Source organism: Puma concolor, chromosome A1 (assembly GCF_028749965.1).
Source record: "Puma concolor isolate L17-30 chromosome A1, mPumCon1.1.hap2, whole genome shotgun sequence".
Lineage (NCBI taxonomy): Eukaryota > Metazoa > Chordata > Mammalia > Carnivora > Felidae > Puma > Puma concolor.
In genome coordinates this window covers 43,885,435-43,952,897 of record NC_141667.1, presented here as the reverse complement: position 1 = coordinate 43,952,897, position 67,463 = coordinate 43,885,435, and the positions used below count along the sequence as shown (strand labels likewise).

The 67,463-nt window shown below is 40.6% G+C and overlaps 1 protein-coding gene, 1 non-coding gene and 1 pseudogene across 4 annotated transcripts; 2 read left to right on the top strand and 1 right to left on the bottom strand.

Annotated features, from left to right (window-relative positions):
- Positions 1–24,588: 24,588 nt before the first annotated feature.
- Positions 24,589–25,260, bottom strand: LOC112860495 (large ribosomal subunit protein eL15 pseudogene; annotated as a pseudogene).
- A 4,524-nt stretch (positions 25,261–29,784) lies between these two features.
- On the top strand, positions 29,785–61,544 carry DCTN4 (dynactin subunit 4). Of its 3 annotated transcripts, none has more exons than XM_025924534.2 (14): positions 29,785–29,947; positions 32,595–32,665; positions 35,159–35,337; positions 40,363–40,406; positions 42,701–42,808; positions 44,034–44,054; positions 44,487–44,560; positions 44,789–44,901; positions 45,621–45,730; positions 51,007–51,080; positions 53,214–53,268; positions 54,252–54,359; positions 56,580–56,677; positions 58,938–61,544. In XM_025924534.2, exons 1-14 carry the CDS (start codon positions 29,813–29,815, stop codon positions 59,149–59,151), a joined length of 1,404 nt encoding a protein of 467 aa, XP_025780319.1. In that variant the 5' UTR covers positions 29,785–29,812; the 3' UTR covers positions 59,152–61,544. The 3 variants fall into 3 exon arrangements, with proteins under 3 accessions (XP_025780319.1, XP_025780318.1, XP_086542413.1); XM_086686287.1 differs by lacking the exon at positions 29,785–29,947 and adding an exon at positions 30,729–31,032; XM_025924533.2 differs by lacking the exon at positions 44,034–44,054 and having other exon boundaries at positions 29,786–29,947.
- LOC112861812 (U6 spliceosomal RNA) lies at positions 43,669–43,772 on the top strand. Its single transcript, XR_003223705.1, has one exon. It is a non-coding gene; the product is annotated as a U6 spliceosomal RNA (small nuclear RNA).
- Positions 61,545–67,463: the final 5,919 nt, after the last annotated feature.

Genomic DNA, 67,463 nt, shown 5'->3' with positions numbered 1-67,463 from the left:
TGTTTACTAAATTTTGTGAGAGAGAGAGACAGAGAGAGAGCGAGAGCACGAACAGGGGAAGGGCAGAGAGAGAGGGAGACAAAGAATCCAAAGCAGGCTCCAGGCTCTTAACTACCAGCACAGAGCCCGACATGGGGCTCGATGTCACAAACCGTGAGATCATGACCTGAGCCAAAGTCCGGTTACCGACTGAGCCACCCAGACACCCCAGGAAACTTTGTTTCCTTGGTTTATAATACCTGCAAATTATGAGTCTAAAAGGAAACAATGAAGTATGTTAAAATTTTGATAAAATTGGCTCTGTTTTAATGGGTTTAATCATAAGACTTTAAAAAGGTCTTTCTGGCAGTTGTTATATTAACACACAGGTAGAATTTGGTTTTGTTTTTCTCTATGTTAAAATGACACACTAGTCTTAGAATATTCTTCTTCTTTTTCTTCTTCTTCTTCTTCTTCTTCTTCTTCTTCTTCTTCTTCTTCTGAAAGGCAGACTGCCACATGCGGTGGCTCATTTGGATGTGTCTGGAGTCTTGCAGGCTCAACTACCCTATGTTCTCCTACAAATGGCCCTTGAGAGCTTGTTTGGAGGTTCTAGCAGGAGAGCACAGTGACCTGTATGCACTTGATGGAGGAACAGTCCTTCTCTATGGGGGAAGGTCATCCTCTTCCGCCGCGTGCAGCTTTGGGAGGGGAAGGGACATACAGGGAGCAGTGAGGTAGAAAGGGGACACCTGCCTAGTGAGCCAGATCAGCCAAATCAACCCTGGCAATCAATGAGGTGACGGATGTCACAGCCAGATCACCCTCACATCCTCAGTTTGTTCTTAACAAGAGGTAGTGAAAGTTATTTTTAATTTCTGTATAATCTGCCCAAATAGCAGATAGTATATATCTGATCAGAATAACTTGCTGTGTTTTGAGCTTTGTCATGCCCTTGATTATTTAAAAACAAAACCGTGCTCACATCAGCAGCACATATATTAAAAACAAAACAATAGCAGAAGTTCCTCATTTCTTAAATAAAGTTTCTTATAATCATACCTACAGTTATGTTTATTTTTTTTAAGTTTATTTATTTTGAGAGAGAAAGAGAGATCATGAGCAGGGGAGGGGCAGAGAGAGAGAGAAAGAGAATCCCAAGCAGGCTCTGCACTGACAGCACGGAGCCTGACGCAAGGCTTGAACTCACAAACCACAAGATCATGACCTGAGCCCAACGCTTAACTGACTGAGCCACACAGGCGCCCATCTACAGTTATGTTTATTTAGTACCAGCATATTGCTTCTCTGATTAATAGGCAGCAGCGGTGCCTGGGTTAAGCATCCGATTTCAGCTCGGGTCATGATCTCGCAGTTCATGGGTTTGAGCCCCGCGTCGGGCTCTGTGCTGACAGCTCAGAGCTGGGAGCCTGCTTCTGATTCTGTGTCTCCCTCTCTCTCTCTGCCCCTCCTGCTGGCGCTCTGCTCTTTCTCAAAAATAAACAGACATTGGGGTGTCTGGGTGGCACAGTTGGTTAAGCATCCAACTCTTGATCTCGGCCCAGGTCATGATCTCACAGTTGGTGAGTTTGAGCCCCGTATCAGGCTGTGTACCATCAGTGATTGGCATTCTGTCTCTCCGTCTCTCTGACCCTCCCCTGCTTGTGCTCTCTCTCTCCCTCTCAAAATAAATAAATAAACTTAAAAAAAATAGACATTAAAGAAAAATTTTTTTAATTAGGTAGCCACGCTACAACCATTCATTGTTTCCAGGCATGTATACTTCCGTCTTAAGCTAGGGATGATTCTTTTTTGAAAATTCTTTTTGACATTACCTTCCCAAGATCAGTTCAGTAGTTTATAAAAATGCAATGGGTTTTCACATGTCAAACCATCTTTGGTGCTTCCTGGATAGCTAAAATGCCAGAGGCTTCATCTCTCACGTTATAACCCATGATGTGTCTCTCATTCACAATCAGGAGGGAGAGTAGGTAGAATTAATTATGTATGTTTAAAATGCTCCATATTTCTTATGGCCCTTTGTAGCAACGTGGATGGAACTGGAGAGTGTGATGCTAAGTGAAATAAGCCATACAGAGAAAGACAGATACCATATGTTTTCACTCTTATGTGGATCCTGAGAAACTTAACAGAAACCATGGGGGAGGGGAAGGAAAAAAAAAAAAAGAGGTTAGAGTGGGAGAGAGCCAAAGCATAAGAGACTGTTAAAAACTGAGAACAAACTGAGGGTTGATGGGGGTGGGAGGGAGGGGAGGGTGGGTGATGGGTATTGAGGAGGGCACCTTTTGGGATGAGCACTGGGTGTTGTATGGAAACCAATTGGACAATAAATTTCATATATTGAAAAAACAATGCTCCCTATTTCTTAGTCGTCTTACTACTGTTATAGGATTTGCATTATGTATTAAGCCCACAAAATGCGATAAACTATCCAATCAAAAAAAGTACATTCTATCTTCCCCATGTTTATTTTAAAAAGTAGACTTGTCTGTGTCCCCATTTCCACCATACATTCTTACTTTTGAGGAAACACTGGCAAAAACCATAACCCGGTGGGATTTTACTCTCCTCTTCTCTGATATAGTTGCCTCGCCTAATAAATCAACAGAGGCTTCAGTCTAATCAACAAGTGGTTTTTGCTTTCTCTACATGCTTACCTGAAGTCCTCTGCTACACATTAAAGTGTCTCAAACAAAGGACAGTCCCAGGGACGTGGCGAGAAAGATTGCATCAGGTACTCTTAACTGGAATAGGCTTATAGGGCCAGACTTCTCACCATAAACTGACATTGTAACCATAAGCAGATATCTATAGACTGAACCGTAGGACCGAATCAGGATTGCTAGGACTCGTTTTAGTACAGAAACAAACAACTTCACGCAAATACGCTGTTGATCCAAAGTTTATGAGTCAAGAAAATCACATGATGCCAAAATTCTCAACAACTAGCAAATCGAATTCAAACAGTATATTAAAAAAAGTATTCACCACGATCAGGTGGGATTCATTCCTGGGCTGCAGGGCTGTTTCAATATTTGCAAACCAATCAATGTAATACATCACATTAATAGAAGAAAGGATAAGAACCATATCCAAAATATAGCACCCTTTCTTAATAAAAACTCTCAAGCAAGTTGGGATAGAAGGAACATACCTTAACATCATAAAAGCCATATATGAAAAGCCCACAGCTAATATCATCCTCAATGGGGAAAAACTGAGAGCTTTCCCCCTGAGATCAGAAACATGCAGGGATATCCACTCTCACCACTGTTGTTTAACATACTGTTGGAAGTCCTAGCCTCAGCAATCAGACAACAAAATGAAATAAAAAGCATCCAAAGAAGTCAAAAGTTCACTTTTCACAGATGACATGATACTTTACGTGGAAAATCCAAAGACTCCACCAAAAAGCTGCTAGAACTGATACATGGATTCATCAAAGTCACAGGATACAAAATCAATGTACAGAAATCAGTTGCATTTCTATACACCAATAATGAAGCAACATTAAGAGAAATCAAGAAAGTAATCCCATTTACAATTGCACCAAGAACTACAAAATACCTAGGAATAAACCTAAGCAAAGATGTAAAAGATCTGTATACGGAAAACTATAGAAGACTCATGAAGGAAATTGAAGAAGACACAAGGAAATGGAAAAATATTCCATGCTCATGGATTGGAAGAACAAATATTGTTAAAATGTCAATACTACCCAAAGCAGTCTACACATTCAATGCAGTCCCTATCAAAATTGCACTGACATTCTTCTCAAAGCTAGAAAAAACAATCCTAAAATTTGTTTGGAACCACAAAAGACCCTGAATAGCCAAAGTAATGTTGAAAAAGAAAACCAAAGCAGCAGGAGGCACACAATCCCAGACTTTAGCCTCTACTACAAAGCTGTAATCATCAAGACAGTATGGTGTTGGCACAAGAACAGACACATAGATGAATGGAATAGAGAACCCAGAATTAGACCCACAAATGTATGGCCAACTAATCTTTGACAAAGCAGAAAAGAGTATCCAATGGAAAAAAGACAGTCCCTTTAGCAAATGGTGCTGGGAGAACTGGACAGCAACATGAGGAAGAATGAAACTGGGCCACTTTCTTACACCATACAAAAAAATAAACTCAAAATGGATGAAAGACCTGAATGTGAGACAGGAAACCATCAAAACCCCAGAGGAGAAAACAGGCAATAACCTCTTTGACCTCAGCCACAGCAACTTCTTGCTCTACAAATCTCCAAAGGCAAGGGAAATACAAGCAAAAATGAACTACTGGGACCTCATCAAGATAAAAAGCTTCTGCACTGCAAAGGAAACAATAAACAAAACTAAAAGGCAACCGATGGAATGGGAGGAGATATTTGCAAATGACATAATGGATAAAGGGTTAGTATCCAAAATCTATAAAGAACTTACCAAACTCAACACCCAAAAAACAAATAATCCAGTGAGGAAATGGGCAGAAGACATGAATGGATGCTTTTCCAAAGAAGACATCCAGATGGCCAACAGACACATGAAAAGATGCTCGATATCACCCATCACCAGGGAACTACAAATCAAAACCACATTGAGATACCACCTCACACCAGTCAGAGTGGCTAAAATTAACAACTCCGGAAACAACAGATGATGGCGAGGATATGGAGAAATGGGAATCCTCTTGCACTGGTGGTGGGAATGCAAACTGGTGCAGCCACTCTGGAAAACAGTGTGGAGGTTCCTCAAAAAATTAAAAATAGAACTACCCTACGACCCAGAGATAGCACTACTAGGAATTTATCCAAAGGATATAGGAGTGATGATTCATAGGGGCACATGTACCCCAATGTTTATAGCAGCACTTTAAACGATAGCCAAGTCATGGAAAAAGCCCAAATGTCTATCAACTGATGAATGGATGAAGAAGATGTGGTTTATATATACAATGGAATACTACTTGGCAATGAGAATGAATGAAATCCTGCCATTTGCAGCAACATGGGTGGAACTGGAGGGTATTATGCTAAGTGAAATAAGTCAGTCAGAGAAAGGCAGATACCATATGTTTTCACTCATGTGGAACTTGAGAAACTTAACAGAAGACCATCGGGGAGGGGAAGGGGGAAAAATAGTTTCAAACAGAGAGGGAAACAAAGCATAAGAGACTCAAACACAGAGAACAAACTGAGGGTTGATGGGTTGGGGGGGCGGGGATGGGCCATGAGAATTGAGGAGGGCACTTATAGGGTGAGCACTAGGTGTTGTATGTAAGCGATGAATCATGGGAATCCAAGAGCACACCGTATATACTGTATGTTGGCTAACTTGACAATAAATTATTTAAAAAAATGAAAAGAATAAATCACATGAGCCAAATAAGTTCATCAGGGGAATATAATTGTGGTTGTTTGTTTTAGAATGGTATTGGAGGGGCGCCTGGGTGGCTCAGTCGGTTAAGCGTCCGACTTCAGCTCAGGTCACGATCTTGCAGTCCGTGAGTTCGAGCCCCGCGTCGGGCTCTGGGCTGATGGCTCAGAGCCTGGAGACTGCTTCGGATTCTGTGTGTCTCTCTCTCTCTGCCCCTTCCCTGTTCATGCTCTGTCTCTCTCTGTCTCAAAAATAAATAAAACGTTAAAAAAAAAAAAAAACTAGAATGGTATTGGATTGTTTTTAATGCTTTGTATTTGATGTGCTTATAAGGAAGTCCTTTTTCCCTTTTTTTTTTCTTTTCTACTTTCTTCTAGACCTATCTCTAAGGCTCAATTTAGCAAGCTATGTTTATGCAAACTAAAAGAAAATATTTTTTTAGTGATATCTTGTTCCCATTGACCCTCAGAATTCAAGAGTGAGCACTTTTACTGAGTCCCTAGAAATTAATTTATTTGTAAAGATCAAAAGAAACTGCCCTCCTCTTTACCAGGATGTAATTGGACAAATCTATTACACAAACAAATCCATCTAAAAGGTTTTATATTTGAGAAAAAAAAATTTCATCTAATTGGCTATAAGGAACAAGAGTTATACCTCCTGTGCGTATAATGACCTTCCAGGAGACTGGTCTGGTGAGCCTATTCTGTGGTTCACAGTGTCCCAACATTATACTGGTAAGGAAGTTCATTTGCTGTCAGGTCACCAACCCTAGGAAATGTTAGAGACCTTGAGAAAAAGATGAAGTCTCTTATTTTTAGGGACTGCAAGTAGAGCCTGATAGAGATTGATTTTTTAGCTTTGGTTTTAGCTTTGGTTTTTTAGTTTTGGATGATATTGGAATAGATGAGCAAAGACATCAATCATTGAATAATTAAAATATTAACACTAGAAAATATCCACTCGATATAAAAGATAGCAGCAAAGAAGGAACAAAGATAAAAAAATGTATGATATAAAAAATGAAATGGCAGGTGTAAATTCAACTATATTAATGATAATATTAAGTGTAAATGAATCAAACAGTCCAATCAAAAAGGAGAGATTTTTCAGACTAGATAAAACAAAAACAAGCTCCAACTACATGCTAGCTACAAGAGGCACACTTGAGATGCCATCACATGAGTAGATTGAAAGTCAAAGGATAAAAAAGATGTATGACGCAAAGCAAACAGCAACCATAAGAAGGCTGGAGTGGCTATACTGATACAAGAAAAAATAGACTCTTAAACAAAATGTCACTAGAAATAAGGAGGCACATTTTCTAATGATAAAAGCATAAAGCCATGAGGAAATTATAAACATATATGCACCTAGCAACACACACACATACACCATGAAGGTTGATAGAATTGAGGGGAGAAGTAGACAGTGTAATAATAATTTTCAGGGACTCTCATACCTCACTTTCAATGTTGGATAGAACAACTGGACAGAAGATTAACAAGGAAATGGAAGAATTGAACAGTATTGTACACAAGCTAGATTTAAAAGACAGATCTACCCAATGACAGAAGAATACACATTCTCCTTACATAGAATATTAGACCAGATTTCAGGCTGCAACATAAGTCTCAATACATTTAAATTGGCTGAAATCTTTCCAACCACATTCTCTAATCAGGATGGTGTGAGGTTGGAAATTAATAGCAAAAAGAAATTGGGGATATTAACAAATATGTGGAAATTAAGCATCATACTACTAAATAACCAGTGTATCAAAGAAGAAATCATGGGGGCACCGGGGTGGCTCAGTCGGTTGAGCGCCTGACTCTTGGTTTCGGCTCAGGTCATGATCCCAGGGTGGTGGGATCCAGCCCCACATTGGACTGAGGGATGAGCCTGGAGCCTGCTTGGGATTCTCTCTCTCCCTTTCCCTCTGTCCTTCCCCTACTCATGCTCTCTCTCTCTCTAAAATTAAAAAAAAAAAATAAAAGAAAAAGAAAAAAGAAAATAAGATGCATGAAAATGAGGACACAACATAAAAAGTCTATGGGATGCAACAAAACAGCACACAGAGGAAACTGTATAGGTATAAGTGCCTACATTAAAAAAAAAAAAGGTCTCATATCAACAACCTCATCAACACCAGAAAAAGAAGACCAAACTAAAACAAAAGCAAGACAAGGAAGGAAACGATAAGAGTTAGAATGGATATTAATGACATAGAGGACAGAAAAACAATTAAGAAAATCAAGGAAACCAAAAGTTGCTTCTTTGAAAAAAGCAAGATTGACAGACTTCTAATTGAACTAAAGAAAAACAAAACTTCCAATGACTCAAGTCAGGAATAAAAGAGGGGTCGTTAGTACTGACCTTTCAGAAAAAAAAAAAAATTACAAGCAACTCTTTGCCAATGAACTAGACAGCTTAGATGAAATGGACAAATGCCCAGAAAAACGTATGCTACTCAAACTGACTCGAGGAGAAACAGAAAATCTGAGAAAATCTGAATAGATCCATGACAAGTAAAGAGATTGAATTGGTAATCCAAAATATATACATATATATCAGAAAATAAAACAAAAACAAAAACAAAATCTTATAAAAAGAAAAGCCCAGGACCAGATGGTTTCACTGGTGAATTCTACGAAATATTTAAAAAAGAATAAATACCACTTCTTCACAAACTCTTCCAAAGAATATAAGAGGAATGTATACTTCCCAACTCATTCTATGAGGCCGGTATTACCTCGATACCAAAACAAGACAAAGATACCACAAGAAAACTATAGACCGATGTTTCTTATAGTCACAAAAATCCTCAACAAAATACCAACAAATGGAATTCAGAAATAAATAACAAAATTTGTATACCATGACCAGGTGGGATTTACCCCAGGAATGCAAGTTTGGTTTAATATGCAAAAATCAATTAATGTAATATACCATATCAAGAGAATAAAGGAAAAATGACATAATCATCTCAATAGACACAAATTCAATGCAATTTCTACCAAAATCCCAATTGCTTTTTCCTGCAGAAATGGACAAGCTTATAAATTAAATTCATATGATGAAAATGCAAAGGATCACAAGTAGCCCAAACACTCCTAAACAAGAAGAACTCCAACAAAAAGAAAGTGGAAGGATTCCTACTTTCCAATTTCAAAACTTACAGAGCTGTAATGATCAACAGTGTAGTACTGGAATAGTGATAGGTATATAGATTGATGGTGAAATAATTGAGAGTCCAGAAATAAACCCTCACATTTATGGTCAACTGATTTTCGAGAAGAGTGCCAAAACAATTAAGTGGGGGGAAAGAACCGTCTCTCCAAGAATTGGTGCTGGGACAATTAGATATCCAAAGTCAACAGAATAAATAAATACAGTATACCATATACAAAAATAAACTAAAAATGGATCAAAGGCATAAATGAAAGAGTTAAAGTTGTAAAACTCTTAGAAGAAAACTTCAGGACTAAAACTTCATGAGCAAACAGTGGAATATTTACTCAGCAATCTGGGGTAATGAAAATCTTCTATAATTGATTGTCATGATAGTTGCACCACTCTGTGAACGTACTAAAAGCCAACGTATCGTGTACTTTAAATGAATGAATTGGATGCTATGTGATTTATATCTCAATCAAGATAAGAATATCTTTGGAAGGATAGTGGGTATTGAAAATTCAATCCTAGTTCTTTGTGAAATGTCCAAACAGAAGTCAATGCTCTGGCTGTAGTAGTTGTTCAATACCATATGCTCTACATTTACTGACCACTCAAAACGATGAGGCTTCTATGCAAATGGGACAGGTCAAATAGCCCCCAAATATAATGAAATCAGCCATTTTTATGATCATGAATAATTTTTGAAGTTTGTGATCATAGAGGTGGAGTTATAAAAATTATCCAGACCAGGGAAATAAACCAAAAGGAGGACTAGAGGTCTTCATGTAGATGTCTTGTTAACATCATGCAAGGGCACGGCTTCGCAAGTCTGCCTAAAGATCATCTGACTCTCCGGGGGTGTGTACCTTTGTTTGATTTACCATTTACTGTTAATTTAAGGGTCTACATTTTGCAACTCTGTAAAGTTAGATCCTAACTTGTAGAAAGTTTAATAAGGTATAAATCTGTTGGTTTGGTTTAGTTTGGTTTGTCCAGTAGAGATGCAAATGACTTCTAAAAGGTAGCCCCAAAGTTGTGTTTTATTGCCCTCTAGGGCATTAACAACTTTGCATTTAACCCATCAATCGTATTCCAGCATTCTTTGGCATCCTGCCGGTTCCTTTGTTAAACACCTAAGGAAAACTTGGATGCATGCTCATTACATGCATGCATAAAAATTATATTTTTACTATTTTTAAAATTACACTTTGCCAAACTATTTGAAGAGAACGCTGTGCTGGAAACAGATCCCAGACTTCTTAAACTCTTCCCAAATGGCCCAAATCCCCAACCAAAAGGATGCGTGATCGTGTAGTTTAGAGATTTTAAAAATTGAGTTTGAGGGGTACCTGGCTGGCTTAGTCAGTGGAGTATGCAATTCTTGATCTCGGGCTTGTGAGTTCAAGCCCCATGTTGGCTATTGAGATTATACAAAAGTAAAATCTTTAAAAAATATTGGGGGGTGCCTGGGTGGCTGGGTCGGTTAAGTGCCTGACTTCGGATCAGGTCATGATCTCATGGTTCATGAGTTCAAGCCCCGCGTCAGGCTCTGTGCTGACAGCTCAGAGCCTGGAGCCTGCTTCGGATTCTGTGACACTCTCTCTCTCTCTCTCTCTTTGTCCCTCCCCTGCTTGTGCTTTGTCTCTCTCTCTCTCAAAAATAAATAAATATTACAAAATATTTTTTTTAATTGAGTTTAAATCCTGGCTCTGGCACTTACTGTGTGACCTTGGGCAAAGTATTTAATGTCTACGAGCCTCAGGTTTCCCTTCTACAAATGTGAATGGCAATACCTTCCTCAAGGGATTTTAGTGAGGAGGAAGTGGGATTGAGCAAAATCACGAATGTGGAAGAGCCTATGACTGGTAAGCACCACTTATTTGTATCCATAATATGTATGGAGCATATATTCATGTACGGGTTTTTTCTGGGCCCTGAAGTAGATGTTCTATTGCCCTATAGAGTATTAACTAATTCTGCATCTTATTTATCAGTCTTGTTTCAGTATTCTTTGTCATCTTACTGGTTGACTGTTACTATTTACGATTCTTCTCTTCCTGAATTTTCGCTTATAGTTTTTAAAAAAATTTTTTTAACATTTGTTTATTATTGAGACACAGAGAGACACTGAGCATGAGCAGGAAAGGGGCAGAGAGAGGGGAAGACACAGAATCCGAAGCAGGCTCCAGGCTCTGAGCTGTCTGCACAGAGCCCAATGCAGCACTCGAACTCACAAACTACGAGGTCATGACCCGAGCCGAAGTTGGCCACTTACCCGACTAAGCCACTCAGGCGCCCCATCTTCCTGAATTTTCAATAAAGACACTGCACTTCCAGAATTAAAAGAAAAATTAAAGATCACTTACAGCAAACTCTTCCTTTTACATATGGGGAAACTAAGCCGAGGCTCAGGAAGGCTGGGCAGTTTTCCAAGGTCACGAGCTGGCCGTTGTCAAAGGCAGAATACTAGCCCAGAGCTGTCTGACCACAGAGTCTAAATTCTGTGTCATTGCACTAGCGATCTGGGGTAGGGTCTGATCAGTTCAGAGGTTGCAATATTGGTTGCCACATTTTCCTTTCTATCACCAGCACCTCGCGCAGAATAATGCTCTTTTGTGGAGTGAATAAATGACAGGATATGGAGAGGAAGATGAGGGATCAACAAAGACTTCTCTTTCTGGTTCTGAGGTTGTGCCGAAAGGCTTGAAAACTGGGTGTATTAGTGACGGTTCTCCAAAGAAACAGAACCAATCTGATGGGGGTGTGTGTGTGTGTGTGTGTGTGTGTGTGTGTGTGTGTGTGTGTAAAAAGAGAACTTGATTTATTTTATTTTTTTAAATATTTATTTAGTTTTGAGAGAAAGACAGAGTGAGCAAGGGAGGGGCAGAGAGAGGCGGAGACACAGAATCTGAAGCAGGCTCCAGGCTCTGAGCTCTCAGCACAGAGCCTGACTCGGGGATCAAACCCACGAACTGTGAGATCATGACTTGAGCTGAAGTCGGATGCTCAACTGACTGAGCCACCCAGGTGCCCCTGGTCAGTCTTTTTCTTAAGGCCTTCAACTGACTAGGTGAGGTCTGCACCCATTATGCAGGGTAATCTGCTTTACTCAAAGTCTACTTATGAAAATGTCAATCTCATCTAAAAAAAACAAAAACAAAAACAAAAAAGTCTTCACAGCAACACCAAGAAGTGTTTGACCAAGTATCTGGAAACCATGGCCCAGCCAACTTGAAACATAAACATCACATTTGTGTTCTCTTCTGGCTATGGGTGTCCGAACAAAATCTCAACTACGTAATTGATCAATCTAGGATACAAAAACTCTCTTGGATTCTAAAATAGGCCAAAATGTTTGGTCTAGAGACGGGGAAATCATGGAGGTCATGGAGACTCTGAGCAAACCTCGGAGGTATGTTGGGGCTTTGGGAGCCAACCAGAGGGCTGACGTAGAACTAAAGAGGGTCAGTTGAAGATAGGCAGATCTTAGTTTGCTCTAAGAAGGAATGTTTTGAGAGCTGTCTGAAAATAGAACAGAATGGGCTTTCTTGGGATGTCATGAGCTCCCTAACACTGGAGGTATGCAAGCAGAGTGATGTTGCAGAGGACTCCATTGGTGGAGGGCTGGTGAAACAAGGGTGAGTGACTGCACCCACAGGCATGATGGAAATGGCACTAAAATGGCACTAAACAGTTCTAAACTGTGGCTCCTTGTTCTGGCTCTATCACTAGCTTGCCACGTGACCTTCAATGAGTCCCCATCCCTCTCGAGGTCTTTTGACCCCCAAAGTAGAAAGAAGGGAGGTGAATTAGATATTCTTTGAAGTCATTTGCAATACCAATATCTTTTCAAAGCTAAGAACTCAGGATCTGAAGACCGCTATAGTTTTGAGTTACATGCATACCCATGCAGGACAACCTATCTTGTTCCACATACCAAAATGTTTGTTCAGACATCAATCCCTCCTTACAGACTGACTCCTCAACAGCTCAGTTCTTCCCAAAGAGTCAGGCACTGGGCAGCAGGACTCCTGAGATGCCTGTTCTCTCCCTTCCCTTATTTCCCTGGAACAATTTCCAAGAGCATTTCTACTGTGTAGATCCTTAGGCAACATGCCATCTAACTCTTAGGGGAAGCCCCACTGGCTTGCTAACTTTCAAAAGAAATTCTGAATTCATTTCTTTTGAATTCCTGATGCAAGAATTTTTATTTTAATTCCGCGATGCAGGAGTTTTTAATTACAACCTATTTTATTGTAGCCAAAAGACTTCGTTGAATTAGCGATTAGGCAAGAAGGTAAAATGATGAGACTTTCTAAACATGTGGAATTTGAGATAAAAAAAACAAGCTGCTGTGCAGACAGGAAGAAAGAAATGGAGACAGAAGGGTTCCACATTATAGCTTTCAAGTGGATAGTCACGTGGTCTCATGAGTGTGGTTGTAATTATATGCATTAATTCTCATGGCTTCATTCCAAAGTGTTCAATTATCACAATCATGTAGCTGAGAGGGAAGAGAGTGCCTATTACTGGCAGATATCAAGTCCAGCCAGTATAATTTTTGAAGTAAACAGTGGCCTTAAGGAAAAAAAAAAATATATATATATATAATATATATCATATATAAAAAAATATATTATCATACATATCATATATATGATATATAACATATATATTATAAATATATAAAAATAATAATATATAAATATACATTATATATTATATAATGTATATTTATAAATTATATAAATTTATAAAATATATAAATTTATAAATTATATAAATATATGATATACATAAAATCATGCCCTTATTTTTTTTTCCAAAAAAGATTACTTAAAGAAAACTTCTTTAGCATTTGCCCTGTGTAGCAAGAATCTTACATGCATCAAACCACTTAATCCTGGCAGCAATTCTGTGATGCAGATGTTATTAACCCTCATTTTACACATGGGAGAACAGAGCCCCAAAGAGGACAAGCTGACTTGCCTAAGATTACTCAGCCAGGAAGTGACAGGACCATTTCTAAATGTCCTCCAGCTGACTCACTGAGTGTGGTCCTCCCTGCGCTGGGCCCCTGTTCTCTGCTCCATGAGAAGGAGTAATCCCTGCCCTGGCTAATGTGCGATGCACAGCGTACAAGCACAGACTATTAGATGTATGACTATGATGGGGGCAAAGGACAAGAATTGGGAGAGTTGAAGGAAAAAGTGTTTTGAAACCAAAACACAGTGCTATTAAATTTTAGAGAGTATTGGTAAGTATTACTCATTTACTTTATTTTTTGTCTTTTTTTGAGAGCCAGAGAGAAAGGGAGAGAGTGCAACCAGGGAAGGGGCAGAGAGAGAGGAAGAGAGAGAAAATCCCAAGCATGCTCCAAGCCATCTGGACAGAACCCAGTGTGGGGCTCGATCCCACAAACTGTGAGATCATGACCTGAGCCAAAATCAAGAGTCAGACACTTAACCAACTGAGCCACCCAGGAGCCCCCATCTTTTTGTCTTTATCCCTGAATTATTTTTTGTTTTTTTTTTTACTTTTTTTTTTAATGTTTAATTATTTTCAAGAGACAGAGCATGAGCATGAGCAGGGGAGGGGCAGAGAGAGGGAGACAGAATCTGAAGCAGGCTTCAGGCTCCCAGCTGTCAGCACAGAGCCTGATGTGGGGCTCAAACTCATGAATCGCAAGATCATGACCTGAATCGAAGCTGGACACTTAACCGACTGAGCCACCCAGGCGCCTCTACTTCTTTTTTTTTTTTTTTTTAAAGTTTATTTATTTATTTTGAGAGAATCGGAGTGAGAGAGAGCGAGCAGAGGAGGGATAGAGAGAGAGGGAGGAGAGAGGATCTCAAGCTGGCTCTGTAACATCAGCACAGAGCCTGATTTTTTTCAATGTTTATTTATTTATTTTGAGAGAGAGAGAGAGAGAGAGAGAGAGAGCACAAGAGGGGGGAGGGGCAGAGAGAAGGAGAGACAGAATCTCAAGCAAGCTCCATGCCATCTGTGCAGAGCCTGATGAGGGACTCAAACTCACAAACCGTTGAGATCATGACCTGAGCCGAACTCAAGAGTCAGTGGCTTAACCGTCTGAGCCACCCAGGTGCTGCCCTCCCGCCCCCCGAATTACTTCTTTTTAAAAAATTGTTTATTTATTCATTTAAGTAATCTCTACACCCAACATGGGGCTTGAACTCACTCCGAGATCAACAGTCACATTCTCTTCCTACTGAGCTAGCCAGGCGCCTCTACACATTTTAATGTTTTTGTTTGTTTGTTTTGAGACAGAGAGAGACAGAGCATGAGCAGGGGAGGGGCAGAGAGAGAGAGAGACACAGAATCCAAAGCAGGCTCCAGGCTCTGAGCTGTCAGCACAGAGCCCGACGTGGGGCTAGAACTCAGACTGTGGGATCATGACCTGAGCCAAAGTCGGACACCCAACCGACTGAGCCACCCAGGCGCCCCTCTACACATTTTAAATATGCATGTAAGTTTTATTTGTCCATCTGGATTCACCCTCCACACACTCATCCAGCCTGCAATGTGCATGGGAGGTGCGTCTGTACAAGCTGTAACCCCCATCAGCGTAGCCCACGTCGGCGGGACACTGTCAGTGCCATGGCCGAGTCCCTTGGACCTCCCCCCATTTCAGCCCTCCACAGGCTCTCCGCTGCCAGCATCTGCTCCTTGGTGGCTGAGGGCTTTTCCCACACAAGCTCTGTCTGCCAGGCTGGCAATCCAAAAGTACTTAGAAATTCACACCCGTCCCCAGGAGCAGCCTTTGGTCAGAGACGCTAGAGTCATAAACACCCCGACTCCTTGACCCTTTGGTGGAGACGTTTTGAGGCATGTGTTTCCATTGTTCCCCAGAGTTTCTCTGTGGGACCGAGCTCCAGTCACCCACCCTCCTCTACAAGCATTGCCTGAGCTTCTCCATAAATGATTGCACTGAAACCCTCATGGCATAGTGTGCCTCAGAGGGAAGCCGAACGAAGAGAAATTTCCTGGATGTCTGGCTTCCCGTTGCATTCAGCTAAGGGGAAAGAGGCAGCAGGAGCGGAGGCTTTTTACATTCTACCTTCCACCCTGGGGATGCCAAAGCCTGGCTCTGTCCTGGGCCCAAAGGTGCCAGCTCCTGTGAGGAGGCCCTCTTCACATTGCTCCCTCCGACTCCAAGTTCCAGTAAGTACTCCGTCCCCTTGCCCCTTCAGGCCTCAGGCCATAAATGGCACCTCATGTTTACTAGCCCCGGGGGTGTTCCAGTATTCCTTGCGATTACGCTCTGCTCCACTCACCCTTTTTGTAAGCAAAAACACTAACTCAAAAAGATACACGCACCACCATGTTCATTATATACGATGTTCATTATATACAATAGCCAAGGTATGGAAACAACCGAAGTGTCCATCGATGGATAAGTGGATGAAGAAATTGTGCAATAAATGCGATGGATATTATTCGACCATAAAAACAAATGAAATCTTGCCACTCGTGACAACACGGATGGACCTCATGAGCATGTGTGAAGTGAAATAAGTCAGACAGAGGAAGGCAATTATCATATGATCTCTTCACTTACGGATACGTCCTGGAATGTCCTACAGATGGAATCTAAAACCAAACAAAAAAACTTTCCTGGGAGGGCAGGAAAATTCTCAGATGAAACACTGATGGCTCAAAACCTAAAAGGGTCCCCAAGAAATGAATTGTTAAGAGGCACCCAAGAGGCACAGATAGATGGCGGTGTGGGCAAGACTAGAAATCCCGGTCATCCAAACATAATAAAAGAAATAACTTGGTGCTCATTCAGTAAGCTGGAGATCCAGTTTAACTTCAGACAAACCACTTCCTCTGTCTGGACCTGTTTTTCCACTTGTAAATGAGGGGATCAGACTAAACTCTGTGGTCTAATGGCAAATACTTACATAGCAACCTAACATGGTCTATGTTCTACGAGCTTAAACTTTTATTCATTTGTTTTACCTTCACGGCAAAGGGTAAAGCTTGTTTGGAAGAGCCCTTGACACCCTTCCAAATGGCCTGCCCTCTCCCACACCAGCATCCCCTTCTCAGTCCAAGCAGGAGCTCTGAAGATCTGATGAATATGTTTAGCAGCATACTGGCTCTTTCTCCGGGCCTATTGTGAAATATGCTTTCCTGGTAATTTCCTGTGGTAATCATCATGCTTTGTGATTTGGAACAAAGTAGAGACTGGACAAGTTAGTTTCATCCCCTTGTTTTGAACATAAAAGCGTCTGATCCTTTCCGTGATGTTTTTATTTTGACTTCAGAAAGAAGAAACAGATAGTCTTGATAAGGAAATAAACTCTCAGTAGCTGAATTGAGCTAAACCATGAAATGGATTATCCCCTGGCCCAACAAGGGCCTCCGTGATGTGTGACTCCAACCCACCAGTCATTTGGTAGTCTGAGTGCATGATGTCCCTGGGTTGGGCATCAGGAAATCCTGTAGGCTCTACCTTCAAAATATAGTCAGAATTTCTTGTCCATAGCACTGTCCTGTCCTGCCTGGATGATTGCAGTAATCACCACACTTCGTCTTTCTGTAGTCCATTCTCAAAATAGCATCCAGGGTGACCCTTGTAAAATGTGAGTTGGATCATGTCACTGCTCTGCCTGAAATCCTGCGATGGCTCCCCCTTCCTTCAGAGGAAAAATCCAATGTCCTTAAAATGCCCTTCAAGATCCTACATGAGCTACAACCCCCCTTACCTCTGGGACTTCATCTCCGAAACTTCTCCCCTTGCTCACTCCTTAACAGCCCCTCTGCTTCCTTGCTTATCCTTAGTCAGGCCTTAGAGACTTTGCTAGCCTCTGCTTGGAAGAGTCAGATAGCCACCAGCCTACTCCCCACCTCCTTCAAATATCTGCTCAAATCCTACCTTCTCACGAGGCCTACCCTGACCACTCTATCTAAAATTGCAACTTGCCTCCCTTCCCCCCTTTCCTTCTGAAAGAAGGAATTGCTTAAAGATCAAAAGGGAAGTATTTTTTTTTTTTTATTTGCGGACTTCCATCTGCCAGCAAATTCCAGATAGTTGAAGGTAGTATTCATCCATTCAGCACATGCTTATTGAGTGCCTGCTCTGTGTCAGGCACCAGTTAGGCAGGAACTCAATATTCAATTTCATTTTATTCAAATCCACAATCAATACACTGGTGGTCTTCTAGAAGCCAGGCTTGCAGGGCGGTGGTGAATTGTGTAGAGATGCAGGTCCAGCCAAGTGTAGTGAAGGCAATAACCTTGAAATGAGGACATGTGTTCAAACCCTGGCTTCACATCTAACTTCCTCTGTGGTCTTAACGAATCCCTTCCCTTTTCTGGGCTGGCTGTAGTTCATCTTTACAATAAGGAGAGTGGTCTAGTTACTCTTTAAGGTCACTTCTGGCCTACCGTTCCATGATTTTACCCTTATTTCCCTGAGGGCTGCGTCTCTTGAGCTAATTGTGAGTTCCCAAGGGTGAGTGGGCAAACAAGCCAGAGAAGGAGGGTATGAGCGGAATGCACGGCCATGAGCTGTCCCTTGCGAGCCAGCACTTGAGAGGCCAGAGGTCTGCCTTAAGCAGCGGCAGCAGTTGGGTAACAGCTGCAGTGGTTAACCCGAGGTCGCCCTGTGGATCCTCTGGCTGAAAGAGGACACCCTGCTCCCCTCTCCGCATCCTTAGGAGAGCACAGAGGAAGTGTTCCCTGGTGCCGCAGAACTGACATCAGCTTTCTGTTGGTCTACTAAGCCCAGAGAAGGGAGAGTGAGGGGGACAGGCTTTGCTTTGGCTTGAGGTGTGCTTGGGAAATTCTCCGGGGGGGGGGGGGGCAGGGGGAGGCAAGGGGAGAGCACTCTAGAGGTGGGAAATGAACTGCCTCCGATGGGAAGGGTGCAGTCCCAGCAAACTTCCAGGGCAAACTTGAACAGGCTATCCATTAGCATTCCACTGACACCTGCATTTGCTTGCTTTCTTCTTCTTTTTTAAGTGTTGTTAGAGTGACTGGTTTCTTACTCAGCCGTAGATACGAATTAACTGATGAGGTATGAAGCAGGGAAGGGCATTCGTGGAATGAGAAAACAGAATATGGCAAAAGGAGTCAGAAATTCTGTGGCATATTTCTTTGACTCTCTGGACTTCATTTTCACTGCCTGAAAAATGCAGGGATTGAAGTAGGGTCTTTCTAGTATGTGATGATTCTGAATCATCACCAGGGGCCAGCAAACTCCAACCCATGGCTACTGCCCATTGCTGGGAATGCAATGGTGCAGACACCACTGAAGCAGGTTGGCATGGCAAGCCTTGGAAACCAAACCAGGTGTCCTCCTGTGCTCCTCATTTTCTCACTGCTCCAAGGGCCTGCCTCCCAGGCCGGTGCCTGGGCCTTGCTGCTGTCCAGGGCCCATGCTGCTAACTATCTGCACCCTGGGGATTCTGTTCCCAGTGATTGCCAGTCACCGAGCACAGAATTCTCAGTCTGTCCTAGCTGAGGTGGGCAGGCTGTCTTGGGAGGTGAAGGCACCCAAACAAAGGTCACTAGGGAAGAAAGTTAAACTGACCGTGGTGGTGGCCTCTCTCTCCTGTCCCCCTTTACCGCACCCCCTTGTCACTGGCCTTTCTCCCTCTTCGCTGGGAGAAGGTCTTCAACTTGGGGCAACGTGTGCCCACCATCCTGCAGGGGGCAATACAGAGAGATGGAATAGAGGTTTTCTCTCTCGTTATTTAGCTATATAATATCCTTGATTTTGCCTCTTGGCCTGCAAGGCCTAGAGATATTTGCTATCTGGCCCTTTACAGAACAAGTTTGCCAACCCATGGGCTGTAGTGTCATCTGTAAGACGGTAAAGTATGGAGTCAGATGACCTGAGTTCATCCATTTCCTATTAGCAAGACCTTGGGCAAGGTCCTTAACTTCTCTGAACCTGTTTCCTTACCTGTAAGACTGAGTTAATAGCTAGAGCGTCTGCCGGATAGGCTTGCTGTATATATGTTAGGTGACTTGTGAACAACACCAATCAGGTAATGTGAGCAGATTCAGCAATCTGTGCACATAACACATAGTCCCAGATGTATGTCATCAAACAAAATTTTCTGAGTCCCTACTCTCGGCCAGGCCCTCTGCCAGGCCATGGTCTGGAAGGGAAGATAGACTTGTTAAAAGACAAAGGCAATGCAGTGTGTCAGTTGCTCTAACAGGACACAGCTGTGGGACGAAGGCAAGTGTGTCAAGTCCCTCTCTGTAGTTTCAGACAAGGTTCCACTGAGGAAATTAACCTCGAGCTGGCAGGCAGATAAAGGGTATTCCTGGCTGATGGAACTGCATGTACACAGACATGAAGGCAAACAAGGACACTGCACATTCTTGTTGGTGGTCTTGAGAGCAAGTGGGAGATGTTTGGAAGGTGGGGCTGAAGAGGTAGGCAGACCCCAGAGCCTGGGGGACCTTATCACTATCCCAAGAGTCTGGGGGAGTCTCCTGTTGCTAAGTGTTGGAGAGTCACTGGAAGCGGAACAACCACAAAAAAAGGATCAAGATCAAAATACGGCTTTCAGAAACATCACTCTGGCTCAACACGAAGAGTCAACCAAGGAGCAGTCAAGAAGCTACAGTACATCCAAGAGAAAGATTGTAAAACTGAATGAAGGTGGTGGCTATGAGGACGAAGAGAGACAGGTGGATGAGTTATTTGGGAGGTAGAATCCAAAGGGAAGAGCCACCCAGGAAGCACCGAGGTTTTGGGCTGGGGCACTTACATGAGAGTAAGGGCATAGCTACAGTAACAGAGGTCGGGATATGTGGAAAGGTAAGGAGCTCTGTAAAAACGTTTGAAGTCCAGTCTGTGGACAGTTTCCCAGAATGAAGCCATAGCTGCAGTCCTCTGCTATGTTTACACTTGGGAAATATGCAGAGGCCAGCACTACCATCACATTTCCTGGGCAGGGCCCCTCGGAAGGGCCAGGAGGGGTCTGATGAAACAGCGGCTTTTTTTCTTCTTCCCCTTCTGTTTACTTACTATGACTTTTAGATGAGTGTGCAGATTCAATGCAGGGAAAGCTGTGATTAATGCAGTTTTCCAGCAAGAAACCAAAACAAGAAAGTTGGCCCAGGCAGATGGCCAGCACGGGTCAGAGTAGCCTGCCGGAATTGTTTTGTTTTGTTTTTTATTATTATTTTTTTTTAATTTTTTTTTAACATTTATTTATTTTTGAGACAGAGAGAGACAGATCATGAATGGGGGAGGGGCAGAGAGAGAGGAAGACACAGAATCGGAAGCAGGCTCCAGGCTCTGAACCATCAGCCCAGAGCCGGACGCGGGGCTCGAACTCACGGACCGTGAGATCATGACCTGAGCTGAAGTTGGACGCTCAACCAACTGAGCCACCCAGGTGCCCCTTGTTTTGTTTTTTAATAATTTTGATATTCTAGCATAATACTTGTCACATCTTGGCATCTTTGTAAAAGTTTGGTTTATTTTTTAGAGAGCATGTGAGCGGGGGAGTTGGGGGCGGGGGGGCAAAGAGAGAGGGGGACAGAGGCTCCAAAGCAGGCTCTGTACTGAATGCAGTGAGCCTGATGCAGGGCTCGAACCCACAAACTGTGAGATAATGAGCTGAGACAAAGTCAGACACCCAACTGACTGAGCCTCCCAGGCACCCAGCCAGCCAGGATTCTTAGGCTGTAGAGGAGCCTGAGCCTTTGATGTGGGAGCTCAGTTTCAGCCCTCTCCGCAAGACCTCATTTGACCAAAGTGTGACTGACTTCAGTTTTTTTTAGTTGTTATTGTGGATTTACTCTGAAGGATTCTTTAGAAAAATGAAAACCCCTTTGGGTTTTTCATTCATGGGATAATTAGGGGCCATTTCTTACATGTGCCTAGTATTTCATAGCTCACAAAGTGCTTTTATAGCTGTGGGTTTTTTTTCTATTTTCACCAAGACAGGAATTATTTTTCCCATTCTATGTGTTATGAAATGAGACTCAGAGGTGGAAATGGCTTTTTCAAGATCACATAGTTAGAAAGTGCAAAACTATTCACCCATATTTGATAATATTCCGTGTTGGCAGAACAATGGGGAATTGGGAGCCTTGGATACTTACTGTGAGAGTATACATTGGTCTGGTCTCTTCACAAGAGCTCATTGCCAATAACTTTTTTTGAATTTCTTTTTTAAGGTTTATTCATTTCTCAGAGACAGAGACAGAGCGTGAGTGAGGGAGGAGCAGAGAGAGAGGGAGGCACAGAATCTGAAGCAGGCTCCAGGCTCCAAGCTGTCAGCGCAGAGCCCGACGTGGGGCTAGAACTCATGAACTGTGAGATCATGACCTGAGCTGAAGTCAGAGGTTTAATGGACTGAGCCACCCAGGCGCCCCACCAATAATTATTAAATATGGTTACCAGTTAGACAGCAGCTCAACTTTTGGGTCCCTATCTTAGCCTCAGCTTCCCTTAGACAGCAGAGAGACCAAAATGAGAGCTTGCAGGCAGGGAGCCAGGAAAAGTCAACCAGTTGGAAGAAAGGTCAATACAAGGGCACATCATCAAGCTGGGCATTACTGCATGCAACTAGGGCTCGATCTTGCTGGTACCCCCTAACGTCACACTGAGAATGTCTGGGAGAAGGGAGAGGGGGGCATTTATTGATAGGTTCCCACCTAGGTTGGTGAACAATTGTCCCATAAAATGTTAACTCCTTCACACTTCCAGGTTTGCCAAGTGGATTCCCAGAGGGATTTCAAGAAGGTATTCATGTAGTAATCACAGTTAAAAGTAAAAAGGGTTGGGGAGGACCTGGGCCTGGCGACTGGAGTTGGCACTGGAAGACAGATCTTCACAGTAAGGTCTAATTTTCAAAGTCTGACAGGTAGGGCTCTGTGGAACTGGAATCATGGAGAATAGAATCCATCCCCCTGAAGGTGGGGAGAGAGTCCTACCAAGAGATAGGCAGAAACTTAGGGTTGCTGGGGGGGGGGGGGGGCGGGGGGGGGCGGGGAGACAGGGGAGAGGGGAAAAGGGCGACGGGTATTGAGGAAGGCACTTGTTGAGATGAGCACTGGGTACTGTATGTAAGCAATGAATCATGGGAATCTGCCCCAAAACCAAGAGCACACTGTATACACTGTATGTTAGCCAACTGGACAATAAATTATATTAAAAAAATACAATACAATAAGTAAGATGTAAAAAATAATAAAAAAAAGAGGCAGGATGCTTTCTGTTTCTGTCATTGGAGACTTTCCATATTCCATAGCACAGTGGGCAGAGACTATCTGATATCCTGCTAGGCAATGGTCACAAGGCAGCAGAGACAAGGCCCACCATGCTCAGTCTTGGGGCCAAAGATAGAAAATTAAACAAGTGATTATCAAACCACAGTGGTTCTCCAAATTTGTGGGCATGAGATTCAGCTGGAAGCTTAATAAAGATTTAGATTTCTGGGCCCTGCCCCCCAAATTCTAATTTGGGTCTTGATAAGGGCCTGGAATCCTCATTTATAGTGGTAATTCTCAGGTAATTCTAGTGTAGGTGACCCAGGTCCACACTTGAGAAACACTGCCCTGGGGCCTAGACTCTGAGCCCTTTGGGGGCAGTAATTGTCTCCTTTATCTCTGCTTCCCTCCCTAATTCCTGTCACAAAGGGTCAAAATAATTGCCCATTGAACTGAATTGTTTAAAACCACTGCTCCAAAAAGTGTTTCACATGGAGTCAGCTTAGGTCTGTAGCCTCCCTCTACCTGTAGTCTCTGGGACTTGATTTTACCAGAGGAGTTTAGTCTAGCAAAAGTGATTAACACTCAGCAGAGACTAGGTTATAAGCCATAAAGCCAAGGAATTCATTAACAGGAAGAAATACATGTTCTTGTAGGAGCAGAGTCCACCCATGAAACTATTGGTTGGTGAATAAGAGGTCAGAGTAAATGGAATTTACTGACTTTTAGGCTTAAATTGTTAAAATGGGACACAACCTCTGAGATAACATATAGGAGAACACTGTATAGATCAAAAAGCACTATACTCCCTATAAGATATTACTAACATCATCATAGTAAAAAATACGGTAGACAGAACACCTAAATGTGTAAAGCAAATACTGACAGATCTGAAAACAGAAATTGATGGTACAACAAGGGGACTTCAATGCTCTACTTACCATAATGAATAGAATATCCAGACAGAAAACAATAAAGGAACAGTTGACTTGAACAACATGATAGGCCAAATGGACCTAACAGATGTTAACTGAACATCCCACCTAACAGCCATAGAAAATGTCTTCTTCTCAAGCACACGGGGGTTTTCCTCCAGGACAGATCACATGTTAGGCCACAAAATTAGCCTTCAAAATTAAGATCAGGGGCTCCTGGGTGGCTCAGTCAGTTAAGCGTCCGACTTTGGCTCAGGTCATGATCTCGCAATCCATGAGTTCAAGCCCCACATCGGGCTCTGTGCTGACAGCCTGGAGCCTGCTTCAGATTCTGTGTTTCCGTCTCTCTCTGCCCCTCCCCCACTGGCGCTCTGTCTCTCTCTCTCTCTCTTTTACAAATAAATAAACGTTAAAAAATTTTTTTAAATTAAGAAGATCAAAATCATTCCAAATATCTTCTCTGAACACAATGGAATGAACCTAGAAATTAGTAACGGCAAAAGAATGGGAAAATCAGAAATACGTGGGAAGTAAACAACACACTTGAACAACCACTGGGTCACAGAGGAAATCAAGAGGGGATTTTAAAAGTATCTTGAGACAAATGAAAATGAAAATATAGCATACTAAAAGTTATGAGATGCAGAAAAAGCAGTGCCAAAAGTTAAGTTCATAGCAATAAATGCCTATATTAAACAAGAAGAAAGATCTCAAATAAAAAACCTAACTTTACACTTTCAAGGAGCTAAAAGAAGAAGCACAAACTAAGCCCAAAGTTAGCAGAAGATAATAAATATCAGAGTAGAACTAAATCAAATAGAGAATGAAATAATAGGAAAAGAGTCAACAAAAGTAAGAGCTATTTTTTTTGACTGTCCTAAATTATTTGGTAAGAATTTTACAAACATTACATGTATTAGTGGTAACAGGGGAGCTGGAGAGTATTGGGTCTTCTCTGAGTCACACAGCCAGAACCACCAATAGTATGGGGGAAATTGTGACCCTTTTCAAGGCCACGGCTCTTGTGGCCTGCAGATGTCAGCCCTCACATCTCCCTGTGCTTGTGGTCTGGTTTGGTGAATCCACTGAGTGTCAGGATTTCTTCCGACAGCTTTATGGAACAGATCAATAAGGATAATCTCAAAGAATTTGTATGTGGAATCTTCGCCAATCCAGTAAGAATTCAAGACTCTCAGAGCCCCACAGTGGCGTCCAGCTCGCTCCTCTGCAACAGACTGAAGGCTTCGGGCAAACTTTAGCTGGTGGACATCATGATGGACAGGATTGCCATAGGTAGCAGCACCCTTAGGAACTGGGTGTTTGCAGCCACCATGTCGCACATGAATCCAATATATAACATAACCTTGCTTGGCCTTGTACCCCAGTCTGTATGCTTTGTCGGGCCAGGTTGGGTGGGGGGCCCTGTGGAGCACAGGGAGCTGGAGATACAGCCAGCAGTGCACCCTGAGAAGAAAGCACATTACACCAGACTGCTTCTTCCTCCAGCCCCTGGATGTACTTGTAAGTGCCCATCTTGGCTTACCTTTGAACTCATGGCTGCTGCCAGACAGAAAGGCAGAGCTTTCTTTCTTTCTTTTTTTTTTTTTAAAGATAAATACCACTAACAAACCCTTAGTAGATTAAGACGATAATCTTGAAAAGACTCAAGTAAAGTCATAAATGAAAGCAAACACATTACAATGGGTGCCTGAGAAATAAAAGGTCATATAGGGTTATTATGAACAATTTTATGCCAAAAAACTAGATAACCTAGGTAAATGGATAAATTCCTAGAAATATACAACCTACTAAAATGGAATCAAGAAGAAATAGAAAGCCTGAATAGACCCATAACAAATAAGGAGACTGAATCAGTAATCAAAACTTTCCAATAAGAAAAGCCCAGGACCAGACGGTTTCACTGGTGAATTCTACCAAATGTTCAAAGAAAAATTAATACCAATCCTTTTTAAATTCTTTTTTTTTTTTAATGTTTTAAAATTTATTTTTGAAGGAGAGAGAGAGACAGGGCATGAGCAGGGGAGGAGCAGAGAGAGAAGGAGACACAGAATTCGAAGCAGGCTCCAGGCTCTATGCTGTCAGCACAGAGCCCGAAGCAGGGCCCAAACCCACGAACCGCGAGATCATGACCTGAGTCAAAGCTGGACCCTCAACCAACTGAACCACCAAGGCACCTCTCCTCTTTAAAATCTTTTAAGAACAGGAGAGGAACCACTCCCAAATTCTTTTCACGAGGCCAGCATCACCCTGATTACAAAAACAGACAAAGACACCACAAGAAAAGAAAACTACAGGCCAATATCCCTGATGAATATAGATATAAAAATCTTCAAACAAACTAAATTCAATAACACATTAAAAGGATCACACACCATGACCAATTGGGATCTATCCCTGGGATGCAAGGATGGTTCCATGTATACAAATCAATCAATGTGATACAACACAATGAAAAAAATGAAAGAAACCACACGATCATAAATAGACACAGAAAAGGTATTTGACAAAGTTCAGATCCATTCATTATTAAAACTCTCAGCAAAATGAGTATAGAAGGAACTTACCTCAACATAATAAAGGCCATATATGAAAAGTCCACAAATAAGGGAAAAACTTAAAAGCTTTCCTTCTTAGATCTGGTACAAGGCAAGGATGCTCACTTTCATAACTTCTATCCCACATAGTACTTGAAGTCCTAGCTGGAGTAATTAGACAAGAAAAATAAACAAAAGGCATCTAAATTAGAAGGGAAGAAGTAAAATTATCTATGTTTGTAGATAACATCATCATATATGTAGAAAACTCTGAAGACTCAACAAAAAAGCTGTTGGAACTAATAAATTCAGCAAAGTTGATGGATACAAAATCAACATATAAAAATCAATAGTGTTTCTATACACTAATAATGAGCTATCTGACAAGGAAATTAAAAAGACAATCTCACAATTGCAAAAAAATAAATAAAATACTTAAACTTAACCAAAGAGATGAAAGATTTGTACACTGAAAATTACACATTGATGAAAGAAATTAAAGAAAATACTAATAAATGGAAAGATATCCTGTGTTCATGTATTAGAAGAATTAATATTGTTGTAATGTCCATACCATTCAAAGTGATCTACTGATTCAATGCCATTCCTATCAAAATCCCAAATTCATTCTTTACAGAAATAGAAAAAACAACCCTAAAATTCATATGGAACCACAAAAGACTCCTTTTTGAGCAAAGAGAACAAAGGAAGAGGCATCACAGATCTTGATTTAAAATATGTTACAAGCTACAGTAATCAAAACAGGCATAAACACAAACATATAGACCAATGGAACAGAATAGAGAGCCCAAAAATGAATTCACACATCAACAGTTAACCAATCTTCGACAAGGGTGCCAAGGACACAATAAATGGTGTTGGGAAAATTGGATATCCACATGCAAAAGAATGGAATCATATAAAAAATCAACTCAAAATAGATAGGAGACCTAAACAGAAAACCTGAAACCATGAAACTATCGGAAGTAAACATAGGGGAAAACCTTCTTGATATTGGTCTGGACAATGATTCCTTGGATATGACCCCAAAAGCACAGACAACAAGAGCAAAAATAGACAAAAGGGATTCCATCAAACTAAAAACCTTCTACATAGCAAAGGAAACAATCAACAGAATGAAAAGGCAACCTACAGAATGGAAGAAAATATTTGCAAATGATATAGTTGGTAAGGGGTTAATATGCAAACTACATAGCAAAATAAATAAATACTCCAATTTAAAAATCTGCAAAGAACCTGGATATGTCTATATGTCTATAGATAAGTCAGATATATCTAGAAAACATACAAATGACAACCAGATATATGAAAAGGTGCTTAACATCACTCATTATCAGGGAAATGCAAATCAAAACCACAATGACATATCACCTCACACTTGTTAGAATGGCTGTTATCAGATACAAGATAACCAGGGTTGTCAGGATGTGGAGAAAAGAGAACTGTCATACATTGTGTGGGAATGTAAACTGGTACAGCCACTATGCAAAGCAGTATGGAGGTTCTTCAAAAATTAACAATAGATCTATCTTATGATCGAGCAATCCCACTTCCGGGCATATAGTCAAAAGAAATGAAATCAGAATTTTTTTTTTTTTAATTTTTTTTTTCAACGTTTATTTATTTTTGGGACAGAGAGAGACAGAGCATGAACGGGGGAGGGGCAGAGAGAGAGGGAGACACAGAATCAGAAGCAGGCTCCAGGCTCCGAGCCATCAGCCCAGAGCCTGACGCGGGGCTCGAACTCACGGACCGCTAGATCGTGACCTGGCTGAAGTCGGACGGTTAACCGACTGCGCCACCCAGGCGCCCCGAAATCAGAATCTTAAAGAGATAGCTGCATTCCCATGATCATTTCAGCATTATTCACAATAGCCAAGATATGGAAACAACATAAATGCCAACAGATGAATAAAGAAAATGTGATATATAAATATATGCACAATATAATAACTGTAATATAATATAAATATAGGTATCCTGCCATTTGTAGCAACACAGATGAACCTCGAGGACATTATGCTATGTGAAATAAGCCAGACCCAGGAAGACAAATATTGCATGATCTCACTTATATATGGATTCTCAAAGTCAAACTCATAGAAGCAGAGAGAATAGTTGTTGCCAATGTCTGGGGAAGGGAGGAAATGAAGAAATGTTGGCCAAGGGGGTACAAAGTTGCAGTTATGCAAGGCGAATTAACTTCTGGACACCTAATGTATAACAATGTGACCATAGCTAATACTGTATATTATATCCTTGAAATTTGCCAAAAGGGTCGATCTTAAGTGTTCTCATCAGAAAAAAAGAAAAGAAAGAAAATGGTAACTCTATGAGGTGATGGATATATTAATTAGATTGTTTGAGTTCATTATTTCACAATGTATATCAAATCATCAAGGTGTACACCTTAACTATATACCATTTTAAATTGTCAATTATACATCAGTAAAGCTGGAAAAAAAGAAAGAAAATATGCTGGAGGCAGTATGCACAGGAGTGATGCATGCAAGCTCTGGAGTCAGACAGAACAGAGTTCCGCTGCTATTTTTGAAATCTTAGACAAGTGGTTTCAATTTTCTGAGCCTCAGTTTCCCATCATTCCCAATAGAAATGATGGTACCTGGCTTTTGGAATTTGGGGGAAAATTAAACGAGACAATGTACGTAATGTTTTCATAGCGTCTTGTACTCAATAAGTGTTCAATAGATGTTAGCTAATATTAATATTCAGTTCCATTTCTTCTCAGTCACCAACTCTAATGTCAGACAAATAATACAACAGCGCAACGAGAAAAGCACGCAACTGGTGGCAGGTAACCTGGGTTCCAGTCTCTGCTAGGCCAGTTCTAAGTGGTCATTTTACATAAAATAAGCCTTAGTTTACGTATTAGAAAAAAAATGTAGCCGACACCTAGCAATAATGTTCATTCATTGATTTAATTCCTTCACTAGTAATACTTGTAGAACGCCCCCAATGTAGAGTTAGTCCTAATTCTAAGTATTCGAAACCTGGAAATGAATGAGAAATGGTTTCTGTGTGGAGGAGCTCACAGTCTAGGAAATTTCCAACGAAATAATGTCTATGAAGATTTCCTACAGGTCAGTGGCAGGTATGGTGTGACTCTTAACCTTCCGGTTCCGAAGGCACTCTGTCCCTGAGATCTTCCATCTACCTTCTGGAAGTAGGTCTGGAAGGTGAGGGCAGGAGAGGCGGTTGTAAATTCAACAAAAGAGCATCCTTTCCTTCTGGAGAAACAAGGAAAAGGAGAGCACCGGGCCAGTGTGGATTTGACCTGTGATTGCGTACCTAATGACCGAAAGGTCAGACTTCCGTCCGGGCAGCAAACGCCCACTGAAACGCTGGGGGAGAAACGGGGATTCCCAGCTGCGCACGCGCACTTTAACTTTCGCCGAGCGCCAGGCCCCCTCTAGATCGGAAACCTTACGCAGTCTCCTACGAAAGACGTAGGAAAAGCGGCGTGGAAAACGCAGGCTCTTGGGTCACGTGACGCGGCGAGAGCGTCGTTGGCTCCTCCCCCTCCAAGATGGCGTCCCTGCTGCAATCGGAGCGGGTTCTGTACCTAGTCCAGGGAGAAAAGAAGGTTCGGGCCCCGCTCTCGCAGCTTTATTTCTGCCGCTATTGTAGCGAGCTGCGGTCGCTGGAATGTGTGTCTCACGAGGTAACGCAGTCGTCCCATGAAGTGTGTGTGTGTGTTGGGGGAGGGGAGAAGGGTTCGTCCTAGTCACCGCGAATGGCGGGTAGTTATTTCCTAGCTTGGTGATTGGCTGTGTCTTCTGTCACTCAAATTTGCTTGCGATTTAATTTGCTTGTAATTTGTCATTTGGAAAGAAGGAGCGGCCTTGGGTGGGGCTGAGCTGATCTTTTGGTTCTAGAGCACCCTTTGATTGGATACACTTGACTTTGGGGACCCTGGCCGTCTCCTGGGAGTGGGTTGGTAATTGGGTGGGTTGGGGAGGAAGGTGTAAAGGTGCTTATTCAGGCTACTTGAGGGGCAAGATACAGTCTTTCCTGATTGATACCGGGTGGAGCCCGCAGGCATTCTCATTCATGCTCCTCCCATCCTGGAAGTTCTGCCCCTACTTTGGCCAGAAACTGGGCCTTCCTCTGTCTGCCCGGGCTGTGTTCTGGCTCATGCCTAGGCCTGCAGCAAGGAAGAGGTTGGGTTGGGGCAAATTGAGTGAAAACCGCTTAGAATAAGGTCTGTCGTGTAAGAAGCTCAAAGGGTTCTATTCATGGCGCTTCTCCAGAGGGAATGGTGCTGGCCTTCGCAGGCACAAGTGGGGTTGGAAGTGGGATTGCTCAGAACGTAAAAGACCTACCCCATTTTTTAAAATTATCAAATAAAATTCCCAAACTTCTGCACCATTTGGCACATCTTGTTATTCGTTTAGTAAGCTTCGGAAATTAAAAGACGAGTAAGACATAAATCCTGCTGTTGAGTGATTCATGGTCTGGTTAAGGAAAAGCTACTGGTAACAGTTACTGTTTATTCAGTGCTTTCTGTATGCTGTGTGGTTTACCTAAGGCCAATAGAATGAATACCTTTTTAAAAAACTATTTTGTAGTTAGAGCAACAGGCACAATGTTTGCCCTACATCACACAGCCAAAAATTTGGGGGTGGCAGGGAAGATCAGGATTTGAAACTCTGCAGGCTTTCAAATCAGGATTTGAAACCCGATTCAGAGAACTTCATTGAAGATCCCTGGACTGTTAAAAGTGCATATGAAAACGTGTCCTATACTGTAAGCCATTTTACACATTATTATTAATAATAATTATCTTGTTGGGTGTATTTTTCATAGTATTAAGAATTGTCAGAGAAAGCAGTTAAATAATATGAGAGAAAAATCCATGCCATATTATATACGCAATAGTTCTTGTATTTTTTTTCTCCATTAGTATTTTATCTGTGTATATCTCTTCAGCGGGTCCTTTGTCTTTTAGATGTTTCCTATTCCAGCTTCACCTCCAGAATTTATTGGATTAGAGTCTCGTTTGGTGGTCATTAGAGAGATCAGTCTCCATGATTTCTAAGGATCTGTTATAGAGTCTGTGACCACAACTTTTACAGACAAACTGGTGTGTACCTGGGCGTTTGGGGTTTGGAGAAGGATGAGGCTAGTGAGGGGTGGAGGAACCCAGAAAGTTCTTGGTGAGAACCTGAGATTGGATCTGCATGTGAAGGGATGGGCGTAATTTGAAAAGAGCCACAGGGGGCGCCTGGGTGGCGCAGTCGGTTAAGCATCCGACTTCAGCCAGGTCACGATCTCGCGGTCCATAAGTTCGAGCCCCGCGGCGGGCTCTGGGCGGATGGCTCAGAGCCTGGAGCCTGTTTCCAATTCTGTGTCTCCCTCTCTCTCTGCCCCTCCCCCGTTCATGCTCCGTCTCTCTCTGTCCCAAAAATAAATAAAAACGTTGAAAAGAGCCACAGGAAGGAACAAATTATAGTTTGCCTTTTATGATGAATAAGTGTAAATATTAGTTAGCAATACTGTATGTTCCTGGAGATTATTTAAGCAGCACCTTTATTTTTTCAAAGGTAGTCCTGTGTATAGCAGATGATGAAAGAAGAAGCCAATTTCTATCATCATATTGATATTCAAATAAATCTGTGTTTACATCTGAAGGTGATTAGGGTTACTAGAATTGTCAAACAGGATCTACCTACATTAAAGAAAATTATTATTCAGACCTTAAAAAATACAACGAATTTAATTTTCTACTGTGTTTTTGAGTTAAACACAATAAGACTATCCTGCTAGCTTAGTAGTTTAATTTGCCATTTAAATATTTCCATAGTTGGCTCTAGCTGATTTTGTAAATGTTAATCTATACTTCTGCAAATGTGTAATACTTCAGTAAGGAGAAAACTTTTAAGTCTTCCTTAACAATTTAAGTGTGGTCAAGTTATTACAGTCCATTAAAGCTAAGCAGGATGGAAGGATATTTGATCACAGCTTCACAAATTGGGTTATTTTATTTCATTAATCTGTTCCTTAGATCATCTTAGAGTTCTTCTTTTACAAAGACAACTTTTAACACATCTCATACATGATACCCTGATGAAAGGGAGCAGGAAAGAGCAGAAAGGAAAAATGGAAGGGTTTTAGGAAATCCAGAGGATAAGAAAAAACTTGGTTGAAGAATAAGCCCTAAGCTGAAAACAGTCTAGATTCTTTGGCAGATCAGTGGTTTCTCACTTGCCACTGCAGTATATTTTAGAATTCACTATTTGGCGTAGACATATATACAAGCTAGACCGAGTGCCTTTTTCTCTGATTTTTTATTTCTTGTTTCTTTCTAGGTGGACTCCCATTATTGTCCCAGTTGCTTAGAAAATATGCCATCGGCTGAAGCCAAACTAAAAAAGAATAGGTGAGACTGGGATCCATTTTTTTTCTGTTTTCCTCAACTATTTTTTGAATAAAACACATGGAATTAACGCTCATTTTTAACTAGCTGATTTTCATTTTTTAGCATCACCTTTGCTAAAGATGAAATGTCCTTTGATTTTTTAAATTAATTTTCTATTTTAGGACAGTTTTAGACTTAAGAAGTATTGTGAAGATGGTACAGAGAATTCTATTACTTCATACACAGACTCCCCTATTGTTAATGTCTTGCATTATATGGTATATTTCCTTCAAATTAATGAACAGCATTGGTACTTTATTATTAAATAAATGCTATATTTTATTCAGGTTGCCTCGGTTTTTCCCTAATCTCCTTTTTATGTTCCAGGATTCTATTTAGGATACCCACATTATATTTAATAGTGATGTCTCCTTAGCTCCTCTTGCTGTGACACTTTCTTAAACTTTTCTTGGTTTTGATGACCTTAAAGGTTTTGAGGAATACAGGTAAGATATTTTGTAGAATGTGCTTCAAACGGAATTTGATGTTTTTCTCATCAGCGGGGGAAATGTGTTATAGGGAGGAAGACAACAGAGGTAAAGTGCATATTTTGTTACATCACATCAGGGGTACATACCATCAATAGGACTTATTACTGTTGATGTTAACCGTGATCACCTGGCTTGAGCTAGTATTTTTCAGGTTTCTCTGATGTAGAGTTACTCTTTTTCTCCTTTTTTATACTGCACTCTTTGGAAGAAAAGCCACTATTACAGGCAACACTCAAATCGTGGGGAGTTATGCTTCCCCTCTGTGAGGGTTATCTACACCAATTATTTGGAATTCTTTTCCATGGAAGATTTTTCTCTCCTCCCCTATTTATTTATCTAATCATTTACTTAAAGCATGAATATTGATTTCATATACCTTAGGATATAATCCAATACTCACTCCTTCCTTCCTTCCTTCCTTCCTTCCTTCCTTCCTTCCTTCCCTCCTTCCTTCCCTCCCTCCCTCCCTCCCTCCCTCCCTCCCTCCCTCCCTCCCTCCAGCTTTGGCCATTGGAGCTCCTTCTGTAGACTCCTATAACCCTTTTACCACCCCCACCATTGCATGGGCGGGGAGTTTGGGAGGTTGTTCATTTGTTTGAGCATTTTCTGACTTTCTGGTATTGCAAGATAATCCAGGCTCATCCCAGGACTCTGCCTCAGTCCTGAATTAGCCATTTCTCTAATTAGTCTAAAGAGTTTAAAGTTTCTTTCTCTAAAGAGTCCTGGTTCCTTTTATTAGAAAACTGGTATTAAAAACCAAGATCTGGGTAGTAGGTATGTTTGTTGCTACTGGGTGCCATTTGGTTTTTAGCTTAGCATGTATACCTCCATGGATGCGAACCGCTATTACTTATCCTTCCTGAACCCAAGAAATAGCTCCTGATGATCCAGACACTGTTTTTTGTATGCTGTCCACGCATTAATTTTTATTTAATCCTCAAAATATCAGTGAGCAGTAAACAGTGGGCAGGTACTATTATTATCCTTATATGAGGATGTTATCCACATGGCAAAATACCGTATAATTAGAGTTATGGAGCAGAGCTTCGGAACAAGTCCAGGAGTGGAAGTGAAATCTTAATAATCTCAGATGGTGAAAATTAAAAGCAGCAAGGCCCAGGGGCCCCTGGAGGGGAAACATTGGCTGAGCACTAAGAAGAGTAGTGCCTAAGGAGAGAACAGAAAGCCCTGAAAATGCACTGCTTCTGAACTACTGCAGTTTGATGGCACTGTTTGGTTGCTGGGTCGGTTCTGGCACAGCACACAAGCAGTTATTTTCCAAACCCAGTTTCACAGCTTATTGTATTGTTGCCTCCCAGGTTTCCATTGTGCAACTGCTCTTCCTCTCTCAAGGCATGAGCTGTGACGTTTGTCTTCGTCAGAAATCTTCGTGATCTGTACAAGCCTAAAAAGAGTCTGAAACAGTTAACCCCAGACTGTTTAACAGTGATTCCCTCTGTGGAGTAGGATTGGGTTAGGCTCTAATTCTTCAGGAACTTTGGTGCTGATTGCATTTTTTACAGAAAATAATGAACATTATTATTATAAAAATATATTAAAAAAATTTTTTTTTATTTATAATGTTTATTATTTGTTTATGAGAAAGAGAGAGAGAGCATGAGCAAGGGGAGGGGCAGAGAGTGAGGGAGACACAGAATCTGAAGCAGGCTCCAGGCTCCGAGCTGTCAGCACAGAGCCTGACGTGGGGTTCGAACTCGTGAACCACGAGATCATGACCTGAGCTAAAGTTGGACCCTTATCTGACTGAGCCACCCAGGTGCCCCTATTTTTAAAATTTTTAAACAAGGTTTAAATACTTTTTTTTATTTCTTATTGTTTGAGGGTCACTCCTTCCTTATAGTTCTCTCTTGAATTCCTAACACCTAGAACAATGTGTGGCACATAGCAGGTGCTTGATAAATATTTGTCAAATGAATGGACAGTTGTGTTTGTTGTGTTATAGGTGTGCCAACTGCTTTGACTGTCCCGGCTGTATGCACACTCTCTCCACTCGGGCAACGAGCATTTCCACACAGCTTCCAGATGACCCAGCCAAGACCACCATGAAGAAAGCCTATTACCTGGCCTGTGGATTTTGTCGCTGGACATCTAGAGATGTAGGCATGGCAGACAAATCTGTGGGTGAGTCAGGTGGACTTCAGCATGAGATTTTGTGAAATTGGCAGTGCTATAATTGCCCACAGATTATTATTTCTGTTACCTGTGGAAGGTAGGAGCTAAATTCCGAGCTAAATCTTTCATGTTCCCAAATTCTCACATTTGTGGGCTACGATGTTTCATCTAAAACTGGGTAAACTATTTAGTTTTCTTAGAGTTGGTAAAACAGTATTGATAAATCTGACACTTTCTTAGAATCAAAATATTAATGCTCTTCATAAAAAAGAAACACTCCTGATGATGAAAGACATCATGAACAGATCTAAAAGATAAAAGTAACAAGACTAAGAAAAATATTTGGATCATATATAACAGACTAAAGGTAAATAAACAAAAATAAAGAACCCTTGTAAATCAAGGAAGAGACCCCAAAGAAACATTGGGCTAAGGATAAGAATAGCAGCTCTCAGAAGTGGAAATAAAAATGATGAATAACCAAAGTGTATGCATGGAAGGACCCACAGTAGGGTTACAATGGTTCTCTATTTTCACAAGTCCCATCCCTCGTGTTTCCTTACCCTTGAAGTATTTTAGGCCTTTCTTTTTATTTCTACTCTTTCTTTGAATATCATGAAATGCCTTGTACTATTAATATTCTGTATATGTGAGTTTTTCAGGTGTTTTTAACACTCCTAGGAGTTTCTTGGGAACAAAGACTTTGTTTTGAATGTCTGAATTTTTCATTTAGTTTTCGTTGTTCAGGTGATTGGATTTTTGTTTCCACACGCAACTTGGTGAGGTAAATTTTTTAAGTCAATAAATATGCACAAAGGTATGTTTAACTTTATCAGTAATCAGGGAAATGCAAATGAAAACTTCATTGATTTGACAAACTTTTAAAATCTGTTAATATCAAGGGTTGGCAAGAATATGGGAGAATAGTCATTTCATGTACTACTGCCTTGGAGAGCAGTTTGATAACATTTATTAAATTTATTTCTTTTTATTTTTATTAAAAAAATGTATTTAAGTGATCTCTATACCCAACATGAGGCTTGAACTCACAACCCCAAGATAAAGAGTCACATGTTCCTCCAACTGAGCCAGCCAGGCACCTCTATTTATATTTATTTTTATTTTAACAAAATAAATGACATTTTATTTACTTATTTAACTCCAGTACAGTTAGCATACAGTATTACATTAGTTTTAGGTATATAATATAGTGATTCAACAATTCTATATATTATTCAGTGCTCATCATGATAGTGTATTCTTAAATCTCCTTCACCATTTATTTTAAAGATTTTTTGTTAATGTTTGTTTATTTTTGAGAGAGAGAGACTGAGTGTGAATGGAGAAGAGGAAGGGGCAGAGAGAGAGGGAGACACAGAATCTGAAGCAGGCTCCAGGCTCTGAGCTGTCAGCACAGAGCCTGACTCAGGGCTGGAACCCACAAACCATGAGATCATGACCTGAGCCAAAGTCAGACACTTAACTGACTGAGCCACCCAGGGGCTTCACCTTCACCATTTATTAAAATTAAATTGCTTTTATTCTTCTCCCCAACAATTCCATATCCAAATATCCCGGAGCATTCAAACACATCCTCAAATGTGCGTATGTAAAATGTTTGTCAGTGAAACAGAAAAACTGTGTTGGTTTGGACCTAAAGACCTAAGGCCCTAATTACCTCTCCATCATTTGAGTATTTCAGAGCAGAGATTGCACTTATTTTCAGTAAAGGAAACTTCCTTTATTTTTACATTTCATCTGTACTCCATGGTTAACACCAGAAAGTAGAAACTGTACAGTCAGTTCAAAATCTTGAGTTGCTATTTAGTTTTTATAAAAACAGTAGTATTGCTAACTCCTCATTGTCTTTTTATTTCTGAAATTGAATGAAATTTCAATTCTGAAACTTGATTTAGACTTGTTAAAAATTTGTATTTTGGGATTTTCATTAAAATTTCAGCTTACTAGTCTATGAGGAAGCCCATAACAAACTCATTATGTCAGTTGACATGACAAAAGTGAAGATGGACTTTAAAAACTTTTTGTGTGTGAGAAAGCACGTGTGTGTGCATGTTGGGGGGGAAGTGGGGCACAGAGGGTGAAGGAGAGAGAATCTTAAGCAGGCTCTAAGCAGGGCTTTGTCTCACGACTGTGAGATCATGGGACCTGAGCCAAAGTCAAGAGTTGGATGCTTAACCGACTGAGGCACCCGGGCACTAAAGACTTACAGATTTTCACACACTTTAGAAGTAAATATGGATAAAGTTTCTTTAGATTCAACTCTGTTCTTAAAAATTTAAGATTTGATTCTGTGGTGTTTGCTCTTTTCATTTAGAATGCTTGAGCTCTTGGCTATTTTCTGACTTTGTACATGAGGTTGGTAAAATACTCCTCAAAAACAAAAGTTAACAAGTGTATCTTTAGTTCCTTAAGAATGTTCATTGGTGGATAGATATTTCCTGAAATGTGATTTGTGTTAGAAAGATCCTTCCTATAGCATCTTTTTAGATCATTAGTAAATATTTGCGTGGTTTTTTTTTTTTTTTTGAGTATTTTTTTTAAGTTCATTTATTTATTTTGAGAGAGAAAGAGTATGAGTCTGGGAGGGGCAGAGAGAGAGACAGAGAGAGAATCAACCCAAGCAGGTTCTGCACTGTCAGCACAGAGCCCAATGTGGGGCTTGATCTCACGAACCATGAGATCATGATCTGAGCCGAAGTCAGATGCTTAACCACCTGAGCCACCTAGGCGCCCCTGTTTGTGTGTGTTTTAATGTCAGTGTGGCAAGTAAGTTGTTTGAATTTGCTTACAAATTTAAGTTAATTATGAAAAACAACCCACAGTGGCATAGTACATATGCCCCAGTGAGTTGAAGTGTATTTTTCTACATTTGTATTTTGTGTCTTGTTATCAAGTTATAGAAACAACGCCCAGAAGTCCAAATAGATTTCTCAGTGTTACTCTGTAGAGAATGTTTTATGCTTTTTAGATTATGAGCCATTAGGGTTGGAAAATTTATATTTCAGAACTTAAAACCTGTGTTTACTTCAGAAATCTATCTTCTCTAGGGTATCTTGACAATGATAATTGAATACTAGGAGCTCTTAAAGAGTACAATTTTTTCTTTCATGATGTCATTGGCGTGTGAGAAGCTTTGAAACCACTTTAGAACTATTTGTTTATTTGTAAGTAAGCCATTGTGTCTGTAAAGTGCAGAGAAATGAGATTGTTATGTTTCCCAAATTGCTATTCAGAATAAATTACCAGTTCTAAAGAAGCAATTAGGTAAAAACATCCAGAGTTTTCAAAATATTACAACTAAAACATTGCTTTCACATAATTGTTTTTCATGTTTGTCTCAAGTAAGGCAGCCTTTAAAATACAAATATTGTACTAAAGGATGTTAATTGTTGCAGTTTCTTGCAAGAAGGTATGGTGTCACCTTCAACAAGCGTCCTTTTTGTTTTGGAAAAAGGTTATTTTTAGTTACACAAATAATACACATCGTGTATTTATCTTCCAGCTGTAGAAATTAAACAGAACCAAAACAGTTTAAGCCCTTGTGTAGGCCTTTCCATACCGCATCCCCCTTCCTCTGCCTCCTAAAGAGAGGCAATCACCCCAGTCCTGAATTTAGAGTTTATCAGTGCCCATGCCTGTCTTTATACTTCTCCATATATGTATGTAGCCACTGCCAAATGTTTTTCAATTGGAAACAAATGGAAAAACACTGCATGCATTCTGCTACAACTTTTCTCTGTCAGCATTATGTTCGTGGTATGTAGTTGATTTATGCATGACTTACCACAGTTTACCCACTCAGTCTCTTCTGATGGACACTTAGGCTGTTTTCATTTTTTGGATTTTGACAACAGTACTGTTAGAAACATTGTACATATTTCCTGAGTCACAAGAGTAAAGTTTTCTCTACATAACCGAAAGTAAAATTGCTTAAGTTGTGTACATCTTTAGCGCTCCAAAATGGCTTCCCAACTTTGGTCCCACCAGTAACAAGGGTGGACTACCCATTGCTCCAGATTGTTGGCAGGTCTAGTATTGTTGGACTTCTTCCAGATTTTTCCAAACTGATGGTTGTAAAGTGGTATCTCATTATAGTTTGCTTTTCAGCTTTTTTTGGTTAGCTTCATTGAGATACACAGTAACAGTTGACTCTTGAACAGTGCAGAGGTTAGAGATGTTGACCCGCCCCCCCCCCCATGCAGTCGAAAATCTGCTATAACTTTTGACTCCAGCAAAACAACTACTAATAGCTTACTGTTGACTGGAAGTCTTACTGATAACATAAATAGTTGATTAACACATATTTTGCATGTTATATGTATTGTATACATATATATTCTTATAACAAAATAAGCTAGAGAAAAAATGAGAAAAAAATACATTTACATTACTGTACTGTACTTACTGAAAAAAATCCACTTAGAAGTAGACCCATGCAGTTCAAACCCATGTTGTTCAGGGGTCAGCCATATTCATTATGGTTTTACTTTTAACTTTCTGGAATAATCTTTTCCATTATGATTTGTGCGGTGTATTTCTTATGTAAGAAATTCTTCTCTAAATCAAGGTCATAGAACATACAAATTGCACAGTGTTATAGGTAAGAGCAGGGTCTTAAGAATCAGACTACTTGAGTTTGAATCCTAGCTTCACCACTTACTATCTATGTGACTTTGAGCCTCAGTTTCCTCATTTGTAAAATGAGACTGATAATAAGAATGCCCATCTCAGAGGGCTATTATGAGTATAAAAGGGTATGTAATACATTTCAAATACCTGGCACAGAAACTAAGCATGTGTTAGTTGTGGTGGGAGCGGTTATCTTTATCACTGTCATTATTTTTAGTGAAAATTTTGTTCTGAGTGTCCTGGTTTATATAATTTATAGGACTGTTAGAAGTTCTGTGATTTTATGTGTTTAAGTTGCATTATTTGGCCTGCAGATGATCTGGTTTTTATGAAAATGTAAATATTAAATTATGAAAATTTGTTTAACGTTCCTTTGTCTTGCAGCTAGTGGTGGTTGGCAGGAACCCGAAAATCCTCACACGCAACGGGTGAGTGAAGTGTCGTCAGAGAGAGGATGAACTAAAAAGATGGAGGGAAAGCTGAAGATCTTCCATGTTACGGACTATGGATGTGGCATATGCTTAGAAATCTGTGATGTGTTTTTTGGTGTCTGTTACACATAGAAAATGCTTCTCATAAGACATTAAGTCACAATGGCTGTGTTTTCCAGTGTGACTTAAGTTCATTGAAAAACTTAGCTATAGCTTTAGTTCTGTGGTCAGGTTGTGAATCAGAATAAGGACATAGTATGCGTTTGTTTCTGTTTGTCATGTATCCGCCAACTAAGTTAAGGTTCTGTTTGTTCTCAAATGCTCTTGGAAATACCATGGACATATAGATGTCTGAACTCCTAGAAACACCACACATATAAGATGCCCTTGGATGAAGCAGTGGTTGCTGATAGAAGCACGACTCGAGCATTCTTTAACAGTTTAAAGTGAATTGATCTGTTTGGGAGGTACCTGAGCTGATTTCGTTGCCGTGGAAACTCAAACTTGAGAAAGAAGATGACGTGCTAGTGAAATGAAGGACTTACGGTCAGGCTGTACATTAAACAGTGACTTCTAATCACTCACCTGTGATATCAGCAAAAGTTAGAAATACCATGGATGAGAGTGTGAGGAATTGGACCTTTCACATACCCTATTGTTAGTGTAAATTAGTACAGATTTCTTGAGCTCTCAACAGCATCTACTTTATGAACTGTGACCTACGGAAATACTTGCATTTATGCACAAAGATATGTATATTCGTTGACCAGACATTTATTGAGCACTTATCATGTTCCAGGGGCCATGCTGAACAGTAGGGATACATGGTCCCTTTCTTTATAGAGCTGAAGTCCAATGGGGAAATAAAACTTGATCAAATTATCCCCAGATAGAGGAGAAAGGGTGATATGTGATGTGAAGGAGAAAGAAATTGTGCCATGTGAACACTTAAAGAAATTGTTTTCATCTTTATTTATCTTCGAGAGCGGGGGACAGGGGCAGAGGGAAAGAGAGAAAGAGAATCTAAAACAGGCTCCATGCTTAGTGCAGAGCCTGATGCAGGGCTTGATCCCACGACCCTGGGATCATGACCTGAGCTGAAACCAAGAGTCAGATGCTCAACTGACTGAGCCACCTGGGCCCCTTGTGAACCTTTATTAGGGAGATTTTAGCTAGTTGAGTCCATGTCTGAAGACTGTGCTGAGCTCTGAGGACAAACAGGCACAGAAGGGAAAGAATTCAAGGCAGAGAAACAGCACATACAGGGAGCTTATAAGTGGAAGAAGCAAAACAAGTTGTAGACAAGAAGGGGAGTGTGACCAGAGCACAGCACAGTATCAGACAAATGGACAGAAGAACGTGGGGTTGGACCATGTGGGACCACATGGACCAAGTCAGGGAGATTGAGAAGCTTTGAACTGTTTCTAAACTAAGTGCTCACAAGATCACGTTAGTGCTTCTAAGAAGTAATTGCTGCTGAACTGAAAGTGAATATCAGGAAGCCATTAAAGTCGCATCATAGGAAGTGCTTAAATACCTTAACAGATATCTGTGTTACACGGTAAGACGCAGCCTTGAAAACAATGAAATCTGTTGACTGGATGAAAAGTTCCTAACACTTCTAGTCAAATAAAAAGTTATAATTTATTTCTCCTATATTAAAAGTGTTTTCAGACCTATGAAAGCTACGTATGTATACATGGTGTTTTTGTTTTAATGTATGCAGATTGTAATATTGTCGTACCCATGTCTGTGTGTAAGAATGCTATCTAAGCTGATAATTGTGGATGCCTCTGGTGAGGGGAAGGGTGGACTTGGGCACAAGAGAAAAGAGAAGTATCGCTTTTTATTCTTTATGTTAAATATTGTTTGAACTTTTCACAACATGTATTGCTCTTAGGATTAAAATATGTTTTAAAAATGAAAAGGTATGAGTGGTGGAGAAGACAGTACAAGCTGTCACAGTCTTAGATGTCCTGTGGCCATGCAGAGAAAATGGGAGCAATTGTGAGGGGAAATAAGTAAAGAAGTAAAAGAATAATAAAAAGAGGGCTTGAAATTTCCAAGCCTTTTCATTGCCCGTTTCTTCCTATTGCCACAGTTTCCATTTTAATTCTGCAAATAATTGAGAGAAATGTGATAAAGAGAAATTCTCTTTGAAGGGCAAACTTGACTACTGTAGTAATTTGTCTCCTTCATTCGTTATGTGTCCGGTCAGTGGTGTTGATTAATTTTGCATATTTCCTGTTAGCTTTTTATGAAACAAATACTGCATCTTTGATTTCTTACAGATGAACAAACTGATTGAGTATTACCAGCAGCTTGCTCAGAAAGAGAAGGTTGAACGAGATCGCAAGAAACTAGCACGGCGTAGAAACTATATGCCTTTGGCTTTTTCGGTGAGGACTTGGTCCAAAAAAGGAGTGCGCATTTCATTGATCGAGGCCTGTGTGGCATGAGAACAGTGACCCTTTCGGAAATTGGCCACTGTCCTTAGATTCCTGAATGATGAGTAGCAGAGAATCCTAGTGTCTAAGTCTAGCAGTTAACGCTTTTGCCATATCACGAGTTCTATTTGAGTTCTTTCAGTTTTAAGGACATTTGTGTTCCTTTTTGCATCACTGTCCTCTCTCTCCTGATTATTCCCCACAGCTCATGTTTAATTTTGTAGGCATCACAGAACTCTTAAACAGAAAGTCAGAAGAAGGTGGGCAAGTGGTAGATTTTATTCACGTTACCCAGTAGCCCACCTTTGACATCCTGTAGTAATGGTTTTCCAGCTCTCATGATTATTTCTGGCACCTTCCTATGTTTCTCCAGTGTGAAGAACACTGACTTTTACGCAATGCATTTGGGTGGTTAAATAAATAGTAACATATGTACGTGTAATTGTTAGGAATTATTTATGGAAGTCACTGTCGACTAGTTTGTACTACCAATCCAGAAGCAAAAGGTTAGGATTTGGCGCTTTTGTCATTGTCCCCCAAGTTTCATTTGCTGTCACAGAACAATTTATTTTCTCCATGCTTGCTGGGGGCCCAGCAGGTTGACATTGAATACGTAACATTTATTGAAGGACAGTGATGTCTCAGGCACCGTGCTAAGTGCTTTTCCCATTTTATTTAATTCTCACAAAAATCCTGTAGGGTAGTTTGACAATTGAGGAAATGTAACTTACCATCCTGCTTCTGTATGACAATTAGTTTAAATCACTGAAACTCTAAGGGTTGGTGAGGTCCATATAAAAACCTTTAGTTTTGTGCTCGCTTTGGCAGCACATATACTAAAATTGGAACGACAGAGAAGGTTAGCACGGCCCCTGCACAAGGATAAATGCAAATTTGTGAAGCGTTCTATAAAAAAAAAACTTAGTATTTAATAAAACATTAAGACCTGCAAGGCATCTACATTTGCCAGAGACTTTAATGAAGTCTAAATAAAACTTAAGGGAATAGTTCAGTGCTATAATCAGCATACGCACTAGTATGTTTAGGAGAGGAATTTGAATTAAAGGCATTATTCTTCCAGCTTCCCTTATAACCTGCCTGCTGTATGAGTTTGCTTCTATCTTATGCTGCATTTTTTTGTCTCTGTTGCAACCTGCTGCTATTTGGGGGCCTACAGCAACACACTATTCATGTAGTGGTAAGTTCTCTTTTATGATTCTTGCTAACCCTGAAGAAGTTAGCAGGTGATCATTGGTGTTCCATGAAGACATTCATCATGTAGCTTAGACACTCCACATAGTTCTGGTCTAAGCCATAGAGCCATTGCTTAGATACTTTTAGATTAATAGTAAAAAATAAAAATAAATAAAAATCACATTTAGTTCAATTTTGCTGTACTAATATAGTTTCAATCTCCATGTGTGATGCTTTTATTATTCTCTTAAGAATAAAGTGATGTGGGGCTACAAATTTCTTTCTTTAAAAGGAACTTTAAATTAGCTTTCTTTTTTTTTTTTTTTTTTGCTTATTTCCCTGAGCTTCTCATGCTGTCCCACCCCAAAATCTTTCTTTTGGTAAATAGGATGTATAAATACGGGATTTGTAATCGGGATTTCTGAACTCTCTTTAGGACAAATATGGTCTTGGAACGAGGCTTCAGCGACCACGAGCTGGTGCAACCATCAGTACCCTTGCTGGACTGTCGTAAGTTTGGACATTAAATGGCTTGGAGGAGAAAAGCAGGTATCAAAATGAATATTAAAGGAACGTGACGTAAAACAGTGGCTACTGGGGAAGAAGAGTCTCATGCTTAGAAAAGACCTGAGCGGAGAAAGAATGTCCTACAATAGAAGAATGCTTCAGTTATTGCTATCATAGACTTTGAATATAATCAGGTGGACCTTTGAGAAATTAGTGCTTTTTATCTTTTAGCCTTAAAGAAGGAGAGGACCAAAAAGAGATAAAGATTGAGCCAGCTCAGGCTGTGGACGAAGTAGAACCTCTACCTGAAGATTACTATACAAGGCCAGTCAATTTAACAGAAGGTAATATTTTACATTATTCTACTTTGTTTCTATTTCACATCTAATCTGCTTTGGTTACTAATGCTCTGGATTTTGAGTTTGTTTTTTTTTTTAATGGGTATTTATTTTTGAGATAGAGACAGAGTATGAGCCAGGGAGGGGTAGAGAGAGAGGGAGACACAGAATCCAAAGCAGGCTCTAGGCTCCAGGGTGTCAGGACAGAGCCTGACACAGGGCTTGAACCCATGAATTGTGAGACCATGACCTGAGCCAAAGTCGGACACTTGACCAACTGAGCCACCCAGGCACCCCTGGGTTTTGAGATTTTTAATGCCATAGCTGTTAGTAGTAAAATAAATCAAGTAGCAAGTGAGATGGATACAATCATTTGAAGAACTTTAAAAAAATTTTTTTTTTGAGAGAGAGACAGAGTGTGAGTGGGGAAACGTTAGAGAGAGAAGGAGACACAGAATCCAAAGCCAAGCTCCGAGCTGTCAACAGAGTCCCGACGGGGGGCTCAAACTCACAAACTGTGAGACCATGACTTGAGCTGAAGTTTGATGCTTAACTGACTGAGTCACCTAGGCACCCCTGAGGAACTTTAAAATGTCAAATTTCAATATAGTAGTTTTTTGAAGAACTGTTCACAAAGGAAGTGTTGTTTCGTGTGATAATTTCATATAAGTCTGATTTTGACCAAGTCATTACAAACTAAGCCTGGTTCCTGCCTTTCATACTAGTGACCACCCTTCAGCAGCGCCTCTTGCAGCCTGACTTCCAGCCAGTCTGTGCCTCACAGCTCTATCCTCGTCACAAACATCTTCTGATCAAGCGGTCCCTGCGCTGTCGGGTAATTATTCCATTTTGTAGAGTTGCCATTTGTATAAGAGAAAAGCAAAAATAAATTAAACATTGGTATCTGACTAACATCGAAACTTTTGGGGATGTAGTAAATATAAAGAATGCTTACAGAGAATGTACTAGGTGTCTAGGCATCATTTTAAATGCCTTCAAGATAAAAATCCTTACAACTATGAGATATGGGTACTATTGTTACCCCTGTTTTATAGATGTGGAAACTGAGGTACCTAAAGGTTAATAAGTTCATAGCACTAACCCCTAAGAAAATCATGAAAGAATATATAACTTTTAGGCTAATAAAGAGGAAACGAAAAGGAGTAATAATAATTTAAAAGAAAGCAAGAAAGGAAAGAACAGCAAAATTGAGCCTCTAGGAATTTATAACACAAACAACTGAATTTTTTCAATAAATAAATTATAAAAGAAAACAAAAAAAAAGGAAAGAAACCTTTTAGATCAGTGCTATTCAGCAGAACTTCTGATGATGGAAATGTTCTGTATTTGCACAGTCCAACATGGTAGCCACTAGTCGCATGTTGCTATTTAGCACCTGAAATGTGGCTGAGGTGTTAAATCTTTCAAATGACCACTTGTGACCAGTGGCTACTGTTAACAATACAGCTCTAGAAGAGATCTACCAAACATAGTATGTAGACTTCATTTAAATCCCAATTCAAACAAAACATAAGAAAGGGGCCAGGGAGCGGGGAGGAAAGGAAGAAACATTTATGAAATCTTTGGGGAGATTTAAACACTAGCTGGATTTTTGATGCTATCAAAAGAACTTTCCATGTTTTTAACGGATAAAAATAGTATTGTTATTTTTAAAAATATCTTTCAGAGATACATACCAAAACATTTATGGATGAAATGACATGATGTCTGATACTTGTTTCAAAACAATCAGGCATGGTGAATGGGTGAGAGTATAAATGAAACCAGATTGGTCATTGTTGCTAACAGGTTGCTAATTTGTTGAAGCTGTGTGACATGTACTAGGAATTTCTACTACTAATTTGTATTTTGCATATATAAGAATATTTCTATAATGAAAAAGCTTTTCAAAAAAGAAGGAAAGGGGTGCCTGGGTGGCTCATGTGGTTGTGTCCAACCTCGGCTCAGGTCATGATCTATCAGTTTGTGAGTTCGAGCCCCACATCAGGCTCTCTGGTCTCAGCGCAGAGCCTGCTTCAGATCCTTTGTCTCCCTCTCTGTCTGCTCCTCCCCTGCTCGTGCTCTCTCTCTCTCTCTCTCTCTTTCAAAAAATAAATAACATTTAATAGATAAAAAAAAAAAAAAGGAAAAGATGCTGGCTTCTAATTGTGGAATGAATAAGTCACTGGAATAAAAGGCACAGCATAAGGAATATAGTCAATGATGTTGTAGTAGTGCTGGATGGTGACAGACAGTGGCTACGCTTATGGTGATCACAGCATAGCTTAAAGGGATGTTGAGTCACTACATTGTACACTTGAAATTAATGTAGCATTGTATGTCAACTGTACTCAACAAATTTTAAAAAATAAGAAGGAAGGAAAAGCCCATTTTAAGTATAAAGACATGTATTGATTAAAAGTAAATAGATGTAGACAGATAAACATGCTAACACTAATCTTTCTAATCAAGAAAGCAAGTGTAGCTATCTTAGTTTTAGACAGAGCAGATTTCAAAGTAAAGAAAGTTAACAGGGATAAAGAAGGGCATCACATAATGATAAAGGGGCTAATTTTCCAGGAAGACATAACAATTCTTAACATGTATATGCCTAACACTAGTGTCAAACTATGTGAGGCAAAACCTGATAGAGCTGCAGGAAGAAATAGATGAATCCACCCTCATAGTTGACATTTCATCACCCCTTTCTCAGAAACGGACAGATGCAGCAGGCAGAAAATTAGTAAGGATATAGCAGAACTCAACAACGTCATCCGTCACTGGATAAAATTGACATTTGGAGACTGCTTCACCTAGCAACAGCAGAATATACATTGTTCACAAACTCATCTGGAACATTCACCAAGGCAGTCTACATTTTAGGCCAGAAAAAGAACAAAACAAAACAAAAAGCTCATCATAATGAATTTGAAAGAATAGAAATCATACAATGTCTACTCTCAGGCCACTGTGGGATTAAACTAGGAAGTAAGAGAAAACTAGAAAGTTAGCAAATATGTGGAGATTAAACAACACATTTCTGTTGTAAATAGCATGTGTCAAAGAAGAAGCCTCAAGAGAAATTTAAAAATACTTTAAGCTAAATAAAAATGAAAACTACTTATCAAAATTTGTGTGATGCTGGGGCGCCTGGGTGGCTCAGTTGGTTAAGCATCCAATTTCGGCTCAGGTTGTGATCTCACGGTCCGTGAGTTCGAGCCCCACGTCGGGCTCTGTGCTGACAGCTCAGAGCCTGGATCCTGTTTCAGATTCTGTGTCTCCCTCTTTCTCTCTCCTTCCCTGCTCATGCTCTGTCTCTCTCTTCTCAAAAATAAATAAACGTTAAAAAAAATTTTTTTAAAAGAAAAATTTGTGTGATGCTGTGAAAGCCATGCTTAGAGAGAAATTTATAGTATTACATTCATAGATTAGAAAAAGAGGAGAGATCTAAAATCAGTCATCTAAGTTTTCACCTTGGGAAACTGGAAAAAGAAGAGCAAATTAAATCCACGGTAAGCAGAAGAAAAGAAATAATAAGAATTCAAGCAGAAGTCAATGAAATTGAAAATAGGAAATCAGTAGAGAAAATCAACAAAACCAAAAATTGATTCTTTGAAAAGACCAATAAAATTGATAAGCCTCTCTCCAGGCTAAGTAGGGAAAAAAGAGAGAGGGCACGAATTACTAGTCAAATGAAAAAGGGGACATCACTAGAGATCCATGAAAATCAGAAGGATAATAAATACTATGAACTCTGTGCCCACAAATCTGATAAAAGAAGAAATGTGTGATCTGAATAGGCTTATGTCTATTAAATAATAAATTGAATCACTAATAACCTTCAAAACAGAAAGTCCTAGGCTCACACGTGTTTACTGGTGAATTCTACCACATATTTAGTTACACCAATTCTTTTTTTTTTTTTTAATGTTTGTTAATTTTTGAAGGAGAGAGAGACAGAGTATGAGCAGAAAGAGGGAGACAGAATCTGAAGCAGGCTCCAAGCTCTGAGTTGTCAGCACAGAGCTGGATTTGAGACTTGAACTCACGAGCTGTGGGATCATGACTTGAGCCAAAGTCAGATGTTTAACCAACTGAGCCACCCAGGCGCCCCAATTACACCAATTCTTATAATGGCTTTTTAGAAGGTAGAAGCAAAGGGAATACATCCTAATTCATTGTATGAGGCCAGTATCACCCTAATACTAACCAGGCAGACATTACAAGAAAAGTACAGATCAGTGTCTCATGAACATACGTGCAAAAATCTTCAACAGAATATTAGCAAATCAAATCCAAAAAGTATTAAAAGAATTATACACCATAACCAAGTGGGATATATTCTTGGGATGCAGGGCTGGTTCAACATTTAAAAATCAATGAAATCCGTCACATCAGCAGACTTAAAACAAAAAAAAATCACATGATCATATTGATAGATGTAGAAAAGGCATTTGACAAAATCAAACACCCATTCATGATAAAAAGAAAAAAAACTCTCAAAAACAGGAATAGTGAACTTTCTCTACTTGATACAGACTGTCTACCAAAAGAAAAGAAAGGGAGGAGCGCCTGGGTGGCTCATTCGGTTCAGCATCTGACTCTTGATTTTGGCTCAGTTCGTGATCTCACAGTTCATGGGATCAAGTATCATGTCGGGCTTTCTGCTGGCAGTACAGAGCCTGCTTGGGATGCTCTCTTCCCCTCCCCCCACTTGTACTCTTTCTCTCTTCTCTCAAAATAAACATTAAAAAAAACTTTTTATTTATTTATTTAAAGAGAGTGCGGGAGGGGCAGAGAGAGAGGGGAAAGAGAGCTAAAATCCCAAGCAGGCTCCGTGTTGCCAGTGCAGAGCCCAGTGTAGGGCTGGAACCCACAAACTGTGAGATCATGACCTGAGCTGAAACCAAGAGTTGGATACTCAACTGACTGAGCCACCCAGGCGCTCCAATAAATAAACATTTAAAAAAATAATAAAGGATTAGTGTCCAGAATACATGAAGAACTTTAGCAAATTAGTAAGGAAAAGATAACAACGGGATAAAAATACCCAGTAAATGGTAACATGCAAGTCATGGCAGAGGAAATCCCAGTAGCCAGTAAACATGAAAAATATTCCTACAGTAATCCAGAAAGTGTCTGTTAAAACTACAGTGAGACACCATTTGATAGTTACCAGGTTAGCAAAACATAACGCGTGGGAAATGATTGTACAAGAATCCTCATTGCTGCATTATTTATAGTAGCAAAGTCGTGGAAACATCCTAGATATCCATCAATTTGGGCATAGAAACGATGACAGTAGGATACAGAGGTACCTCTGTGTGTGGACATGGAATACCAAGACAGGAAGTGAAGACAAAGGGCGGAGGAGTATATAAAGTGCTCCCTTTTGTGTTACTGCTCCCTTTTGTGTGTCTGTGTATACTTGTACATGCATAGGCTATTTGTGAAAAAAACACGAGAAACTGGTTGGGTTCTGGGGAGCGGGACAAGGGGACAAGTGATGGGTACCTTTACGCTGTACTTTTTTGTACTATTAAGAAATTTTTTTAACCAGACGTATGTAGTACCCATTCAAGAAAGTAAGTAAATAATTGTTACTGTATTTTAAAGCATGGAATCTGGAAACACACTATGTGGATTTAAATCCCAGGTTCAGTTCTTATTGGATCCGTGAAGTAGTACAGATTACTCATCCTTCCCATGCCCCATTGTCATCACCTGTAAAATGGGGACAATAATAGTTATGGTACGTAACTTTCCTCATAAAGTGGATGTGATGTTTAAATCCACTTAAACTAAGGAGCACGTTGCTCAACACACATAATATGTACCCAGTATGTGTTATTATTTCAGCAGTTGTTAGGCCCCACAAAGGTAGGATAGTATTTGATAGTGTGGTTGCTTATATCCACAAGTCCAAAACATCATCTTTTGTAACTTGTGGTAATCAGTAGCATACACACTTTCAAAGTATATGTGGTCTTAGAGCAGAATGAAACGACAAACCTTGAGTAAATGCTGTCCTTCTGAATTTAGCAGCTCTGTGGATCCAGCATGGGTGTTCTTGTTTTCCTCTGATAACGTATTAGAATTTTTTCTTTTTAGAAATGTGAACATAATTTGAGCAAGCCGGAATTTAATCCAACATCTATCAAATTCAAAATCCAGCTGGTTGCTGTGTGAGTATTTTGGGATTGGTGTTTTTAGTTACTGTTTTTTGGCTTTTTTCATTATGAAATGTATTTACTCTGGGCTTACAAGAAGAAAATGACATCAGAACAGTTTTGCTATTTCTTCTGTTTAGATTTTGAACTACGTATCATGAAGTTAAATACAAATTATAGACCTAGAATCAAGGGTGTTTGTACTAGGGACACAGGGACAGTGTGGTCCGGGGCAGAGATTGTTTTGTTTGTTATTGGACAGAGAGTCGCCGGTCACTCATTACAAATTACAAAGTGCCTAATTTTGGTATTGATCCAAAATATCAAAGTAAAAAATAATAAAGTATGGCAAATCGAAGAGTATCCCTTTCATTGTTCATCTTAATTATGTTCTGATAACAGTCTTTGAGTGGGATAAAAGTGATTATTAGTGTTAATTCACTGGGACTTGTCAAGAGAAGGGAATTTTATGTACGAAAATCACCTTTCAAACAAGAAAAGTAGTTTGAGAAATTAGGAAAATAATTGTCTTGATTTTAGGGCAAGAGAGCCCTTCCTAAGTAAGGCAGGAAACCCAGAAACCACTAAAGAAATAGACAGCTTTGCTCTTAGCAAAAAAAAAAAAAAAAAGACAACAAAGTCCTGGGACAGACAGTAGAGTAGGAAAGAGTATTTGGTATTCCATGATAGATAAAAATTTGATGTCCCTGGAAGACAGAATTCCCACAAATTGGAAAGGTAAAAATGGGAGTAGGACAGAGGATTTGAACTGGCAGCTTCTAGAAGAGGAATTTCAAATGGTTAATGAATACATGGAAAGATACTGAGAGTTGTTAGGAGAAGTTTAATAAAGATCATTTAGTGCTCATGAGAATGTGGGGAAACGTATTTGCATACACTGTTGGTAGGCTTGTAGATTGCTTTATGGAGTCTTTTTGGAGAGTGGTCTGGAATATCCAGACAAAATTACATAGACTAAACCCAGGAGTACTGTCTCAGGAATCTATTCTTTGAAGCAAAAGCACCAATATCTAAAGATGCATATGTAAGGATGTGTATTATAACGTTTCAATGACAAAAAGCTAGAAACGCTTTCTGTGTCAAGCCAATTAACCATTAAAAACTAGTTGATTAAATTGAGGTACACTCAGGGTATAGAATATTATGCAGCACTTCTACATAAGTCGTCTCAGCAGTCAAAAACATTGAGAATAGGTGTATAAACACCGAGCTGGGATTTGACTCTGGGCAGTTTTGAGTTCAGACTAAGCACATGTGAGTGTAATACTCTATTTTCTTACTTAAAGAGGCAGCAAAGGGGTACCTGGGTGGCTCAGTCGGTTAAGCATTCAACTTTGGCTCATGTCATGATCTCATGGTTCATGAGTTCAAGCCCCATGTTGGGTTCTCTGCTGTCATCACAGAGCCTGCTTTAGATCCTCTGTCTCCCTCTGTGTCTGCCCCACCCCTGCTCACACACACACTCTCTGAAAAATAAACATTTACGTTAAAAAAAAAAAAAAAAGGCAACAAAACATACAGTAGTTAAGGGCAAGGACCCTGGAGCTACACTGTGTGAGTTTGAATCCTGGCCACTCACCAGTAAGTTACTTCTCCCAAGCCTAGTTTCTTCATCTCTGTAATGGGGATGATGATGATAATACTTGTGTCATGCAGTTACAGTGAAGATTATGTAAGTTAATTTTTTAAGTGTTTAAAACATTGCCTGGCATGCATAGTGCTTTGTAAAAGTATTTGGTAAGTAATGTGGTGGTGTTTTTACACCCCTGGATGGTGTTACTAAGTCAGTCTTGGGTCCCATAACCAGTTGCCTTTTAGATTTACAGAAATGAATTAATAAAATCTCAAAAAATATGTCTAGCAAACGTATAAGGAAGATGTCTACCATGATACACACAGATATATGGGCCCTAAACTAGAAATTTGCTTAAGATTTAAGAAAGAACTCCTTAGCAGTTGGTTTCATTTCTTAAGTTCTTATTATGATGATATCATATGATTCTTTAAAATTCTATTTCTGTGCCATGTTCTAATCAAAGAAATCTTTGCTGTCCTCACTTAAAAAAAAGTAACAATAATTTTAAGAGACTTCAATGAATATTAATGTATTTTTTTATTCATGCATAGCAATTATATTCCAGAAGTGAGAATCATGTCAATTCCCAACCTTCGCTACATGAAGGTTAGTACTTTGCTTGTTAACAGGGAGACAAAGGATTGATCAGAGATGTGTGCATGTATGTATGTGGGTGGCTGTGCGAGATTCAAGAGCAAGGGATAGAAAAGAAAGGAATCATAAAGGAATTGCGATTTTTAATTTCTTTAAGCAGGGATTCTTGACAACAGCATCTTTGGCATACATTTAGAAGGAGTAGTGTGTACATTATACAAAGATGGAATCATGGGTGGGGAAGAAAAGAAGATGTTTTACCCCACAAGCATCTTTAGCCATGGGATTCCACCATCTCATGCCTGTGAGTGTATCAGATAATCAGGAATCAACTGGATTTCTTTACCATGGCCTTTGTCTTCTTTGAGGTCCTTATCTATGCCCCCTCCTTCTACCCCCCACCATGAGTTGTAGAATATTCTACAGCAACCTCTTTAGTTCTTTCCTTCCATGCTGCTTATGAAGATGTTTATGTAGTCCATGTTCATTTAAAAGATTTTGCTAATCTCAACAAAGTACCAAATAAGGGCAAATTATGGTTCAAGAAATCATAAAAATCTGTTAAGTCTTGATGAATGATTTTTTTCTATGTCTGCTTACCCTGTGGCTTTCATATTTATGAGGACTTGTTTTTCAGTCCCTAAGTGGAGGGCTGGGTGGAACAAGAGTTACAAACTTTTATTGTTTAGATAATGTATAGTGCCCAGATTTTCTGGATCTAGTAACTGGCCCTTTCTGTGGGATCTGTCCTATTTCCTCATGTGATAGCAACTCCAGAGCATACATAGCCTGACATATAAATAATAGAATAGGAATCAGTGAGCACTTGGAGGACCCAGTGATGTAGAGGTGTAGGTAGGTGTTAACTACTCAGAAATAATGGGGGATTGCGGGGAAGGTGACAATTTTGTGAAATGCTTGGTATAGCAACTAAGAAAGTGGCCCTAGGTGGCAGTAGTAGAACATGTCTAAGAGAGGCTTTTCGTGTTCTCCAGGAGAGCCAGGTCCTCCTGACGCTTACGAATCCAGTGGAGAACCTCACCCATGTGACACTGGTGGAGTGTGAGGAGGGAGACCCGGATAATATCAATAGCACTGCTAAGGTAGGTGCATTTTGCCTCATCCTGATGGACCCTTACTTTTCCTGGAGGGGCCTTTTGACCTGGCTTAAAGGACTCCATGCTGTCTTCCGTTTCCATATCCAAGTCGTCATCAAGTTCTTTTGATTTTACCTCTTGAGTTTTTTTTACTTTATGCACAATCACCCTACCATTGCTCTGTTGGAAGGTCTCTTCCATTCTTACGTGCACTGTGACAGTAACTTCCTGGCCGCCTTGTTTTGAGTCCACCCCCACTTCCATTCCAGCCCATCTTCTGTCTTACCACCGAAGTGATCTTTCTAAAATCTAACTTTGATCATGACATGCTGATCATTGGCATCCCTCTGGCTTGGGAAAGAAACCCAGATTCCTCAGCATAGCAGAAGAGCTTAATGGCCTTCCCTCTATCTTTTCTTCCAGGATGACCTTCTGGTTTTTTTTTTTTTTTTTTAATTTTATGTTTTTTTTGTTGTTGTTTTGTTTTTTAATTTTTGAGAGAGACAGAGCTTGAGTGGGGGAGGGGCAGAGAGAGAGGGATACACAGAATCCGAAGTAGGCACCAGGCTCTGAGCTGTCAGCACAGAGCCCGACACAGGGCTCGAACTCACGAGCTGTGAGATCATGACCTGAGCTGAAGTCGGACACTTAACTGACTGAGCCACCCAGGCACCCCTTTAATTTAAAAAAAAAAAATTTTTTTAATGCTTTATTTTATTTTTGAGAGAGAGAGATTGAGAGCAGGGGAGGAGCAGACAGAATCTGAAACAGGCTTCAGGCTTCAAGCCGTCAGCACAGAGCCTGATGCAGGGCTTGAACCCACAAACCATGAGATCATGACCTGAGCCAAAGTCAGATGCTTAACCAACTGAGCCACCCAGGCACCCCTCCATTAAATTTTTTCTTTTAATATTTATTTATTTTTGAGAGAGAGAGAGAGAGAGCATGTGAGCAAGGAGAGGCAGAGAGAGAGGGAAACACAGAATCCTAAGCAGGCTCCTGGCTCGAACCCATGAGTCACGAGGTCATGACCTGAGCCGAAGTCGGAAGCTTAACCAACTGAGCCATCCAGGTGCACCTTTCATTCTGCTTTTTAATGATTTCACTTACTAGCATCATTTTCAAAGAGAGATGACACTCATCTGTCCTTACTCTTTTTAAAAGTTTGTGGTTTTTAAAACTGTGTTTATTTAATTTTAAGTAAGTTAACATACAGTGTAAATATTGGTTTCAGGGGTGAAACCCAATGATTCATCACTTACATATAACACCCAGTGCTCATCCCAACAAATGCTCTCCTACCATCCATTTATTTATTTGTTTTTAAAATTTTTTTTTAACGTTTATTTATTTTTGAGACAGAGAGAGACAGAGCATGAATGGGGGAGGGTCAGAGAGAGAGGGAGGCACAGAATCGGAAACAGGCTCCAGGCTCTGAGCGGTCAGCACAGAGCCCGACGCAGGGCTCGAACTCACGGACCTTGAGATCATGACCTGAGCTGAAGTCGGACGCTTAACCGACTGAGCCACCCAGGTGCCCCCCTCCTATCATCCATTTAGCCCATCCCCCTTTCTACCTCCCCTCCAGCAACCTTCAGTTTTTTCTCTGTATTTAGGAGTCTCTGATGGTTTGCCTCCTTCTCTGTTTTTACCTTATTTTTCCTTCCCTTCCCCTATGTTAATCTGTTGTGTTTCTTAAATTCCACATATGAGTGAAATCATATGATATTTGTCTTTCTCTGACTGATTTATTTCACTTAGCAGAACACACTCTAGTTCCATCCACATGGTTGCAACTTGCTTTTTTAGTAATACTAATAACCTGTGAGACGGAAAGAAGTGCCTGATATGTACACCCAGCGTGTAGATTTGCTCTCTTTCTCTTCATACCTCCCCAGGCTCATCTGTATCCATAATTACAAATATGGTTGACGTTGTTACCTGCTAACCTCTGACATAGCAAAGTTGAGTCCTCCTTACAACATAAGGCTGAGTCTGAAGAATGCTTAACTGTTCTTTGTTTTTGTACTTTTGCTGGAAATGTCTGTGTTCCTAAACAGTATGTTTTCAAACACTGTATAAATAGTGAAGTAATATTGTGTATTTCTTGAAACTTGAATCTTCTGTGTGTTTAGGTCAGTGTAACGCTGTGCTGTATTTTGTCGAATGAATATGCTGCAACTCACTGGCCCATTCGGAGGCAAACTTCTCTGTTTCACTTTGCAGGTTGTGGTGCCTCCCAAAGAGCTCATCTTGGCCGGCAAGGATGCAGCAGCCGAGTACGATGAGTTGGCAGAACCGCAGGACTTCCAGGACGATCCTGAGTGAGTGAGCGCTCAGTGACCGCCCCCCGCCCCGCCACACACACACACACCGCAGCTGGCTCATATGGGAGCCCCACGTGCAGATCCCAGTTTTCTCATCCTGGTTTTTTGAGATACTTTTTTCCTATGATAAAAATAATTACTATAGCAATTTGCTGAATGCATCTACAATGATGAAGAAGAAAATAAAATAAAATCCCACTACCAGAGAAAAGCACCATTAACATTTTGGTCTTTGGCCTTCCATGTATTTCTTCCATCATTGGGATCATTCTGTAAGCTGTATTTTAACCTTTTTTTCCTTTTAAATATATTTGTCCCTCTTAATAAAAAATTTCAAGTACATGATTTTTAATAGTGTGGACAGGATCCAGTGTTCTCTCCCTGTAGTTTTATCATTAGATTTGTCCATGTACCGCTCATCCCCTGCCCTTTGACTAAAAGATTTTACTCTCTCATACCTAATAACTGAGAGGTAACAACCAAACCTTTCCCTGGGTGAGGGTACATCAGTACACCAGTCTAAAGCTGCAGCTGGAAACTGCTGCTTCCTGAGGGAAGCATTGCTGGAATGATGCCCACAGGAACCACGCACAAATAGGAAGCTCATAGGCAGGAGCAAGCCCCTACCCCTTCAGATTTCTAGTCTCCTTTAGACCCCTCCTAAGCTCCCTGTCGGGAGCCAGCCTACAAAGCAGAAACATGGACAGCAGAATCCTGTGTCACAAAGCAAGATGTAGAAGGTGGGCTTGGAGCTGAAAGAATAGCTTCACATACAGGCACAAGGAACACATAAGCTTTTTAAACAGAATGATCCAAAGCTTCCTCAGTAAGACGTTAGAAAGCAGAAATAACATGGGATGGGGTTGGTGGGGCGGTGTGGATAAAGGGCAAAGATGAGATTAGTACAATGATTAGCAAACTTGAGTGAACTTCAGAAAGCATCAGGCAGGTGTTTTGTTTTGTTTTGTTTTGTTTTGTTTTTAGTCTGTAGAGTCCCAGGCCCCGACCCAGATACTCTCTTTAGCAGGTCTAGTGGGGCACCAGAAATCTGAATTTTTTTTTTTTAAAAGCTTCCCAGATATTAGTGGTTACCTGAGAAGTCAGGCTAGAAAGACACTAATTTTTTCCGAGTTTTTTTTTTAATGAATCTGTTACAAATCAAGCGTTCAGTTATTCACTGTAGTACAAAATGCATTGAGTTAGTCCAATACAGAATTCATTCTCTGTAAGCCTTGCTTTATGTGGGTCCTTAAATGACATTAATTAGGTAATAGAAATTTGTTAAACCAAGGTTGGTTTCTGAAAAGATCATCTGCGATAACAAATTCTAGTCAGGTTACGTGACAGATTTAATAAAAAATTGAATGAACTATATTTCACATTGTACTTTTAGGACTTTCAGGTATTTGGAAATTAATACTATATAAGTAGGTAACTGTTTAAATCCAGTAAGTTTTCTTAGAGTGAGTATCATTTGATAGTAGATCAAATTCTGTCTCATTGCCCTTTAGCTTTTTGTTTGAAACTAAGTTACTGAGGCACAAAGTTCAAGTGCATGTCACAGAAGATGAAAATTGAAACTTCAACTGAAGAGATTATTTTTCTGTTCTAAAAATTTCTAACTTACAGAGCTTATTTACAAAAACACATTAATCTGTGGTGTTCCAGAAATTCCGTTACAGCTCTGAGTTAATATCAGTCTGTATCCTATAGAAATATTACCACATGCACACAAAGATAAATGTAAAGGGGTAGTCGTAGCACCGTTGTCTATAACAGAGGAAAACTGGCAATAACGTCAGTATATACCAACTATAGCAACTCTATGAGAAAATACTATGCAGTCGTTAAGTAGAATGGAGAAGATCTCTATATACCAGTATGGAAAGGTGTTTGTGATAAACTGAGAGGAAAAAACCAAGTTAACAGAATAGTGTGCCCCTTTTGTGTTGGTTTGAAAAGCAGAAAAGTATAAGTTTATAGAAAAATATCTGGTAGGTTAAGAACCAAAGCGTTTCTAGTTTTTCCCTGTGTGCTGAGGGGGAAAATGAGGGAGAACTTACATTTTCCCATTTGAATTTTCCACAACTGTATTTTACTTTTACAATATTAAAAAGATAGATTGACATTTTGCTGAAAGAATGCTTCATCCCTGATAAACGGAATGGTGGTCGTAACTTGTCATCAGATAAAATGTAAGTCTTAGTGGCTTGGCTGACTTGTGACCTGCCTAATACTGTGCTTCTTTTTTTCATAGCATTATAGCCTTCAGAAAGGCCAACAAAGTGGGTATCTTCATCAAAGTGACCCCACAACGTGAGGAGGGTGAAGTGACCGTGTGCTTTAAGATGAAGCATGATTTTAAAAACCTGGCAGCCCCCATCCGCCCCATCGAAGAGAGTGACCAGGGCACAGAAGTCATCTGGCTCACCCAGCATGTGGAACTCAGCTTGGGCCCACTTCTCCCTTAAAAGGTGCCACCAGTGGGGCGGATCCCAAAGGACAGTACCACCATGAGCCCACGTTAAAATGTGGAAGCCGCTGCTTCGTTAAGCCTTGTTTGTAATGATGTACCCAGGCACTACTGAATCCTCTTCCTAGGAAGGTGGGGGCACAGGCAAGGCGTTGGGAACACAGGGTAACTCCTGTTCTCTTGCTCTCACTTCTGCTAATACCAGTGAATTACTGTCTCCCTTACTGAACCCCGCACGTCGAATAACAGCAGCATAGTTCCCTCCCAAAAAAAGGGGGTGGTGGCTCTTCTTTGGCGTGGCATTAGATTTACCACCTGAGAAATTCTGACCATACTGTCTCCCAGTCTGATCTCACAAGGGATCACGGTCTCACAGATGAAACCTAAAATGGTAACTGAAAGGTGGACCTGCTGTTAATGATCCAGCACTGGTCTGCTCTCTGCATCCCATTTAGCTATAATCTAGCACTCTAAACATACCCTTCACTGGTTGCCATGGCTCCCATCTTGCTTAGGTTTCCACTGGACAGAAAAGTAGAAATTGTCACATCGTCTTTAGTTTTGCGGTGTTTGAAAAAACCCGTGAGATTCTCAAGGCGCTCCCATTTGCCTTTTTCTAAGTGAATACAGGATACTTACTTATCAGTTCCTCTTAAAATTTCTTTGTTGTTAGAACATGGAACTCTCTTTTGAGAAGAATTGAAGAAGCAAGCAATCACATGTCATGTCAAGGGGGTGGCGAATCCCATTCATTTTAAATGTTGCCACAATATCCAGGGGTTACCGCTGTCACTGGGAGGCAGCCCTTCTGTGTCTCACTCCCTTCCCCTCCTCTCTGCCCTGCCTCTTTAACTCAATAAGTTGTTCTGGACATTTGGCACCTGGAAAGAGCCCAAAGAAAACTTGGTGGACAAGTTCACTTCTGGAATGCAGATTTTTAGCATGATCCAAAACTAAGGTTCTTTCCACTGATTTGAAGGGTTACATAACGATTAAAATCTCTTGAATCCCAAACTAGATATTAAGATAAGGAACCTTTCCTCTTCCTGAGTTTAAGACTTTTATCATATGGTGTGTCAAATAAGACCATTTTGATTGTAAACCATAAAACAGTTCAGCATACTTGCCTAACAGCACACGTGCTGTTTTCTCTTGGTATCCTGGAGTTGGGTTGCTGACCTTAATTTCTGTGTTTTCTAAAGTGAGATTTGACCAAGTAGACCAGCTGCACCACATTGTCTGTAAATGTATTATTAGCAAGTGGCCAACACATTTTTGGGGAGAAGAGAAATTTCCTGTTTGTCCTCGTTTTGTTTTTAAGTTCAAGCCTTTAGTTAAAAAACAATTAAGATATGTAGTAGTCTAGAACATAGACAGGGCATAGTAACTTATTAGCTCCCTCTGGAAGATAAAAATACTTAGGAAGCCTTTGAAAGACACTAAATTGTACTCTAAAGCTTAAGCCGACTTTATGAAACAATATTCCACAGAGTAATATATATGCTGCAGTATGAGAAAAAAAATACACATATCTCTAACATTATGAGAGTAATCAGTAAGGTTTAGCCTCTTAGGAGTTGGGGCAGGGGGTTGTATAATGATAATTTGCAGACTGTAGATACAGTTTAATTTTTTGTGACCCCACAGTGTCAAGTTAGTTTTTATTTCACTACCTGCTAGAGCCTGCTCTGACGCCACTGCTTCACATTTGCTGGTGGAGAAGCTGGACGTCAGAGCGGAGAATGGCTTCCTGTGTTTACACATCTGCAGACTGTACAACAGTTGTATATTGTGCGTTTACGGCATGTAGCTAGTGTTTGTTCCCAAAAGTGATAATGTTGAAGCCATGGGTCTCATCACCCCCAGGTGACACAGAAACACAAAAATACTTTTGATCACAGATTTTTTTTTTTTGCCTTTAGAAGTCAAATTAACGTGAAGAATAACAGTCATTGTATGAATGTTTCCTCAAGATAATTTTCAGTGCAAGCCAGTATTCTGTGTATTAGTAGAAACGGCTCAACACCTGCAGCTGGTGAATTTGGAATTTTGTTACTTGTTTATATTAGATCAGGTGCAAGACTGCCAGTGCACAGGCAGTGTGCACCTCTGCAGGCGAATAAGATGGCATTAGCACCAGAAACTACAGTTTTGGAAACTTAAGGTTAGGTTACTTTGGATTTGTGGTTTGATTAGCCCACCAAAGGTTTCTTTTGTTCACAGTGCTTATAGGTGTAATGAGCTAAGTAAATGTCATGCATATTTGTGAAGAAACATCCTTTTTGGTCCCTTTTGGGAATGAGAGGCACTCCTTGATCCTTATGAATCACAGGTTCCTGTTTTGCCTTATAGCTTAACTTAATGTAGTGAAATAAAGCAGACAAAGCTTGAGCGTGTCTTTTGTTTGCTTTCCTGAGGGCTGATTGGAATAGCATGGCTCAGAGTCCAAAGACTGGCTTGAAGAGAGTTAGTCTGAGAGGTGGTGGGGCCTGCTCCCTCTTCCATTTCTTTCAATGAACGAAGCTAAAACCTCGTGTCAAGTCAGTTCCCTGTAACATACAGGTAGATGTTGCCTGAGCTCCTTATCGATGTCTTCTCAGAACCATGATATAAATGTCATGTTCAGCTTTTATCCTGCGTTGTTGCTCCCAAAGCTTACTTGCAGCTGCCCAGAATGGCCCACCCCCAACAAGTGGCCACCACTCCACCTTCACCTGGACTTCTGTGACCCTGCCTTCCTCCCGCCCCAGGACTGTGGGTGACCCATTTGCGCCCCTGTCTAAAGCTGGCCCCACCACCTGGCACAGTCAGTCTCGTCCTCTCACCCGTCCCCAGACGCCCCTTCAGCAGTGCCCCCTCCTCTCTCCTGTATCGTTGCCATATACGTGCTAGGATCTCTCTTATCTTAGGAGCTGACCTCATGCCCCTCTTCAGCTGCCACCCCATTTCTCTCCTCCCTTTTCAGCAGAACTCCTTCAAAAACTTTTAGTTCCGTCTCCTGTACTCACCTGAGCCCATTCCACCTAGGCTGCCACCCCAGCATGTCACCAAAATTGCTCTTGTCAAGTTCTTTAGCAATCCACATGGCTAATTCTCCATCCTTATCTACTTAATCTTTCACTAGCATCTGGCAGCTGATCTCTCCCTTCTTGAAAACCTGTTTTCTCTTGGTTTCCAGAACACAGCTGATTTTGCTTCCATCTTACTGGCAACTTTTCTTGCATATCCTTTGCTGGCCCTTTCCCGTCGTCCCAAGCTTGGGGTGTGCCAGGTCTCATTCCTTATGCTTTTGTCTCTGCTCACTCTTAGTGATCTCACCATTTTCACACTACCTATTAAATTTACATACCAACTCTAGAATAGTCTCTGAAAGTTCAAAATCACAGCGGATTTCCTCTCACCACGTCTGCCCCTCCTGCATTCATCTCTAAATGGCACCTGTATCCTTTCAGTTGCTCACAACAAAAACCTTAGCATCAACCTTGACTCTACATGCCACACGCAGTAAGTCAGCAAATCCTACCAGCTGTGTCTTCAAACTGACGTCACATGCTCTCCAACGTTACTCTCCTGGGCCAAATCACCATAGGCTCTATAAAACCCTAGGATATTGCAGTAGCATCTAAACTGGTCTGGAAACCACCCTGGCCCCTGGCCCCACCTGTTAGTCCATGTTCAACACAGCAGCCAGAGTGAATAAGGCATTCTTCCACTTCAAACTCACGCTTTTGAGCTTCGTAGAACAAAAAAATACAAACTCCTTACGGTGGCTTGTGAGGTCCTACATGACATGAACCTACGTGATGTGAAACCCCACTACTGCCTCCTTGAATTCATCTATTACTTCCCCATGCTCCCTCCACCCCAACCACACCAGTTTCTGCTGTTGCTGAGTCACCCAGTCAGGGGTCTTCTCAGGGCCTTTGCATGGGCTGTTCCATCTGCTTGGAAAATTCCTCCCAGATATCTGTATAACTTACACCGTCATCACAATCAGGCCTTTGCTCAAATATTTCCTTCTTAGTGAGGCTTTCCCTGACCACCCTACTCAATGGTGGAAAACTGCCGTCCCTAAGCACATTTCCTATCCCCTTGGCTACTTGTTTGCTTTTTTTTTGCATAGCCCTAAACACCAGCATAATGATATACTTTATTTTCTGACACATGACACTAGAACATAAGCTCTGTAGTGCAGGGATTCTGTCTTTCATTTTTTTTTTTTCAACGTTTATTTATTTTTGGGACAGAGAGAGACAGAGCATGAACGGGGGAGGAGCAGAGAGAGAGGGAGACACAGAATCGGAAACAGCCTCCAGGCTCTGAGCCATCAGCCCAGAGCCTGACGCGGGGCTCGAACTCACGGACCGCGAGATAGTGACCTGGCTGAAGTCGGACGCTTAACCGACTGCACCACCCAGGCGCCCCTGTCTTTCATTTTTTAATTGCTGTATCTGCAGAGCCTACAATACCTGATAGTAGGCACCTTAATTTGTTGTATTAGTGTTATCCTTTTCCTTATGTATGTACCTGTTGATCTTCTAGCTTTTTTTTTAATATACCTATGCCTCTTTTTTGTCATAAGCCAAATATCGTGCTTGCCTTGAGCATTCTTGTTCTGTTGTTTTCTCTACCTAGAATACTCTTCCTTCTCTGTGTGCCGTCTCTAGAATTACTTCCCTGCTCTCTCCTCCCATCTCTCCCTTCCTCTCATCTAGATGTGACCTTGATCCACAGCACTGTATCTCTTAAGAACATTTACCTCTTCCTTCTTTATGGGGTTTTGTATGTGTGTAGTTCAGTTACTGGATTGTAGACTCCTTCAGAGCCAAATTCAGGACCCCTTCTCATCTGTTTTTCCTTTATTTCATCAAACTAAAAACAATTAGAGCTGAGTCGCTTGTTCAGTTGCTGTACTTAACTTTGTTTATCCTCATTTTCTGGTGGTCAGGGACATCTACAGCAAAATATATTTCACAGTGTGAGACACCCACACAAGATAATGACTTTAAGTATTAAATGAAAGTAACATTAGGGGTGCCTGGGTGGGTCAGTTAAGCATCTGACTCTTGTTCTCGCCTCAGGTCATGATCTCATTCTCATAGTTCATGGGATCAAGCCTGTGTTGATCTCTGCACTGACAGCGTGGAGCCTGCTTATGAGTCTCTCTCAATATAAATAAACGCTAAAAAAACAAAAAACAAAAAACAACAACAACAAAAACATCAGGGGCACCTGGGTGGTTCAGTCGGTTAAGCGTCCAACTCTTGGTTTTGGCTCAGGTCATGCTCTCACAGTTTGTGAGTTTGAGCCCTACATCGGGCTCTGCACTGACAGGAGCCTGCTTGGGATTCTGTCTCCCCCTCTTTCTCTGCCCATCCCCCACTTGCATGCACGCTCGCTCTCTCTCTCTCTCTCTCTCTCTCAAAATAAGCAAACATTTTTTAAAAAGTAACATTAGGGGCGCCTGGGTGGCTCAGTTGGGCGTCTGACTTCGGCTCAGGTCGTGATCTCGCAGTTTGTGAGTTCAAGCCCCATGTCAGGCTTTGTGCTGACAGCTTGCTCAGAGCCTGGAGGCTGCTCCAGATTTTGTCTCCCTTTCTCTCTGCCCCTCCCCTGCTCACATTTTGTCTGTCTCTCTCATAAATAAACATTAAAAAATAATAAAAAGTAACATTAAATAATAGAGAATCAACCAGTGAAAAAATATTTTCCTCATGTTTTTAACCCTATCCTTCTGGTTAAATCAAGGAAAAAGTATCAATACTCATGTTTGTAACATCTAAACACTTCCTCTTCTTTTTTAAACCTAGGCGTCTAGTTCAGAGTCTTTGGCAGACAACAGTAGCTACTTACTAAAAAAAAGGCTGTTTCATTTTCATTCTATTTGTTTTTAAGGCTGCATCTAAATATGTGATACTATTTTCCATTTACAGAAGTGATAGAAAGTTTCCTCTTAAACTATATTTTGAAATGAAATCACTCAGGAGTGAAATCACTTCTGCCCATGATACGGGTATCTGGAAAGAGTGTCACCCCCTGCCCCCACTCAAAAAAGAAAAGGTGGATAGATGAGAAAGTCATAAATTTTACTGGATCTATCAGAGAGCTGATGTGGCAGAGCAGCCAAATAGCTTGAATTTCGGGGGGGGGGGGGGCGGCGCGGGGAGCAGGGAGGGACAGACCCCTCCAAGGAGAGATCAGACATGCACAGCATGGGAGGAAGAAGTGTTGACCATTATAAGCAGGTAAGAGGAAATCAACAAAAATCTTAAAGAATTGTTTGAACGGTCATATTTGGGCTAACAAAACAGTACAAAATCCCTGGGAGCCTAAGACACTCAGGGAGCTTGCATGCATTCACAAGCTCTTTCCAGAATCTCCACCAGGTATTCATGAGAAAGACCTGCAGGGAGGGGAGAGTGCTGGAGCTCTACAGGGCCTCCTTGGTTTGGAGGCCGCAGAAGAGATCTGCTGCTTCTGTAGGAAAGGCCTGAGAGCCTGCCTCCTCCTGCCCAGGCCCCTCCCTCATAAGGAGAAAAAGGCCACTGGGGGAGGAACAGAAAATCATGTCTCCCCAGGGCACAGGTAAAGACCCACTGCTGCTGGGGCACGGTAAGAAAAAGCTTCTATTCTTGGGGGCAGAGGACAAGATTCAGTCCTGAGCCCCCAAAATCTATAGCAACCAATACCATTAAAGTTCTACCACTGCAGGAAGGGCAGGAAACTCTCCCTGACAAGGCCGGCTACAGGCACAAGTCACAGTTTGGCTGTCATAGACAGCAGGGGCAGGAATGTTAAGAAAAAAAACCACTCGTGAGGCCTGGCCACAAAGGACCCACTAAAGACGGAAGCTGAACTGGAACAAAGAACCTCCAACAAATTCTCAACTGCCGACCTAGCAAGGAACTAATAACAACAGCTGCTGGGGGAAAAGCAAGGCCACAGAGACTCACCACTAAGGTTCGGGTGTGCAGGACAGCTGAACGCTAAGGATAAAATATGAACACTTGAGAAAAGTTCTTCAACCCCATCCTAAAGCACAAAATAATGCTAGAGGATACGAAATCTGTAATGCATGGAAGGCAACCATAGCAACAACAAAACCCAACCCCAGTTCAATTTCTGACTAGATTGACCAAACCCCACACACGTGGCCTGACAGATCTGCCCACTTCCCAGCATCTACCTCAGTCTACTGCTACATAAGCAATGACTGGCATTCAATAAAAAAAAAATTGAGTTACACAAAGAAGCAAGGAAGAAACAACTCATTTTTCACAGACAAAACAATAAGACCGTATACAGATATGACCCAGATGTTGGAACTATCAAGGATTCAAACTCTGATTGATATGTTGAAAAAAGTAGTTGAAAATATGGATAATATGTATGGACATGTTTCAGCAGAGAGGTGGAAACTGTAAGAGACAAATTGAAATAAAAAACAGGATCAGAGAGGAAGAATATCTTTTACAGGCTCATCAGTAGAATTGTCATAGCTAAGGAAATAATCAGGAAACTTGGAGATCGGTCAACAGAAATTATCCATAATTGAACCGCCTCCTCCTAAAAAGGGAGGAAATAATAACACCACAGTTTTCAAGAGCTATGGGACAGTATCGCGTGGTCTGATGTGTGTAATTGGAGTCCCGGATAGAGAAGAAACTAGGCAGAAGAGTAAAGAAATGATGTCTAAGAATTTGCCAAACAGCAAACGATAACAAACCATAGGGGCACCTGGCTGGTTCAGTCGTTACAGCACGCGACTCTTGATCTCTGGGTTGTGGTTTTGAGCCCCATGCTGGGCATAGAGTTTTCTATACAAAAAAATTGTTTTTAAATCTTAAAAAAAAAAAAAAAAAAGATAACAAACCATAAAGAAGCTCAGCTAAATCCAAGCACTTTGCCTTACAGGAAAATATACACTTACCATATGATCAAGTAATCCCACTTCTTGGTATTTACAAGTGAAAACCTATGTCCATGCAATAACATGTATGTGAATGTTTATAACGGCTTTATTTATATTCACTGAAACCTGGAACTCAAATGACCATCAACTGGCATATGGATTTTCTTTTAACCCACCCGGTACATCCAAGAATCTCAGCAATGAAAAGAATATGGAAGACTCTCAAATACTATACTGGAAGAAAAAGAAATCAGACCCAAAAGGCTATAATAGGACTCCACTTATGATTTTCTGGAAACAGCAAAACTATAGGGACAGAACAGATCAGTGCTTGTCAGGACTGTGTGTGGGGAGAGGGGAATTTACTTGGTCACGAGGAAACTTTTTGGAGTGATGAA

Excerpts from the sequence above, each read along its gene's own strand:
- DCTN4 (XM_025924534.2), top strand. The coding sequence starts at position 29,813 with ATGGCGTCCCTGCTGCAATCGGAGCGGGTTCTGTACCTAGTCCAGGGA. Across the intron at positions 44,561-44,788 it reads AGTACCCTTGCTGGACTGTC|CCTTAAAGAAGGAGAGGACC; the intron begins GTAAGTTTGGAC and ends TTTATCTTTTAG. Across the intron at positions 44,902-45,620 it reads GCCAGTCAATTTAACAGAAG|TGACCACCCTTCAGCAGCGC; the intron begins GTAATATTTTAC and ends CTTTCATACTAG.